A 72089-nucleotide genomic window follows, 5' to 3' on the forward strand; every position below is an offset into this window, starting at 1 on the left:
GGTATAAATAATGCCATGTTACAAAAATAATAAAGTAATAGTACTTTTATTTTTATTTGAAGTGCTTATTTATTTATGTTTTACTTATCTTTATTTAATATAAAGAATTAATGTGATCTTTTTAGATCAGTCTTATTCTTTTTATGTGTTTAGAATTAAAAAAGAAATAGATAATAAATACGTAAAAAGGATAAATAATTATACTAACAAATATTATTTCATAATTTCTAAACTAAATTAAAAATAATCTAATTAAAAAATCATACTAAATCCTTTAAAAAATATAAAAGTTAGATTAAATTAAAAATAAACAAAAAATATTACATTATTATAATTAATATCGAGTTAAAAATTTTATTAAATCTTACAAAAAAGAAAAGCGGCGAGAATTACATTGGAGGAGTTCTAATACTTGAACTGATAGAAGAAGAGTTAAATATATTTTTTATCTCTTAAATTTTAGTAAAAATTAGAATTAGTTCATTTTCAAAAATTTTGTCCAATGTTCCATTTTAGAAAATGTGTGTATTTAATATTTTTAACCAAATTTTATTAAGTTTATTTGATGTTTCAGATATGTTTCTTAGCTGAAAATATGTCAAACGGTAAAAATAACTCAAATACTATCATGAGATATATTTGGAACGTAAATAAATTTAACAAAATTAAGTTAAAATAACTAAATCTAAATATTTTTAAAATTTGAGATTAAATTAGATTAAAATTTTAAAGAAAGATTAATTTAAATTTTCGTTAAATATTAAATAACAAAAAAATATATTTAACCTAAAATAGAATCTACTAAGGTCGTCCTTAAACTTCGCTATGCTTAATTTGTTCAAATCTTACATATAGAAAACAAAATACTTTTGCACAGAGTAACTCAATATTTGTTTCAGATTATTTTAAATAGAAAACACTTACTATAAATATGATGTTTCTTTATATTCAAAATTACAAAAGATTTCTTTTAGTGGTTTATAATTCTCCAATCTCATTTCTCCTGAACTGGCACATGCACGCTTATAACACATGCACACTTATTAATATTAATAAATTTAAGGTTTACATATACATTTATTCTTATTTTCGTTATTTTTATTTAATTTGATCATCATTTTTATTTTACATTCAATTAAGTTCTCATTTTCGTCAAATTTTGGTTAATTTGGTTCTTCTCACAAACGATGTTTAAATAGTTAATGTTTTTTAACAATACATGTCACATGTCAACTCCTGATTTTTTAATTTTTTTAAAATAAATTTAATTTTTTAAAATAATTAAATTTTTATAAAATTTTTAATTTTAAAAAAATTATCCATATGTCAAGTCACAATTGTGTCACGTGTCAATACTAGTGCCACTTGTCACTTTGTGTTTGTGTTAATTTGTTTTGATCCATTTAGTCCCTATATTTGTTATTTTTGTTCAATTTAGTTTCAATTTTTTTTAAAATAAATCAATTTCGTCCATTTCAAATTAACACCAAATTTAATATCTTTTATATAAATTATATATTAATTTTTCTAAATTTGACATTTTTATTAATTATTTTTTAAATTCAATTATAAATTAAACTTCATTATAAATTGAATAAAAATTTTATATTTAATTACTAAATAGAATATAATTATTTAAAATATTATAAAAATATAATTATTAAATTTTTTTCTAATATTTATATTCTAAAATACTTTTAAAATTGATATTTTAAAAAAATTTAAATATTCAAAATATTTTAGAAAAGTAAACTAATATTTGTAAAATTAAAATTTAAATATAAAATATTTTAGATTTTATATCTAAAATGCAATAAAAATATTAAATATTTTAGTTTAAATATCAATTTTACAAATGTTAATATATTTTTTAAAATTTTAATAATTATATTTTAATAAAATTTTAAATAACTATATTCTATTTAACAATTGAATTTAAGAATTATATTCAATTTATTATAATGAAATATAATAATTTATAATTGAATTTCAAAAATAACTAATAATAATGACAATTTTAAAAATTAAATTGTTCTATTTTAACAAAAATTAGGACTAAATTAAATAAAAATAACGAATATATGTATTAAATTGAACAAAAATAATGAATATCGAGACTAAATTGAACAAAAAGAAATAATACAAACACAAACTGACAAGTGACACTAGCATTAACACGTGGCACAATTATGACTTGACACATGGACAATTTTTTTGAAATTAAGAAAAAATTTAAATTTTTAAAAAAATGGGAAAAACAAGGAACTGACACGTGACATGTACTATTAAAAAGTTAACTATTTAAACACCGTTAGTCAAAGTGACCAAATTGACCAAAAATTGACGAAAATCAAGACTTTATTGAACATAAAACGAAAATGAAGACCAAATTGAATAAAAATAACAAAAATAGAGATCAAATGTATATTTAACCTAAATTTAATGATTTACAACAAATTTAAACATATCAATCTTAATATAAATTTATATTTATAGAATTTTGTTAAAAAACTTACTTAGATTATAATAAATTTGTTGATTAAAAGAGTTTGTTTGAATTTTTTAATCCATTAAATATATATATATATATATATATATATATATATATATATATATATATATATATATATATATATTACTTAATACTGTAATATTTATGTTGATATAATGATATTATTTACAATATAAATATATGTTAAGAACTGTCATGAAAATTTCTCTAAAACTAATAAAATATACCATGAAACCATAATACAAATAAAATAACATGTATTTTATTGATAATTGAATCGAAACTATAATTCATTTAAGAGAGTTAGTTTAGTTTGTTGGAAGTCTCATATCAAATAGGCCAATTCAAATATATAAGTAAGGTGCAAATCTCATCTTACAAGTCGATTTTGTAGGGTTGAGTTAGGTTTAAAGTTCGCTTCTAACACGGTATCAGAATTAGGTTAGAGCCTATCCTCACTTTACAAGCTGGTTTCCTAGTATAGTTTACCAAATATATAATAATAATCTTTATTTCCCACTTCTTTACAATCTCCTTTTATAAAAAATAAAAATATTCATAAAAATAAACTATAAGATTTTTATATTAAAAATAAAAAATTAATCCTCTAACAATCTATTAATAAATATAATTATGAATTTATAACTAAATTTATATTCATATATACTTAAATTATTAACATTATATTAATATTAAAAAAACCAAGTACCATGTAACTTAATAATTATTATTATATTTCTAAATCATTATATAATAATTTAAATAAACATTTTAAATTTTATATTGTAAATAAACCTACAACGTTTTAAATATCTTTCTTAACTTTATCAACATAATTTTAAAATAATTAACTATTTTAAATATAAATTTATATTAATCTAGTTCATTTTATAAAACTCATCATATCTCTACAACTTTTACTCTACAATTTTCCTCTGCACTCTTTCTAGATTGTTGATTTCATTATTCGTCTCTTTGAAGATCAAAACTCACCTCGAGATTCTTGGTGTAGAGAGTAACGCAATCATTATATCAAAAGTGTGATTAGAATAAGTTCACCGTCTACTCTTTTTTCTAAGTCAATCTTGATTCCGTTGCATGTGACCTTTTAGTACTTATTTGTGACTTTAGGTAACTCAAAGTGAATCTTTGTTTGTTTTGGTTATGGGAGTGTGTTCAAATAATTGATCTATTTTTTTTTGTACTATCAGAGTACCATGTGAAGGTTGAACTCTGTGGAGCACTTGTCTGCTAGATTGTTGATAACAAGGTAAGGGAAGCTAGTAAATTAAATAATACTTAAAATGTGTAATTGAGAGTAGAGTAGCTATGATGATTACATTGTTATATTATGACTACTAGAAATATTAAATTTCAAGTGTTATTTTTGAATTGAGTTGTATGTGGATTTTGCAATATGATTTTTCGAATTTGATCTACGAGTTTGATAAGTGGTTACAACCAAGGTGGTTTTTGAGTTAAAAGGTAAGTATTTTAACATGATAAATAAGTATAATTATCCATTTCCCTTGGTAAGTTGATATATCAAATCCGTCTATAATGATTATGTAGACTCGCTATACAAGCATTGATCCTTGGACGAAAGTGTTTTTCAAGAAATATAAAGAGCAAGAGTGGTCTTACTCAATGGGTGACAAGGGTTTGTTGGGTGAGTTTGTTAAATAAGCTCCTTGTGACCTTATTCACTAAGTGAGTGAGACCCTAGTTGGATGATTTTTTTTTTTGTGAAAATTCAATGAGCTCAAGGTGAAAATTCAATTTAGTTTAAAATTAGAATGAAAAGGATTAATATCATTGATTTAAAATTTTTGACTAACTGTAATCCTACACCAAAAATATTTAATAAAAATTTAAATTTTAATAAAAACATCATTATAACATTTATATAAAAATTAAATTTGGTCTAAGTTTGGAGGGGAACAAAGAACAAAAATAACGAATATAAAGACCAAATTAAACATAAAATATGAACTCTAACATGTGACACATTATTGGACTGACACGTGGACAATAAAAAGAAATAAAAAAAACACACAAATTGATACATGAGAATCATTGTTCATCACTGTTAATTCTTTAAACGGAATCAGCAAAAAAGACCAAATTTGAACAAAACTGATAAAAATTAGGACCTGATTAAACAAAAAAACAATATTTGGACTAAATTGATAAAACTTAACAAAAATATGGACTAATTGTGTCATTTAACCTAACATTTATATAAAAATTAAATTTGGTCCCAAGTTGGATGTTGGAGAGGACACAAAATTACTCCATTTTAAAATAAAAAATTGGGATTAATTGAATAAAAATAATTAATATAGGGACCAAATATATATTATATCTATTATATATTGAGAAACGAGAAAAGAAGATACTATCAAAATTACTACACTATCTGTTTGTTTTTATTGACACATATACACAATTATAATTATTTGGTCATTTTTATATTATTTACTTTTTAAAAATAAAAAACTAAATTTTTTATTTTCATTTTTCATTTTTCTTTCTCCAATAACTACTTTCTTTATGTGACACAAACACTCTCTTATTTTCTTGTGATTCTTTTTTCTATTTACTTCACTTTTCTTTATGGTAACAATCTTTTAATTTCTTTATCTAAAAAATTAAATTATTTTTAAATATATATCGTCGATAATACCTTATAAACTAATTTATTAGTGATTAGTATTTTAATTATATGTATTTTTTAATTTCTGTTTTATATTTCAATATATTTTTTATTATATAAGTATTGATAACTATTTTATTATGTGAAAATTATATATCCAAAAAACCTATAAAAATAATTAGTAATATACTATTTTATTATGTGAAAAATTATATTTCCAAATAACTATTTTAATTAGAAGTGTTTTTTATTATTATTTTATATTTTAATTATTTGTAGTTTTATTTTAATTCTTCTAATTATTTTATTATTAAAACAACATATAATTACTATAATACTTTTAATATTTATTGAATTATGATTAACTTTTATATAGTTTAATTTAGAAAAAGTTTCATTTCAATAATTAAAAAATGTTTCACAATATATGATTAGTTTTAGTTTTATTTTATTTATTGAAAACACATATTATTACTACAATATTTTTAATATTTAATAGATTATGTTTGATTTTATATAGTTTAATTTAAGCAAAATTTAATTTCAATAATTAATAAATATTTCAAAACTTCATGTCCAAAAGTTACTATAAAAGTAGCTTAATTTAAAAAATTATTTAAAAAAACAAATTCCATTTTTATTTTTATTTATTATTATTTATTTCAATATCAAAAACACATTTAATTACTATAGTGCTTTTAATATTTATTGCATTGTGTTTATTTTTTATATAGTTTAATTTATTCAAAAAAATATTTCAAGAATTAATAAATATTTTATTATGTAAAATAGTTGTTTAATTTAAAATAAAATATTTAAAATAAATGAAAAGCATTGGTACTTATTGGATAAAAATCATTTAATGATAAAGATATTATATATCTTTTACTATTATTTACATTAATAGAATACCATATATTTCATTTTCTTTTATTATTATTAAATATTGTGTTGTTTCCATTTATATGATGAGAAATTGTAATTTATATATTGAACAAGTTTTAATAAATTAGTAAGCAAGATTTCATTTTGTCGTTTTTATTAGAGCTGTCAAAATGGGTAATCCGGCCCGACCTAACTTGACCCACCACGGGTTGATGATTTAATGAGCCAATCCAATCCGACTCACTTTTTAGCGAGTTAAAAAAATTCGAATCAGTTGACAAGTCAAACGGATTGGCTCACGGGTTCACTTAACTAAAAAAAATATTATTTTTTATTTTTCTTTCAATCAAAACTAAATTGTAATTCTAATTAAAATCTAAATAAACTTTAATACAATCCAAATACAAACTATTATACAAGAATATTTATTTTTAGTTTTTATTGACATCATTAAAAACTAAATATAAAAGTCTAACATCACACATTATACAAGAATATTCATACAGTGATTAGACGAGTCTAACAATAGATATAGATAAACCTATTCATACACAATTTAGATGAGTTTATTAATAAAAATATATGACTTTGTTTACTAAACCATTAAACCATTTTTGTGATACATATTAGACAAGTTTGTTCTTACACTAAATATATGAGTTTAGTAATACGCATTACCAGAGTTTGCTCATACACGATTAGAGATATTAAAAAGAATTAAATGAGCCAGTTCATACAGAGTCCATATTCTCTTCTAAATTTTTTGATGTTATCCTTTGTTGAACATTAAAATTATATTGTATTGGTACTTTAAAAAACCTTTTTAATATATTTTAAAATTTTATTAATAAAAATATATGACTTTGTTAACTAAACGATTAAACCACTTTTGTGATACATATTAGACAAGTTTGTCCTTACACTAAATATACAAGTTTAGTAATACGCATTACAAGAGTTTGCTCATACACGATTAGAGATATAAAAAAGAATTAAATGAGCCAGCTCATACAAAATCCATATTCTCTTCTAAGTTTTTTTATGTTATCCTTTGTTGAACATTAAAATTATATTGTATTGAAATTATATTGTATTGGTACTTTAAAAAACCTTTTTAATATATTTTAAAATTTTAAAATCAGTGGTCATTAGTGTATTTTGAAGACACACTAGAGAAACAACACAAAAAAAAATCCAACAGAGAATATACTAATACACAAAAGACTACTTTATTAATATACTAATTAGATGAGTCTAAAAACACTCATTAGACAAGTATATTTATACATTGATTAGACGAGAAGTCTTACAATATATAATAGACGAGTTTCTTCATACAATAATTAAATATATAAATCATTTTTTTACGATGATTTTATTCAACACTTAATTGTAAATTTAAAAATAATTATTTATTTATTTTCTCGACCTTTAAATTCTTCTTAATACAATATATATTTACTAACATAAAAAACACAAATAAATATCAACCTGTGCGTAGACACAGTTTAATGATTGACATGTGACGGTCACTATTGACTCTAACACGTGACACAGTGATGAATTGACAGGCAAAAATTCTCTACAAAATAAAGAAAAAATAGAAAAAATCACTAAGTGACGTGATGATCACTATTCATTAAGATTAATTATGTGAACAGCTAGAAAAAAAAGACTAAATTGAATAAAATTGATAAAAATTAATACCTGAAAAATATTAACTGAATTGACACAACTAAAATAAAAATAAAAATTTTAACCTAAAATATAAATATTATTGCATTGCAATCAATTAAACATTAAAATAAAGGTAACAAAATAAAATAATATATTTATTCAGTTATACTTCTTCCAAGTAAATGTTATTTTAAACTGGGATAATTATATTTTTATTTGTAGTTTTTAATGATGTCAATAAAAATTTATTTATTTTATTATTTTAATAATTATTTTATTAAATTTAAAAAATTATTTATAATAAAAATTATTTAATAATAAAAAATAATACAAATTATATACTTTTATAATTGCTTTTATAAAAATTATTTTATAGTTTAACAAATTTGATTGAATAAAAAAAATAGTGATCTATATAAAGTTACGTACAAATTCATAGAATGAATAATTATTTGTATACTAACTAAATAAATAATGAATAACTATTAAATTCATAAAAAAGAAAAAAAATATTAAATTGTTATTTGAGATTAATAAAATGAGTCCTAATAATAATAGTATTTTATTAAAATATTTAACGTTGTACTTAATTTAATATTTTTACTAGTTTCAACATGTATCAATGATTAGTTTGCTCACGGCATCATGATGGGACTCATAATTTTATATTCACATGCACAAACCATGTGATGCTATTTAAAATGAATTATTATAGGCTTGACGTATTTCATCTGTTGACTATTTTAATATTTTTTTATTGTGATACACATAAATAAAATATTTTAGTTTTTACAGTTCGCACTGCTTTATTGCTATGAGGAATTATTTAGTTAAAAGAGATTTTAATTAAATATAATATTATGTTGAATTTTAAGATGAGGATTTTAATACAAGGATGGAGAAGATCCTCTCTTTTACCTGTTTAGTTCAGAAGGATGGAATGTTTAAAAATAATAATTTGCTATTATATTTTTTAATTTTAAATATCAAAATATAAATAAAATTATTTTTTTATGATACATTTAGATAGTATTTGACCACGTTTTTATAAATGCTTTTAGACAAACAATATGGAATGGAATTTTTTATAAATAAAATTAACTTAATCATAAATTTAAAATAAAAAATAAGAAAAAATTGTAAAACAATTTATAAATAAACTAATTCTTTCTATGTAAATACTTAAATTATTTAAATAACTTTGTTAACTATTTCTTCATTTCAAATTCTACTAATACTAATGGAAAAAATAAAAAAAGGAAAATATTATATATATATATATATATATATATATATATATATATATATATATATACTCATATAATACTTGAATTGAAATCATAATTTTTCAGAAACTCTATTCATATTTGTTACCTCGTATTTAACCATTAGAAAATGAAACAAACATTTTAAACTCTTGTAACCATTGAATATATAAAACCCTGCACCTTTAATTGTTGAGAAACATGCAAAAACTTTCATTTTTTTTGTTAAAATACTTTTTTGGTTCCAGTTTTCGTCAACTTTTTTCAAATAGGTCCCAATTTTCGTGGGGTGCTCAAATAGGTCCTAATTTTGGTCAATTTGATTCAATTAGGTCCTAATTGGTTAACGCCGTTTAAATTGATAATGTTTCAATGTACAATTGGCTTTCCTTTGCTACGTGTCCATTTACTAATCTTACGTGTCAGTTTTTCTTTATAATGAGATGGTTAATTAGGGGGTTAAACACATTAAGTCTTTAATTAAGAGGATTTAACGAAAAAAAAAAGATGAAAGAAAGGTAAATAAAAAAGAAATTGCAGCGCGATTAAAAAGTAAAAGAGGTTAAACATGTTTAGGTTTGTGCTGAAGGAATTGGCGATTTAGGTTACCTGCGCTCAAATTTGGGGGAAAGATTGAAAAGGAAATTTACTTCATTTGTGGTGTGCAATTGCTACGGGATCATCGTCAATTCATCGCAGATATCGATACTAGGTTAGGTTTTCTATTGCGTTAGCGGTTTCGATTTCGTTTTTGGTTTTTGGTCGTTTGCGATTTTGTTTTTGGTCGTTTGCGATTGGCTTGGTGTTTTTTTCGAAAGCGGTTCTGTTTGTTTTATTGTGCTATTGTATTGTCATTGTCTGCTATTGTATGGCATTCTAATTTTCGTTGTAGTGTCCCACTCGTTTGTCCTGAACATCTTTGTTAGTGGATTGCGGTTGTGTGCGTGCTTTGTCAGTGTCGATGCGGTTTGTTTGAAAGTTGTGGTCCCTTTTTTGTTCGTGGACCTTGGGTGTGTTGTTTCAAATGTTTTATGCCATATTAAATGTGTTTGTGGACCCTGCTTACAAATGTTTTTTATATTTGCCAGATATCACTTGTTTGAAAAAGTGGTGTGTAATGTGTGATGACACTTTCGAAGTTGTGGTCCACCATGGTGGACTTTTTAAACAGTTTGGTCCTATTAATTACATAGGTGGGGAAACCACTGTTTGGGGTTGTGACCCAAACAGGTGGAGTTATTTTGAGGTGGTAGGGGAAATAAGGGAAATGGGGTATGTTAATATTAAGGAGTTATGGTATGCAATAGAGAATGCCATGTATAAGTTGGAGGATGACAAAAGTGCAATAAATATGATGCACATTGCCAAACACTATGGCCAGGTTCATATGTTTGTTGTGCATGGTATATCTGAAGCAGAAGTTGTGGAAAATGACTTAGAGGATCGACAGGGTTTGCTTTGTGGGGCTGAGTTAGAGAGTGGAGAGGACAGTCACATAAATGCGAAGGTACAGGAGGTTGAGAAGGAGGTACATGAGGTTGAGGAGGAGGTCCAAAAGGAGGTTGAGGCGGAGGTTGAAAATGAGGTTGAGGAGGAGGTTAATGAGGAGGTTCATGAGGAGGTTAATATGGAGGTTGAGGAGGAGGTTCATGAGGTTCAGGTTGAAGTGCAGATGGGGGGTGATGGTTTAAGTGAATGTGAGGTGCAATCTCACTTAAGGGGTGAGGAAGGAGTTCAACATGAGGATGAGGGACTTGTTGATGTCTAGATCAGTTTGGACAATGGTGATCATAATTTGTTTGAAGGGAGTGTGGAGGTGAATAATCAGCAAGAGTCTAACCAGGTGGAACATATTGAAAAAGAGAATGAAAGTGAGGAAGAGGAATACAGTGACAGTGAGGAAGATGGTAATTATGTAATTTCGGATAGAGAGACAACAGGAGATGAATGGCAATCAGATGACCTCCTTAGTCTTAATGAAAGTGATGATGAAGGTTGTGTTGATGAAAGTTCAGGTGATGAAGGGGGCAGCTGTGGTCCTTTTGGGACATTTGTCATGCCCAATTCCATGGCTGACTATAGGTGGGATGTGGGCACAAATTTCATAGATAAGGAACATTTCCAAGAAGCCATAATAACTTATGCAGTTCATTCTGGTAGAAACATAAGATGGGTTAAAAATGATAAACAAAGAGTGAGGGTGAAATGTATGGGGGCACAAGGAAAATGTGAATGGTCCGCATCTGCTGCATATATTCCATTACGCAAGACATGGCAACTAAGAAAAGTGGTTGATAGGCATAACTGTTCTAGGGAGTTTAAACTTAAGATTATGAGTGCAAAATGGCTGCGTAAGAAGGTAGAGAAATCTTTGATAGAAAATCCTAAATTCAAGATTAAGGATGTGCGAGAAAAAGGGTTGAGGAAGTGGAATACAAGTATTTCAGTGACTATGGCTCGTAGGGCAAAATCCTTAGCTTCAGACCAAGTGGAAGGGTCATTCAAAGAACAGTTTCGAAGAATACATGATTATGCTTATGAAATTTTGAGATGCAATCCAGGTAGCACAGTCAAAGTTAAAGTGGATGAAATGCAAGGTGAGTCTGTATTTGGTAGGTTTTACACATGTTTCAAAGCATGCAAAGATGCTTTTGTGCTTTGTCGCACCTTTATTGGGTTAGATGGTTGCTTCCTCAAAGGGAAATATGGGGCGAGTTGCTAACTACAGTGGCCAGGGATGCTAACGACCATATGCTTCCTCTAGCATACGCCATTGTGGAGGTAGAGAACAAAGAGACTTGGAAATGGTTTTTGGAAATCCTAGTGGATGATCTAGGAGGACCTGAAGTCTGTGGGGGCATGTACATTTATGTCAGATCAACAAAAGGTTTGTATATGTTCATGCAATTATTTTTATTCACATTTATCATTTTATAGCCATCTATTGTATTAATTTTAATGCATATTACTGCTGTGAAACAGGGTTTGTTGCCTGCAATTCAGGAGTTATTACCTGGTGCAGAGCAACGATTTTGTATGAGGCATTTGTACTCTAATTTCAGAAAACGGTTTGGTAGCCAGAAGTTGAAGAACTTAATGTGGAAGGCATCAACTGTGACACACCTTGTGGCTTGGGAAAAGGGTAATGAGAGATATAAAAAAGGAGAATAAGGATGCTTTCAAGTACCTCATTGCTATACCACCTAGGTATGTATTGAAATCTCATTTATTTTATACTATTTAATATCAAAACTGACTTATCATAATTAATGTTTGTTAATACACAGGTTTTGGTCCAGATCAAGATTCACTAGGAATGCTGTCACTGACATAGTAGTAAATAACATGACAGAGGCATTTAACAGTGTGCTTGTTGATGCTAGAAGCAAGCATGTTATCTCAATGTTGGAAGACATACGAATATACATGATGAAGAGATGGCAATCTAAAAGACAAAAGCTGGAAAAAATGGAAGGGCAAATCTGTCCTAAAATTAACAGCAAACTACAAGAAGAATCCAAAAAAACTAGATATTGGATCCCAAGGTATGATTTATTTAAGTGTTGTTGATGTATAACCTGATCTGTGTTGATGATTTCTACTGTAGAATATGATATGTGTATATGAATTGTAATGTAGTTGTGCTGGGGGGAAAGTATTTGAAGTTGCACACCTATCAGTGGTAGGTGACAAGTATGTTGTAAACCTAGACACCCAAGATTGCAGCTGCAGGAAGTGGATGATAACTGGCATCCCGTGCTGCCATGCACTTGCTGCCATCAGGTTCTTGAACTTGAATGCAGAAGATTATATCCCCCTATGTTTCAGGAAATCAAGTTTTGAAGAGATGTACAACTCCATTATCTACCCTATCAATGGACAAAACATGTGGCCCACCACTGATTTCCCAGATGTCATGCCTCCACATAAAAGGATTATGCCTGGGCGACCCAAGAAAAAGAGAAGGTTGGAACAATGGGAGTTGAGGAAAGATGACATGTAATTACGAAAAGGTGGCCATAGAAAAAGATGCAGAGTTTGTCGTGAACTGGGGCACAATAGAAGACATTGCCCACAACTGCCTACACAAGGACAGTCCTCACAGCCAACTGATGGTCCTCCATAACCAACCCAGCCATCTCAGGAACCAACTTCTGCTACTCCACAACCAACCCAGCCATCTCAGGAACCAACTTCTGCTCCTCCACAACCAATCCAGCCATGTCAAGAACTAACCAATTGTGCAGTCTGAAAAACTTGTTTAAGCGACCTTTTACTGTTTATGTAATCTGGTCTTTAAGTTTGAATTTTGATGGCTGTTATTTTGTAAAATTCATTAGCCATTTTTGGATCAATTGGATCACAGATTTTTTCATTTTGTAAGTTGGTTAATTCAAGATTATGGTGAAGGAGAACAACTTGTTTAATCACAATTATGAGGATTTTGGTTATTTATCAATTAAAATTTTATTAGTACTGACATTCTTATACGAGTTACAATGCAATTTATTCTATTGAAAACATTATTAAATAGGAAAATTTTATCCAGTATACAATCTAATTAAACAATTTTTTTAGAATTTTGGAACCTATTTGAACATTAATTACAAATTTTTGGGACCTATTTGAACATTAATTACAAAAGTAGGGACCTATTTGAACAAAACTAACACAATTGAGGACCTGATTGAACATAAATAACTTAATTCATTCATAATTTTGGAAACTTCGTACATCATTACCTTCACAATTACAACCCTTTTCTGTCAATCTTTCAGCATCAACGCCAACATCACAACGTTTATCAACCCAACAATACTAACCACTACTGCTAATACAATAAACCATTTTTTTCAGAGCCCTAACTACATTTTCGAGATCTTCTATCTTCATGTTTTGGTTCACAATAATAACTTCTTTTTCTTCATCAACGTCTTCATACCACCATTTAAAAAAATTGCAGCAAACACCACCACCTTCACTCTAGCGTTGTTGGTGAACAGAAAATACATAAAAGATTCATTAAATCAGACATACCCAGAATAATAGCAATTAAATCAATCTTACCTTGTAGTTAGCACAACCCCAAAACTTTCTACCCACATTTCTCGGAGTTCTTGTTGTCCTCAGAACTGCAGCTTCCCCACAATCACAAATAGGTCTTAAAGCTTGGGTGCGAGAAGAGGGAACACTACGCTGCACGCAGTTATTACAGTATGAAGAAGATGATTGGGTCCGAGACATAGCTGCAACAAAGCTTCAACGTTCCAACCATGAGCAAGGTCACATACGAGATGGCTTCTTCGACTTTTTATAAACCCCAAGACTTTATTTTTTAATTTTCATTATTTGCATTTAATTAAAAACTTAATGTGTTTAACCCACTAATTAACCACCTCATTGTAAAGAAACACGGACACGTAGCAAGGAAAAGGCAACTGTACAATGAAACGTTATCAATTTAAACGGCGTTACCCAATTAGGACCTAATTGAATCAAATTGACCAAAATTAGGACCTATTTGAGCACCCCGCGAAAATTGTGACCTATTTGAAAAAATTTGACGAAAATTGAGACCTATTTGAAAAAAGTTGATGAAAATTGAGACCTATTTAAAAAAAATTGACGAAAATTGGAACCAAAAAGATATTTTAACCATACAACTAAGGGCAACATCTCTAAACCTCAAAAAAGGTTTACTCAAAAGTATCACATCCAGAAGTGTTTTTTACCAACAAACTTTTTTCCACTATTTTTAGTAATCATTTCCACATATTATAATAAATTCCTTACACCAACTATTCCTATAAGGATATGACTTTAAAAGAATAGTGTCTTCCTCCTTACCTCTAAATTATTAATTGAGATGCTCTCTCTTTTTTTGTTTTTTCTGTTATCTTATATTTACCCTTTTGATGTATGTTAAGCGAATAAGTATGCTTTATCAAAATTTGTTGACGTTAAATATTGAGATTCAAATTTAACCATAAATATTCAGTGAAACATGATTTTGTATTTTATTTATAATTTTTAAACAAGTATTACAAATATTCCTAAATTAAGAGTGTGTTTGATGACTTGTCACAGGTAACTTCAAGAAAGAATCAGGACTATAATATGATCTACAAATGTATAATGTAAAATTTTAGAGCTTCAGAATTAACTTATCTGGTGTCTGATTGTAATAGTATGCCAAACACGTTTGCATTATAAATTCTACTCTGAAAACTACTTGTTTGAAAGTGATAAACTTGGAAAACTTTCAAGTATCAATTTTACAAATATAAAACTTAAATAAACGTGCTTGGTATATATATATATATATATATATATATATATATATATATATATATATATATATATATATATATATATATATATATATATATATATATATATATATATATATATATATATATATATATATATGAAAAAGTAAGTTACGTATAAGGTATCATATGAAAGGTCATGTGATTAAATTTGTTTTGGATATATTTGGTTCTCTTAAATTTATATTTTAATAATCGTGTTTGATCATCATTGCAGAGAAAGATAAGGAAGTAGCGACTTCTCAGGGTGAAATCAAAGCTTTAAGGGCAATTGAGGCTCTCAAGGACAAGGCCATATAAGAGGTACTTCTTTTTTAACGTTACAATACTATAAAGTATTAGATATATTAGTTGAAATTCTCGACAATCATTACTAATATTTGCTGTAATTCTCTCTTTTCACTTCCACTTGAGAAAATTCTACATATAACAAAAGAGTATTTTTTGTGTGTAAATGTTATTTTTTATACGGTAAAGGATGTTACTAATTATGATTATTTTTTATGTTAGGTATCTGATCAAGGGAGTATTCCTAATCAAGAAATAAAATATTCAACTCAAGATTGATAGTTGAAGAATTTTATTAAACTTTCATTATGTTTGAATTGATATTGTAATATTTTACTAGTTTGAATGTTTGAATTTTATTATTTACCTTAAACTTATAGAAATGTTCCTTGTTTTATGAGTGTTATATCTAGTTATAAACAAATGTAAAAATGTTAGAAATTTTGCTTATCATATGTTTTATGAATTATATGCATTAAAAAAGTGTAACAAATAAAATTAAGGGAATTTGAAAAATAAGTAAAAACATGAATGTATAATGAATTGCATTGCATGGGTGAAAAAGGAACTTTCAGTACTATTATACAGTATAAAGGATTTAAAATCGTCGATAATTACCAATAATTTCAAAATCGCATGTAAATACAAGGAATTTCAAAACTGCCGATAATTACCAGGGATTTCAAACTGCTGATAAATACCAGGGGTTTCAAAACCGCCGGTAATTACCAGGGGTTTCAAAACCGCCGGTAAATACCAGGGGTTTCAAAACCACCGGTAAGTGCTACTTTACCAGGGGTTAATCAAAACCGCTGATAATCTATTAACTACGCTAGTTTTTCTAGGAAAAAAAGAAACCTCTGGTAACTCCTTTAGTGGGGATTAAAACTCCTTAGAATGTCATAAATAACTTCCGATAAAAATTATTTTTGTTGTAGTGATAATTGGTGTATGTTTGTTTTTAAAATCAATTTAGAACTAAAAAATTTACGTGCAAGTAATATTAGTTTTTCCGATTAAGCTAAAATCGATTTTCTAACATATGACCAAATACATAGTAAGTGTCTAAATTGTCCCATTCCAATACATTATTAATATTTAATCATTTAATTGTTTAACTAATACACTTTGTTTAAGTGTGTCTATGTTGTCCTAATACATTATTAATACTTAATCATTTAATTGTTTACCTAATGCATATTACTTTAAGGTATCAAGATGTTAAAATCATTGTTCACCAATATAATCTCGGTCTACCAAAAACGCATAGACTCCCGAAAATACATAGAATCCAAAGTTTTGAGAAGTTTGGTTTATTAAAAATCTAAATTTTTTTTGTGTCTTCCGCCTACTCGGATTATCATCCGAACTCGAACTACTATTATAGCACCGTTGGGAGAAATTCTTCATTGAATTTCCAATTTATTTTGTAATTTTTGCATGTATAATCTTAGTTAGTTAGTTTGAAGACATAAATCCATAGATAAGATGCTGAAAAACAAATTAGATTATCATAAAATAAATGTAGAACAACAGCCGAAACTTACCACACACTCTTATGCTAGAGATGTTGTAATTTTTTATTGTGATAAATTGGGAAGATTTACCATTTTTCAAGTATAAATTATTCATTTAGGTTGATTTCAATTTTTTTATATAAAACAATTTAACTTTTGTTGAGGGAAAATTTTATTTTTAAAATATTTGGATAACCTGGCTCTACCCTTAAGTCTAAGTTGACTTAGTAACACGTTTGACTTAAGAAGACTCGTTTTTGTTTTTGACCACGGTCGATGTTGAGAATGCTAGTATGAGTCTAGATTCCACATTAGGTAAAAATGAAAAAGTTGAGTATTATATCAAGATGAAGACTCATAAATTCATTGTCTTAAGGTTTTTGGTTGGAAGTAGTGTTAATTTCATTTGTAGTTGGACTCAGATCTCATTTTTGTGTTGTATCCTCCCTAAAAAAGTCTCATCAATGGTATCAGAACTGGTGATTAGTCTTTTTGACCATATCGTACAAGTATAATCTGGTCCATGTATTGAAAGTCTTCCTAACAAGACTTCAAGAAAGTGTGCTTCGTTAACATCTTGTCTTAACCTTTGACACAAGTCAACTATATCGATCTTTGACCCAAGACGACTCATCTCAACATTCGGTCAAGTCGACTCGTCACGACACGACTTTTGGCTCAGATTGAATTAAGTTGACCTTCGGTCTGGACGGACTCAACTCGACCTTTAGTTCGGACTGACTTGTCGGCTTGACCTTCGATTCGAACTGACTGAGACTAACCTTATGTCTGGGTTGAACCGAATCGGCTCGGCCTACAATATTTTATTTTATTCTTGTATTTCATCCATTTAAAATTAAGTTTTTTAGAGTATGTAAAATTCTTCTATTTTATTCATTTAAAATATCTTCCAAAATTTCTTAAATTTTAATTTATTTCTAATTACTTTATTCAAACAAATTATTTTAATGTAAATTTTTTAAAATTTTAAATTCTTTAAAAAATAAATTACTCTTCTAAACTATGTTGTTTTTCTTATATATGAACTCATTCATTGATTCCTATATAGGAATAGCACCCAATGCACTTTATGATTCAATTCAGAAACTACAAGCACCACATAACACTGCTTATCTTTTGAGACTGCTACAGAAAAATCTATGAATTAGGGGGTCATGTCTGCATATAATTTTCAAAGCATATAACAAAGTCTAGTTCCAATTTGTAATTGTTAGGATGAATTTAAATTTGTTTTTAATCCAATTATTTAAATTCAGATTGTATTTTATAATGGGGTTTTAAAATACCATGTCCACTCTAGTCTTGAATTAAAAAAAAAAAAACATATGCAATAAATCAAGATCCCATGTCTGATGATATCCTTCGACAGAACAAGAAAAATAATAAGACAAGAAAGTACTTGGGAGTTAATAAGGAAGAGTAGCTACCCAACGACCATCACCATAAAAATCACATTCAACAGTGAACAACCAAATTCAACAGTCTCTGACCTAATTAAATGTGCCTCAATAATGCCTCTCACACACCACAACAAAATAGAATCTGATTTTGATAGATTAATTAGAGTGACTATAAAGTAAATATATCTTAAGTTTGAAGCTACCATCTTCCGTATATGTTTATTTTAAAAATAATAAAATACATAAAAAATTTTACAAAACTTTTTTAAAACATTAATAAATATATAATTATTATTGTACATATCTAAATTAAAATTATATATATTAAAAATTATCAAAATAAAAAATTATAAATTATTATTATCATACAAATATAATTTTAATTTTTTATCTGTTAAATATTTCGTTGGTAAAAATTAATAAAATATTTTGAAAAATTAAATATAAATACGTATTAAAAAAATATATAATCCAAATGGATCATACATTTTAGTGACTCAGAATATTATATTAAACATTGTTAATGATATTGATTTTTATCAAAAATTAAATATTGTGTTTAATTGACCAATCTTCTTTTTATTATCTTTTCTTATAAATATATTACTGAAATTATAGAAAAAAAAAGTATCAATATAATTTTATTTATAATTTGTGAAACCTAAACTTCAAACTTTTAATTTCATATAAATGTTTTATGATATTTTGACACTTAAATTTCTTTTTCACTCCTATTATATATATATATATATATATATATATATATATATATATATATATATCTTTTATTTTTAATTTCTTTTTATAAATACAAAAATAATTTTTTTTTAATAATCATGTTACTTTTAAAGTAAGTTGTCAGAATATCAAAACATAATTTATCTTTTATATACTCATATTTATTTATGTTGAATTCTATTTAAACTTAATTTAGTTTTAGAAATATACATCGTGTCACTTTTGATTTGTAAATGAAATTTTAAATAAGTTTATATTATAAAAAAGTTGTAAATATGTTACATTAAATGAATTTTAATTTTTGACAAAAAAAAATCCTTTTAAAAATATTAACATTAAAAAAAACTTATATTGATATAATTTGATCAATTTTTCTGTACACACATTAATTTGGAATAATTCTAAATTTTATTAAACTTTAGAAATATGATAATAAATTTGAAATATATAATTCTCTATTTTTTCTTATATATATATATATATATATATATATATTTATATTATGTAGTTTTCCAATAAGTTTATGTTAGTGTTCATTGCCATATCATAAATATTATATTAAAAAAAAATATATGGAACAATACTAAAATAATGGTAAAAATATGTTACACACATAAAAAAAAATAAAAAATTATTATGATAAAAAATTAAGTAAATATATAGATGGGAAAAAAGAAATCAAATATTAGTTGAAAACTAAAGTTCAATGATCATATTAAACCATTTCAGAATCCACAAAAGACTTCTAAAACTTATTATAATTTTTTAGTTAGAATTTTTTTTTTTTTTTGATCAGCACTCTTGTTTTAGAATATGTAGTATTAACTTTTCTTTACCTATTTTGATTAGACTTTCTTGTAGTTAGAACCAATTTCTCATCTCTTCAAAATTAAACTTTTTCCTCTCATCAAACATATTAACCCGTTTATAAAATTTATGTAAGTTCCAAACTTCTTATTTAAAATCTAGTGTTGTGTACGATAGAAAATTCTACATCCGTTTATTAACCATTGCTATAGAAGCCAACAGCTAAGTCGCACTTTTTATCAATGTTTATTGAAGTCACATATTTTAAAGTATTCTTAATGTTAAGAATCTAAATGACTTAGAATTTTGACATTCAACAAAAAAAAAAGAACATTAGATAGGAAAAAAATCTATAAATCCTAAGGGAAAATATGCTGAGAGAAATTCATGGGACAAATATGTCTGATAAAAATCTGTGATAAAATTTATGGTATGTAACGATTTATGGTAAAAATAACACTTATTTCATAAGTGATAAATGTCTTCAATTTATTTCTTTAAAAAGATTCCAACATTTTATTTTGACCAATTAAAAAAGTATGTGAATTCATAGTATATTTGTACACACCTTATAACATAAAGGCTTAATTATCATTTTGGTCCCCTAATTTGTTGGGTTAGTTCATTTTGGTCCCCTTATTATTTTTAGGTTCACTTTGGTCCTCTAATTCTTTAAAAGGTTCAATTTGGTCCCTACCGTTAAGTCAACTTTAACACCGTCTCCGTACATGCCACGTGTCATTTTGTGGAATTTTCAAATTTTTTTTATTTTTCTTTTTAATTTTTTTTAAATTTTTTTTTAAATTTTTTTAAAAAAAATTAAACTGTCACGTGTCACCTTATGGTTGTGACACGTGTAACCTTATGGTTGTGACACGTGGCAGGTCACGATTGTGCCACGTGTCAAACTAACATTGGTTGTTTTCAATTTAGTCCCTCTTTTTACAATTTTGATTCAATTTAGTCCCCCAATTTTTTAAAATGATTTAATTTTGTCCTCTCCAATTTGAGACCAAATTAATAATTAAGCTTAATTACAATTTATACATTCATGTTTAAATAATTTTTTACCATTTGTACATCAAATCACTCCCTAAATACTCATGTTATTTCATTTGTTATAATTTTCACTTGTAATTTTTTACACTTGAAAGTTTCTATACATGTAAAAAAAAATAATAATTTGAATAGTTAGATGGAGTAATTTAATCTATAAATATAATAAAAATTATTTTAATATGTATATATAAGTTGTAATTAAGCTTAATTACTAATTTGGTATCAAATTAGAGAGGACAAAATTGAATCATCTTAAAAAATTGGGGGACTAAATTGAATCAAAATTGTAAATAGAGGGACTAAATTGAAAACAACAAATGTTAGCTTGACACGTGGCACAATCGTGACCTGCCACGTGGCAGTACATTTTTTAAATAAAAAATCTCAAAGTAACACGTGTCACAATCATAAGATGACACGTGTCACAACCATAAGGTGACACGTGGCAGTTTAAATTTTTTTTAAAAAAAATTAAAAAATTAAAAATAAAAATAAAAATAAAAAATTGAAAATTCCACAAAATGACACGTGGCATGTACGGAGACGGTGTTAAAGTTGACTTAACAGCAGGGACCAAATTGAACCTTTTAAAGAATTAGAAGACCAAATTGAACCCAAAAATAATAAGGGGACCAAAGTGAACCAACCCAATAAATTAAGGGACCAAAATAATAATTAAGCCTAACATAAATCTTGATTCTATGTACACTTATTATATTAAACTTGTTTTTTCGTTTTATTTATTTCTTATCATATCATATATTGTATAAATGAATCATTTTTCAATAGTTATGTGCTATTATCAGTGATTTTACTTGGTAAAACAACAGAGGCTTTGATAGATGGAAGAAGATACACAACTTTATTTAAAGCCACTTATTAAAGAACAGAGCAAAACTTCAAGCAACACTTCATTACATTCATACACTAAGAAACCACAGAGAACTCCACCTCCATTCTACGATGGTACACAAGGAAACTACGATGGCACTTTATTTTCAAGGCTTCTGCAAACAATTCACTAAATTACGATACATGATTCTAATCCCAGTAGTCGTTGTCAGGGAGGACCCAGTTCGAAAGATTATTGTACGGTCTTCCATCATCAAAAAATGGATCATACGGCGAATCTTCGTCGAACTCATTTTTCATCGATCTCCAATACAAACTAGGCTTCCAATCTGCCTCTTTCAGCACCTTCAACACCTCTTTGAACACCACCTTGTTTCCCACCGGTGACAAATGAATTCCATCGCTGAAAAACAAAACAAAACATCATCGTCGTCATCAACACAATAAAAATCCATACTTCAATGTTTTCAATACGAGGCTACACTTACATAAAACAAGCATCTTGCCATTTTTCCACTTTCTGAAGAGCAGTCCATAGATCAACGGCCTTAATGTTCATGTCCTGACACAGTTCCAAACACGCCTCTGAATACACTCGACAGGTCTCATTGGTCCTCGATGGCTTCCCATTGCTGTTTCACTCCAACAATTAGTCAAATTCTAACCTAACTAATGTCACCATTACTACTTGTAACAATGAAGTAAAATTTGAATCACCACCTTCTTGCAAATTGTATGTTAAGCGCTTCATCATTGATGGGAGGAGCACTGAGTACAATAATGCGAGTGGTGTCCGAGAGGCTCTGCCGATCGTTCATAAACGGGTCAAGCTTCTGCAGTGACGACGAGAATAAGAAGAAAAGGGTAGAGAGAAAATAAAAACCTGGAGATGGTTAATGATCTTCTTCATGTTCTCGAGATACTCTTCGAGAGGCACAGAAGTACCGAATCCTGTTGGGTCAGGGAACGAAGAATCATTGCCACCAAAGTAGACAATAACCAGTGAGGGTTGTACACGAGCATCCTGAATTCAACAAGTTGACAGAGGAATCAATCGCATGATGTTTTTAAAGATCGCAATATCATCTTCCAATGAACAAAACGGAGATTTTGTAACGATGAATATACCTTGGGAAAAACTTTGTCCAGAACCTGCAGAGCTCGCCTTGTATTCCAACCAGCATATCCTCGGTTGATTATATCAGCCTGTGCCAAAAGGGGTTTTAAGGTTCACGTAAAACTGATTTTCATTAAATAGAAAGGTGACATACATAATATAACCATACAAGTAAGAAACTTTCTAAAAAGGGTTGAATTCAACTCAAAATCCCTTGAGCAAAATGCATCGTTGTTGTTGTGATCTGAACCTTGTAAAAAGAATGAGAAGAAGAAAAAAGGTACCTTGCGAGCGTACAAGTGAGCGAGATTAGCAGCCCAACCATCACCGAAGAAACCAAATTGAACAATGGAAGAACCAAACAGAACAAACTGAGGCCTCGAGGTTCCTGACATGGCTCTCTGTTTGGTTCTCTGTTTTTTTCCTTGAACGCTGAATATGCAGTGAGATACGTTGGACTAAAATATATGTATTGACTTCATCACCTACCTACTACCTACCTCTCAATCCTCCAGTCTTTTTTATTTAATCTTTCCCCCTTTTTTTAGGAGAAAATTCAGATCAATTATTGGTTCCTTCACTGTCTCCACTTATTTTTTTAATCTCAATTCATTTCCATACTATGTGTACATAAGTTTTCATTCATTCATGAATTAATTATATATCATGCAGTAAAATTTCACCCAATAAATCCTTTCAGATTGACGTATACAAATTGAATTTGAAATGTTAAATGTCTATTTTCTCTCTGTCTTTGTTTTATTTTGTCCACGCTGGTACCAATATCACGTCAAAAATTGAAAAAATAAGAATGCATAAACAACTACTTCTTCATCAAAGGCCCTTTTTAGTGTTACTCTCACTTTAGATGTTCTTTCTGTATAGCCTTAAAGTAAATAGTTATGTAAAGAGACCTTTTGTGTGCATGTGGAGTGGGGTTTCCATAAGAGACAAAAAAAGGTTGACAAGGTAACTTGTTTAAGTTAGATAAATAAATCCTTGTATTGTTTCTAAGATTCAGGGTTTTTTTTTTTTTTTTTTTGTTTTCTTTTTTATGGCCATGAATTGGATTTGGTTAGGACGTGCTTTTCAATTATTGAATCAAGAGACTTTTTGGTAGAATCAATATTACATGTCATACAAAGGAATGCATTATTGTAAATCGCACATCTTTTCAGAAAAATTCACAATCTCAGTATTACAAAATCAAATATAGTTTTGTCTCTTTAGTCTATTCAATTCACACTCTAAAGCAGAACTCTTTAGTCTTTTGTTTTGAAAAATTGTGTGCTTTTAATATTTTGATTGTGTGCACATTTTATCTATTGTATTTTAGTTTAAAACTAAATTATAAATTTGTCGTTTTTTTGTTTTTTTTTATGTCACTGTTTTATTCATTATTAATCCAGTACAAGTTTTCAAAGCAATGCTTTAAAAATGTGACGTCTTTTCCTTTCAAGTCCATACACGTTTTTTACGAGGGTAGCAGGTACCTAACCTTCATACAATAATAGTAGTACACATGTTAGGTTTGATAATAACTACTAGTATATTCTCGACCCATTTACAACTATTTGATAACTACTCATATTATATACAAATAAATATTTTGTGTACTCAAATATTTTATATTTATATAACAAAACTATAGAGTTGTATATTTTCTAAGAATTATCGAACTAACATATTTTTTTAAATCATTCTTATACCTAATCCGATTCGATCTAAAAATTAGATCCAATCCCACTAATCCTGTTTAGTGTAAGAGAATCTTTCACTGGTTAGGGTTTAAGAAATTAAATTTGCTGAATTATACTTTGTAAGGTTTAATCGATTTTAGTAATGCCTTTTTAAAATATTTAATAAATAATATTTTATATAATATACTATTATATTTAAGATTGTTTGGCATTTTTGGACTCCATTCTTTTTTTTTTCTTAAAATATTTTTCAGTAGGTTAAGAGATGAGAATTTATTAAATTATGCATCTTTTGTCTTCAAATTTTTACATGATATAGGATTTTTGGATGTAGAGGAACAAGCCTAACTCTGGAGGCTAAAAAGTCTTCAGCCCTTATATGAGATGTTAATATTCTGATATGAATTCTCAGTAAAATTAAAGTTAATTACTAGTTCTAAACTATTGTTCACTTTAGACTTGTTGAGTTTTCATTAAGTAACAACTTTTAATGAGTTGTAGGTGATGATTGGGTGGAACAGGTAGGCATTTAATTATTTTAAGATTAAAGTAAATATTCATTTGTCTTCAAAATAAATGTTGCTTCTCATCTTCATATTTATATTTAATAGACATAATTATTATTTTTTCATTCACATCTTACTTATACCTATACTCTATCCATTCTATTTTTTTAAAATTAATTAAATAATATTTTTACAAAAAATAATTACAATATAAAAAATAAATATTTTTAATATTAAATATCAAGGTAAAATTATAATTGTGTAAATATCAAATAAGAATATCAAATAAAATTGAATAAAAGTTAAATAATCATAAAAAAATAAAAAGATAAAATATATGTCTTATAAATAAGTTATGAAACTAAGTATTAAAAAAGTTAATATAAGTTTTTTAATTATACTAAATTAAAGATATTTTATTAGTTTTAAAATATGATGGATATTGAGATGAGTTTGGAAATGAGAACATAAAATACATGTATGTTTCCATCTTTGTATCCAGTTTAAAAAATTAAATATTACTCATATTTATATTCGTGTTCACTCAATATCAATATCTTTTATTAAAATCAAAATGGATTGAATAATATTTATAAAAAAATTATATATATATATATATATATATATATATATTATTTTTTATACTATAATAAAATTGTTACTAGATGTCTAAGATAGAAGTAAATATTTTTTTACTTGGTTAAAATCAACACTACAAGAAAATTGGCTATTATCTAGAAAAATTTATCTACGAAATACTTTTCGTAGATAATTTTATTTTATCTACAAAGAGTAGTCGTAGATAATGTAATAGTTCATAGATTACGTACGAAAATTTCGTAAGTAACCATGACTCATTTTGATGGAAAATTTTTCTACAAAGTGTTACCTATGAAATTTGGCGTAGATAACAAATATCATAAAATATATATATATAAATTATTTTAAAAAATTTTATCTACGAAATTTTTTCATATGTAAAAGTTATATTAATAGATGATCTAATAACGATCTAATAGGAGGTGAAACTATATGACTAACAACAAACACAAAACTCAGATAGGATAGACTTTAACCAATAACTATAATATCATATTAAGAAATAAATTTAAAGCTTAATTCAATCACATACAACTGATTTGTGAGGTGAAATTTATACATATTTATATACTATAAAATTGTTTTATCTTTATTCGATAATAATGTACTAATGTACATAATAGACTCTTTTAACATATAAAAGAAATAAATATATTTTAAGGGCTTAAAATATAATTTCTCTCCAAGACATAAAAAGCATAACAACATTTATACTTACTTATATATAAAAATATATACTAATATATTTAAATATACTATTTATAGAAATAAATATAAGAGTAGGATATTGTTACGTGTCATATTTGTTTTACTTAAAGGATAATCAAATTAAATAACATTTATTAAGATGAAAAGTGGTGTTTCTTCCTCTCTTAAATTTATACTCCAAATATACCCATTTGAAAATAGGCAAACAAGTGGGCCTCCTGCAAATTGAAATGTGCAGTTCAAGAAATGTTGGACTTTATTGCGAGTAGTTGCGGCAGCAGTAACGCATGTTACCAGCCGGTGTAACAGATCTGATTTCAATTCACCCTTTTAAGATTATATAATCTATTTTATATGCTTCATCAACCAAATCAAGTCACATGAACCACACATGGTCTCATCGTGTCATCTAATAAAAAATTTTATTTTTATTCAACTCCAAATCTCTATGACTCCCACCGTTCAGCCATGTGGATATTAAAATATTAAGATATTAAATTAAATCTATTTTTTAAATTTCAGTATAAAATTAGAATTTATTTTTATTTCAAAATTTTGATATCAAATTTTAGAAATAATAAATATAACTTTCTTAATTTGATTTAATTAACTTTTCTTAAATTTTAAATCACATTTTAATATATTATTTTACATATTTTAACTTAAATGTTAATATAGAATATCATTTAAAATAAAAAAATTAACTTTATTAAGTTAAAATAATTATATTTATTTATTTTAAAAATTTTAAAAATTAAAATATTAAAAATTTAAAATATTAAAAATTTTAATTTTATGTTTAAATTTTAAAATTATAATCATATTTAACTCTGATATAATCATTTAAAATCGATGACCAAACTAAGTGCAAACTCCTAATTAACACTTAATTATACAATCAAAATTTCATTACCTCGTTCACTAAAACATTAAAGACCGACAACACTATTGTTACTCTCCTGAGTACATGATGTTTGTCTATATTTTGTAACTTATATTTTCCCATTCTAATTTTGTAGGTAGTCAATGTATGATATAATTTTATAAAATAACTGCTAACACCATGTGGATTTTAACGTTTATTACGGAAATTATTATTTGGGATTGTAACTTTATCAAGGGCCGTATATACAAACCATAATGTTTATCATCCAACATTTTGTTATAATAAGCAATATCGTTAAAACCGAATGAATCTTAGAAAAACATTTCATTAATCATCGACAAAATCTAACTAGTCAAAGAAGGTGTGTGTGAGTTGGCAAATAAGGTGTCTGAGTTGGCAAACAAGATCCATGAGTTGTAATAAATTTGATAACATGTGTTCTTTTTTAAATACAAACAATTTTCATAGATTTTGACCCAGCGTGATCAACATGCTCATATAATATTCGTCGTATTCTACACTCTTTTTTTTAATGAATTTACGTTGTTATGAAAAACATTATTTTATACAATGATATTTAAAAATTTGATTTCTAAAATTATATGTTATTGTGTATATTAGTAGTTTATTATGATTAGTATTTAAATTTAATTTAAAATAGCTAAATTATATTCAAAATATTTTTATTTATTTTTTAATGTAAATGAAGTGAGCAATAATAGCCTGACAAATTGATTTAATGCTGTGTGACGTGTCTTGAACCAATAGTGTGAGAAATTGATGAGACGGGGCTATCACGTGGACAACAGAGGCAGCTATAGTACAATAGTGGCAATAGGACTTTACGTTTGAGATTTCTTCTCTTTCCTCTAGATTAATGGCATATCATATGATTCAAAATGCCGATGGTGGAATTACATCATAGACAGATTTAAAAAAATTTATTAATAGCAAATCCTACTTTAAAAAGAAAGAAATCGTATTTCAAACTATAATTTTGATTTATAAATATATATCTTTTTTTCTTTTGCGTTAAAAACATATTTTCGTAATTAATGACGGATGTCAGAGCAAAGATAGGGGTCAATATTTTTCTTCTTCTATATATATATATATATTCTAATTTTAGTGTATATATTTATCTTGAATTTTAATATATTTTTGTCACAAAATTTAAAAAATAAATAGATATAGTCATTTTAATTTAATTACGTTAAATACTTTTAAAATATCGATTGTATTTCATGTTATCATTTGAAATGTTTACATTGTTTAACATATTTCAACTTGAGTATACGTTAGAAAATGTGTTTGACACATCAAAACTTTCATATATTTTTATCCCTAAATCTAAAAAAAATATGAATTGATATAATCATTTTAACCTAATTACGTTAAATTTTGTTAAAGTGTCTGTAGACCCTTTTTTTTGTCTTAAAAATGGTTTGGGTCGGACCAAGTGCTAAGGACCAAGTCAGCCCATTTGGTATCCCTTGAACCCCTTTTAACTGCCCTTTCAATTCCATTTTGTCACTCACGTAGCTAAACCATATGTTCTCTTTATCTCCTTTCAGAAGTTGGGCTAGGGCACTAATAAGTTCTCCTCTGTGCAAACAAAAATGTTCCTTCCCCAAGTAAGTTGAACACTCAACCTTAGGGTTTTTCTTCCTTTTTCAGCTTGAGTGCATTAGTTCTATGTAGGGTTTATCCTTATAACCCTATCTTCATTCTTGTATGCACCTTTCAGCTCATTAATATGTATTCCTGGAACTGTGGTGCTCATTGTTGAGTGTCTGTCTTCGTTTGCTAGCATCTATCCAGGTAAGGGGAGCTAGAAATCTTAGTTTAAAAATGATTTTCTTAGGTTTTTCTCAAGTTGGGTGTTAAATTGTACTGGATTGGCGTTTATGTGATGTGGAGTCGATTGCATGTTGGTTTGACACTTTTCTATGGCTTGATTTATGATTGCATGTATGTTTTTACATTGATTTCTAGGTTGCATGCGTTGAGCAGGAAGAACTCTATTGTTTTTGCCCAAGCGAGCTTGTCTCGCCCAGGCGAGAATAACAGAAGCTCGCCCTGGTTTTTGCTCGAGCTCTCGCTCAGGCGATGAGCTTTCGTTTTGAGCGATGAATCATCTCGCTCAAGCGAGAACTCATAGAAACTTGTTGTGATTTCATGGTGGTGTTGTAGTGTATATAATTAGATAAGGATTCAAGTAAGGTTGCATCTTGAAACTCTAAAGAATCAGTTAGTCTCACGTAGAGCAGACTGATTCAAGTGATAAGAGTAGCGGAAGACCCTAGTCTTTGGCCGAATAGATGATTGAAGGCTAACCTTGTGCATGGTAAGGTGAAACTCATTAGCAATGGCTCTATAGAGCAGTAGAGGCCACCACAAGTGCATACATCCAGTGAATCTGATCTTATTATATGTATCCAGATAATTGAGTCATAGAGTCCTGTTTGCTTGCTTCATATGATTGTATGCCTACTGTTTTGCATGTTTATGGTCTGTTTTTAATTATATGCTTACTATAACATGTTCAAAATTTTCTTTTACTCTAGTTTACCCTTTTTGCTTGTGTTTGTCTTCTTATGTGGTTTTTCCTTTTTTCAATAATCATTAAATTCTTGGTGTGAGCAAATATGGAAACCCCTAGTGATCGCAGTGATGATGGGAATGTTGCAGTCTAATTAAGCTTTGGTCGGATATTGCTCCTTGGAGCGCCTTTTGAGGGCATTGTTGCCTTATTGTGTTAATTGCTTTGTGAGCAAATTTTAAGTTTAAATTACTTTGTTTCGAACCTTGTTTATGGCATGTGTGTTGTGCGTGAACGTCCTTCTCGTATATTTCATGGATAACTGTAATGGTTGACACATATATACTCCTTGTCGTATGATCTTTTATATATTATAAATTGTGTGCGATGTTTTATTTATTAGATTTATCTATTAAATGGGATGTCACACTGTTAAATGTGTTTTATGTTATCATTTGAATTGTTTACATTATCTAACACGTTTCGACTTTAATATATACAAGGGAAGCGTTTGATACATAAAAAAATTCAACACAATTGAATTAAAAGAATTATATCCATTTATTTGTAAAGTTTGTGAAAAATATTTTAAATTTTCAGACCATGACAAATTTCAATTCAGGCGTCAAAATTCAGAAACAAAAAAATATACTTAATCTTTTGTTTTGACATTCTAAATTTTATCTCAAGATATGTCACTGTTCATAATTTTTTATTTTTATAGAAATTGTATGTTTCTTCTTTATTTTTTAAATCGTGTTTACTAGTCCATTTTTAAGGATTTTTTTTATATTATTTTTCAAGACTGGTGTTTAGAAACACAGTTTTATTATTATTTTTAAATATTGTAAATTCGTGCTTGGTGCACGCTTTTAGTGGCTCAATTTTTTCCAATTTTTTTTTTAATTTTGGGTTCTTAAAACATTTTATTATTTATTTGTGAATTTGTCCCGCGTTTGATGTGTTTTTTTATAAATATTTTTTAAAACATTACTTGAATATATTGTTGTAATTTTTATTTTTATAATTTTAGATAATTTAATGATAAATGAAATTAATTATGCTAATTGAAAGACAATTCTAAAAAATTAAAAACAATAGAAGTAAAATATATGTTTCTGCTGTAATAAAATAAATTTAATAAATTAATGAAATAAATATTATAAAAATGCATATCTTATTATTTTATAGCTAATTATTTATTATAATTTTTGTTTTGATAATAAGAATATTTTGAATTGATTTATTTGACTTTTCTAATTATTTATGATGTATTTTAAAGTTGAAAATAAAGTTTAGATCTATATAAATAGACTAATAATCTTTGTTTCAGACCACATAAAATTGAACTTAGTAAATAATATGTAAGTTGTACATTGGGTCAATAAATGTTAATAGTTGTAAGAAGTAATAGAAACAAATAATAATGACGTAATGACATGAGACAAGGTATAATTGAAGAGTTTGAAAATCCTCACAATTATACCACTAATAATTTAATTTAATTGTGTATAATATAAGTCATCAACCAAGTTGGAGCTATCTTGTGATAATTAAACTCAAAATTTTGTCGATTATACAATTGGACATGACATATGATTTATATTTGTTCATTTTTTCTAAGTAAGGTATTGATATCTTGCTCGCAACATGTATTCTATCTTGATCCTTCTTTTCACAAACCAAGATTTTGTTATTTCAAATGTTTCTTTAACAAGAACATAAGAAGGCAAAAAATGTGTTATCTTTTAAGCAAAGTTCATATATTTACCTGATTTGTTGTCATATGTTTGTATCTCATTCCTCCATGAAATGCTTGATTCCACTTCTCTAATGATACTTGATTTATTCCATAAAATAGTTTGTCATAATTTTTATCTCTAACTAATAACTAAAGTTGAAAAGCTAGTTGTTTCATTTCATAACCTGTAACAATATATTTAATGAAATTATGTAACTGTTTTGTCATGGACTGCTAATATGTGCCGTAAGTAAATAGATTTAAATACCAAATGTTATTCAATTGTCTCTTGAAATCTAAATTTTATTTTTATTTTTAATTTTTCATTAAATCTAAATGTCATATGATGTATGCAATAATTGAGTGTAAGTTTATGTTTCGAATCCAATTTCCTTGTATTGTAATGTTGACGAGATAATTGTTTCTTTATCCATTATCATGCACAAGTTTGGTTAAGGTGTGACATATTAACACAATAACTAGAGAACAAATCAAAGTTTCATTTGTTAAATATTGATATCATACACAATTAATTTAAATGACTAGTGGTGTTATTGTAAAGAGAAACTCTTCAACTACCTTATTCTCACATTAGTGTTGTATGTTTCTCTTAGCTACAACTACTAACACTTTATTGACCAATGTACAACTACAAACACTTGCTTGGCATGGGCCTTGGCCACCTTCTTTAAAAAGAATATAAATTATATATTTATATATTTTATATTATATATTAAAACGAAAGTATTATATGTGTATGATATAAAGGAATGACATATATAACCTAAATAAGAGATATCATATATTTATTTATCGTGACTGTTTTTATTAAATTTTATTTTCTTTTGAGTCCCCCACCCATTTCTTGAATTTCTGGATCCATCCTTAGTTTCACCAAATATACAAAATGAGTATTATTGGTTTACTTGTACATACCCAAACTTTAGTCTCAACCTTTAAATGTGTAGTAAACAATTAAATAAATTGAGTACTAGTCATACTATAGCAAAATGAATAAATCAATTTAAGAAGGAAAAAAATGTATTGTAAAATGGGAGAAATTATCCATATAACCAGTGAAAAATATATTTTATAATATATATTTTCGTAATTTATAAATTTACTTTCCTATATTATAAGAAAGACATATATTTATTGGTATTATTTTAAAATTCCCAAATTACATTCAACTAACATAATTAACGTCTTTAATTAACTGAATCATCTAAAACTATGAAAAAAATTACAACAATATATCCAAGTAATTTAAAAAATATATATAAAAAATCCAAGCTGAACATAATAAAATATCATAAAAACTAATAAATACATAATACCCTTAAAACATGCTATTAACAAAATTTTAAAAAATGAAAAAAATGAAAAAAATGTGTTACAAAACACAATATAAAAAATAAATTAAAACACATTACAAAAAACGTGAAAAAGAAGGATTTTAGTTCTAACGGAAAAATTATTTACAAATTTAAACTATGTTTTGAATACTGACTTTCTTTATATTGAAATTATGCTCTATTCACACCAATAAGTTTAAAAAGGAATTTTTGTAAATCTAAAGTAAAATTATACTATATTTTTCTCATATTATTCCAAAGAGGCACCTTTATGATTCTTCAACCTATCTTCAAACCTCTTCCACCATGTTACTCCATGTGGGGTAAAATATTATCCATTTTCATGTAAAGTAACTACAACGAAAATGAGATTGCAATTCTAGACAATGATGAATCTTCTTTTAAAATTGATAACTTTTACGTTGTAAGTATTGTAAAGTTTCTTTTAATCTCACGAAACAACTTAATCATTCATACCATCATATCAACATCCACTAGATTAAAAAACAGTCAAAAACTCATCATTCTTGTTTTTGTAGATCCATGTGAATTATTGTTAGGAATCCAAGCGAGTCTAAGTCTCACATTGACTAGAAATGAAGAAGTAGAGCATTATACAAAGATAAAAATCCATAAATTCATTGTCTTAAGACTTTGGGTTGAGAGTGGTGTCAATACTTTATATAGTTGAACTCATGTTTTATCGGTGTTTGTTCTCTCCAGTGATACCCCTCTATAAACCTAACAATTATATATCTTCATTTACCTTGTACCTTCCCTCATATTTCATAATTATATTCTATTATTATTAATTATTATTATAAGTTTCAATTATCATAGTAATTCAAATTAGATAGAATATGTCTAAGATGTATATTTAACAATATGGTTCCAACATGCATCACAAAACGGATTAAGATCTTAAGTAATGAATTAACATCTTATGTATACAAAGAAAGAAAAAAGTAGAATGAGAAGAAGAAAAGTACCTTGGTGGCAAACACAACCTTCGACCTTCTCAGTATTCTGATATCTCATTATGATACAGGCACCTCATGTGGTTTGTTCTTCATTTTGAGCCACCATGTGTTTAAAGTGTGGATGAGATTTATTTAGCTCAGCAATATCCTGTTTTGGATTTCAAACATTATATTAGCCACCTGTTCATATTCTTTGTAACAATGATTTGGAAGGAGGGATAGTGAAATATAGTTTTTGTTTTCTGCTTTAATTCCACAAAAGGGCACAATGAATGATATATTTATATTTAAATCATTTTATTATTTATAATAATTGAAACTTAATTTATAAATATTAATTTTTTAAATTATATTATTAAAAAATATTTAAATCCTTAAAAAAAATCTAAATTAATTTTTTATTTTAATATTTAATTAAAAAAGTATTCTAGTGATCTAATATGTTTCATCCTGCTAACTTAGCAAACTAAGAGGAATAAATAAAAGTGGATTAACAGATTGAAAATTATAACCTGATCAGAGTTGTAACCTTCTTTGTCACTTGTATATGACAGAAGACAAGATAAGATCAAATTTGATTATCTTATCCTTATATTTAAAATAAAAAATTGTCCACATCTCCAATATTAATTTTGTTGTCTTACTTTCATTTTCTTCCCCATTGAGAATCGGTATACCTGTATCATCCTTTTATTATTTTAAATATTAATTAAATAATTTTTTATAGAAAATAAAAATTATAATAAAACATAATATTTTATTTTCTTCATTATCAAATATTAAAAAAGAAATTATAACTATATAAAATATCAAATAAGACTATCGAATAAATGTTGAATAATTATAAAAATAGTAAATGATTAAATGTATGTCCAATAAATAAGTTACAAAATTAATGACAAAAAAAAACGTTTTAGATTAATTAATAAATTAAGTGTGTTTTAGTCTCTCCTTATTTTTGGGTGAGTTGATATGGATGGATGAGGGGGAGAAGTTGTTTGTATGTGTGATTTGTAAGGAAATGAGAGAAATGTTTATATGAACTTCTGAACTTCTTACTTGTGTGAAGATTTCCAAATAAAGTTGGCCGCCAATGAATGAAAGATAAAATTGTCCTCTTGTGAGACAAAAGAAAAAGAATATATAAAGGAGAAGTTAAGATTCCAATAGATGTGTACATGGAAAGAAGCATGACACAAGTGAATTGAAATGTAAATAATAATAATAATAATAATAATAATAATAAATAAATAAATAAAAAAAAACATATGTAATAGTAATAATAATAGTAATATAAATAATAATAAAGTTTTATAATTATTTTTTATTCATTGATTTAATTTGTATTAAAATAAATTATTTTATTACCTTATCTTTACATTTTACATTTTTATAAAAAAGTATTTAAATTTAAATTATTACTTCTTTTTATTTATACAGATGATCAATATTTCTTTAGACTTAATTAATACCAATATCATTTTAATTTAATATAATTTGATCAATTTTAGTTTTTTTTTTTACTTTAAATAATAATTCATAATTCATTCTAACATAATTTAAAATAATTAAATTTATTTTAATTTATTTTTATGATCAAGGTTAAAATAGTAATATTTTATCATTATTTTTTTTAATCTATCAAACCAATCATATCACTCACTAACATTCATCTCAAATCCCTTAATATTTTCACAATATTTTCCTAATTAAAAACAACCTCACTATTTCATTTCAAATCAAACAAACCAAGCCAGGAATGACTTTCCCATCAATACGAAACATCTTCCTAATGTAGTACAAGGTGCTTAACCATTATGTCAACCAAGTTATACCGTAAGAATATATAATCATTTAATTTGTGTAAAATAATATTTTCTTAATCAATCCATTATTAACATATAGTAAATTTGTAAAATTTTAACTAATTACCGACCCACATTTACACAAGAAAGTGTGGAAAAACAATCGGCCGTCGAGCTTCACAATTAATTACGCAAGCTTCTTAAGAAATTAATAACACTTTTTTGTTGTCCATATTTCTTTTCAGAAAAAAATCAAATGTATAATAAAAATTAAATTAAAATAAATATTATATTTTTATAATCGATTTTCATTAAAAGAAGTAGATGATAATGATTCAAACAATACCTGTGCCATAAGTTAACAAAAGAATACTCATGTTATATAAGTCAAGAGTGATTCCAAAAAATGATACTTATGCCATAAGTTAAGATTGACCACAAAAATATTCATGTTGCAACCTAAAAATATAATATGGAATACTTGTATTCAAATTTAGTGGAACTTGATCAAGAATTAAGCCTAGCCTCTTGTTCACACAAACCAGAATAAAACTCCTTATTTTTCTCTCTTTGTCAAATTATTTTATCTTTGCATCTAATCAAGAATTATGATATTATTTATTGATAAAATTTTCATAATTATTTACAAATTTTACTAATGAAAATAAATTCGTAAGTAAATTCAATTGATGATCTTTACTAAACTAATTTAGAGTTTAAATTGTTGAACGAAATTTTTGTTAGTAATAAATCTGTTTGTAAGATTGGTTGGTTAGATTCATCGATAAATTAGAATTTGTATTATTGACAGATATTTTTTGTTGGTAATGTATCCAACGGTTCGTTTTGTCGGTGAATTTTGTCGATAAATTATAATCCTAATTTCTGACAAATTTGTCCATCGATAAATTGAGTGACATATTGTATGGGTAGTTTGATGAGACTTTTTATATTAAGGAAATATGAGTGAGAAAAAGAAGATAAGGAGATAGAGGAAGTGAAGGAAGAGAAGGCAAGAGTTGGTGGTGACAATGACGACGATGACTCACTGGCGACGTGGAAGTATGACGTGATGCAGAGGTGCGATAACAATAACGGTCAGAGTTAGAGGAGGTGGAGATGAAGGAGGAAGAGGAAGAGAAATAATAAGAAAAAAAGGAGGAGAAGAAGGAGAAATATGAACGACAAGAGTTGACACTAACTATACCATGTTTATAATAAAACTTTAACTCCAATGGATACCAACCAATTAAAAAGAACATGGATATAATTTATTAGATTTAGTTAGTATCAAAATAATTTTATACTTTGTATAATTTGATAATCTAAAGTACCTTGAAATGGACTCTTTTAGCATTTTCCATATTTACATGTGCGTGCCTCCGTCTCCCAGAGTTTTGTTTTGTTTTTTTTCAAGCATCATAACTCCATCCATTCTTCCCAGCTACAAATTTTGTTGTCATTCGAATTGCCACACAAGTAGTTTCTATTCAAAAACAATATACAAGTTATTATAGCTTAATAATAATAATAATAAAACAATTTCAAATTTAATAGATCTTAACATTAAATTGAATTTAGTAAAATACCTCCATATTATCATTAATTTCAAAAATAGTTTTAAGTTTAGGCTTGTACATGAATCAGCCTACCTTAGATATTCAGAGATGAATGCATGCAATTAGGGATGTCAACGAGGCGGGTAGGGTACGAGTAGTAGCTCCCTCGTACCCTATCCACTGGATAAATATTTGTCCCATACTCGTACCTATGTCCGTCGGGTATCCGTTATGTGGGTACCCGCCTACTTTTTGCATATCCGCGGATATCCACGGGTACCGCGGGTATTTACAAAAATATTTAAAAAAAATAAATATTTAACCATAATTAGTGTTTGGATCAACAAGTCCCCTTTCTCCGATTGATTATTGAAAAATACAAATAAAAAATTACTAACAAGTTATATTGTAGTTTATTTTTGAATGAAATATTAAATAAATTACTAACTTCATCAATGTCCATCTTTTGCAACATTGTATAAAGTTTCATGTTGTCAAATTTTAATCTAGAAGAGTCTGAAAACATAAGAAGTTCATTAAAAATTTCTAATAATCACTTAATTAAAATATCTAAGTACAACTGTTAATTTCATTTCCTTCCATGTTGGTCCATAACCAGTCTTGGAGACACATCAATTCCTCCACAGTATCTGGAAGTAATCTACTCCGTTGTGGGGTAAGAATTCAACCACCATTATTGAATGAAGACTCATAATGTTTTTTTACTAATATATATATATATATATATATATATATATATATATATATACATACATACATACATACATACATAATACATACATACATACATACATACATACATACATACATACATACATACATACATACATAAGGGTATTTTTCTGAATTAAAGTTTAGCGGGTACGGGTATCCACGGGTACGGATACTATGATACCCGTACCCGCCCCATTAATATGTGGGTATCAAAAATACCCGTACCCGCGGGTAGTGGGTATCTATTTTTAATATCCGTTTTCTACCCGTTGCGAGTTTAATCCGCAGACACCCGCGGGTACAGATTTTTTTTGACATCCCTACATGCAATTGAGTTAGAGCTTGTGTTGACCTTTGATGCTAAGTCATTCATTGAATTAATTAATGATAACAAATTTAACTTAATAATTAAATAAATACTAGTGCTTGTTGTGTATGTTATCATTTTCATGTGTCAATTTTAAGTACATATTGAATTTTTCTTGTTATGATTTATCTCTGATATCTATTTTGTAAAAAATTAAAACTTAATAGAAGTGGTAAATAAATTAGAAAACCAATAAACATAAACAATTTGAAATAATTAAGTACAAAAGATAATAAGAATAATTAAAACATACTTAATGTTATTATTAGGAGTTATTTCAGTATTCTTAATAATTTTTTAAACTTGGATTATTTATATTTGTTAAGAGAATGATTTATATATTAATGAGTGAAAAATATTAGTTAGGAATTGAATAAAGAATATAAAAATTTGTTAAAGGTGATTGACGAACTCACTATAGAAATATGGCAGAAATTATAGCACTTTTCAACATTTATAAACTACAGATTATTTGTTATATTATCTCTTTGGTGCCTTAAATTTTGGAATAGGGAGATTAACCATTCCAAAATGTCGTATATTTCCAAAGGAAAAGAATATCTTTTAACCACTATTAATTTTTTTACACCCACATGATAATGGTCTTTTAATAATAAAATGTTAAACCTAGATACTAATGGTCATTTAATGAAATATTAAATTATAAGATAATTTAGTAATTATTTTGTCCCTTCCTAATAAAAACATTGTTGCACATATGGGAACAAGGTCATCAATCCAAGACTAAGAAAAAAAAAAGGAAAATTTATTAAATAATCTAGTAAGGTCTAATTGGTCGGATGATACCACTTTTGTTCGAATATATCACTTTGGTATCTGTTTTTTAAAATATGTCAATCAAGTCTTAATTTTTAAAAAATGAGTATCATCCTACTAATTAAACTATCTAGTAATTACAAACAAAATTCCTTTATAAAGAAATTTCAAAAATAATTGGACAGCATTGATACGAGATAATGAATTGTCAATACACTCATTTTCAAATAATTTACCATTAACAAAGAAGTAAAATTTCATAATATTTAAGAGTTCAGGTTTACTCAAATAAACTTATGTATATATAAATGCTTCTATAAGTTCATTAACGCATGCATAAATTAAAAGGGCATAAGACATTAGTAAAGTATTTAAAAATACCAATATAAACAAATTGAATCATGGTTCTAATGTGCATCATAAATCCCCTCATAAGTATAATAACTCAACATCTTACAAAGAAAGAAAAATAAGTAGAATGAGAAGAAGAAAAAGAAGACGAAGAAAGTACCTTGTAAAGCATAGAAGTGAGAAATAGTAGCTACCCAACCTCCATAGAAACCACGCTGAAGAACGGAACAACCAATAACAGTAAACCATGGTCTCACTAATGGTTCTCACATCTCAATTTTTCTCTTTTCACTTCAATGCTAGATATACATACACTTCCATAATCTATTCACCTTATCTTTGTCTTTGTCTTTAGCCCACCATGTGTTTGAAGTATGGTCACATAACACGTTGGGAACAGTTTTCTATGTAGCATACACCATACAATGGTGCCTCAATAATGGTTCTGACATTTCAATTTCTCTCCTTTCACTAAGGCCAAATATGCATATACTTCCATACTGGGCTTAAAAGCTATTCACCTTATCTCATGTCTTCTTCATTTTGACCCACCACGTGTTTGATGTGTGGTCGACGTTTATTTAGTTCTGCCATATTTTGTATTGTATTTCAAAGCCTATGTTGGCTACTTCTTTTGTCATTCTCTACAGTTATATGCTTTGCAATAATGATTTTGTAAGGAAGAATAGCAGAGGGAGGAAAATGTGTTTTTCCTTTGTTTATTTTCACAAGTATGATTAAGGATATAATAGTTAGTGAAAGCGGAAATTGTTATAAGGACGTGGTTCTATAAATATATATATAAGTACGTCGAAGATAAGATACAAATGAATGTTTTAAATATTTTAAGTTATAAGATTTAACATATATAATATATAAAATAACTTTTTAATTTCATTACAATTTCTTCTTTCTAAACTTAGGGACTCTCTAACTTTTCCCTACATTTTTTAGACAATTTTTCTTTTGTTCTTCATTTAGAGCATGTGATCTAAAAGAGTAGCACAAATAGAGTTAATTTAGTTTTTCAATGATATGTTTTCTTAATCAATTTTTTGGAAGCAAATTTAAGGTATCTCTAGGTCTTCTCTTTCCTTTGGGTGTTTTTCATGAAGAGAAAAAGATGTTAAGGCAAGTGAATATATTCTAATTTAATTAACTTGAATTTATTTAATTAACCCTTAGATTAAATAATTAATAATGATTGATGTTGTTGTTTTTGTTTTGAGCTGATGAAGCGCGTTGTATAATAGAGATTTTCACGTAAAATCATTCTCGAAAGTGAGAAGTAAGGAGGGTATATATTTGATATCAACTTTAGAGAATGTAAATGTTGTAATCAAATAACATTATAGTGTTGTATATATATAGTCTAAAAAGACTGTGTACTTAACTTTGAGAGACTTGTATATTTAGTGTAGAGAAATATTGTACTTATTATTAAACTTAGACTTAGAAGAGTTTAGTAAATAACATGTGTTCCTTCTTAAGTTAATGGTGCTGACACAAACACAAAAGAATAATTCTCTCTCACACTGTTATTCTCTATGTAGTTAAATCAGTATCTCTATATATCTCTCTTTCATCCTTTGTTTATAAACATCAACTTCCCTTTATATTACTTCACTTGGGTAGTTACGCAGCCCACTATCACTCTATTACAACAACTGCCTCCAGATATCCCGACATCAACATAGGATGTGGTGCAAGACGTGGGAAGTGCGTAAACAAAATAGTAGTCCAAGATTCTCCAATTGGTCAAGGATACATCACCACTAACCGAAGCATTAATACCCAACAAAGGTCGGGTGTTGTAATCAAGACCATTACACTAGGCCGATATACGGACCAATATGTAAAAGCTTAATGTAGTTACCTTGAAGGGGGGCATCATGCACTCAGATAGTCAAATATAACTTATAACTTTATGTATTAATTGGAAATTCTTCTGAATGGGCCGGTCACATTAACAAGAGTCGATCAAAGAGACTATTTCGAAGAAGGTTTTTAAAATACACTTTTAAGTGATTCTAATAAATCATACACTTGTTAACACTTTACTCAATTTTTTAGTCACGTCAAGAACAACACGACTGAAAGTCAGTTAGGTATTTAATTAACATAAACAAGTTAATAATTAAGATTAAGAAGGACTTCCTAAAATTGTAATGACAATATGGAATTGTAATTATCATAAATTGGTTAGTCATAAGTAATACTTATTATCACAAGGAAGTCATGTAGTCCCAATTGTAATTCTCAATCAAGTTGACCATGATTGAGAAACTGAGTAAAATATTGACAAACACACGATTTTTCATAATTGATTAAAGTTGTGCTCGAACTAACAAGTCGATAACATTTTTGAAAATCTTCTTCAAAGTAGTCTATTTGATCAACTTTTGTTGATATAATCGACCAATCATTATTGACTTGATCGACCAGTCCATACATGATCGACCAGTCCATACAGTTAAAATGAAAATGAACGAATATAAATGATGTATTATAACCAAACATTCCATATTTATATATTATCTAGGCTTAAATACCTCTTTGGTCCTCATTTTCGTAGTGTATGTTGCGGATGATCCTCATTTTAACAGAATGTTTAAAATGATCCTCATTTTCGCAATTCGTGTTTTATTTGGTTCTTTTATGTGACGACGTTTAAATCATTAACGAAGCATTATACAGGTGGCACGGTTTGTATTAGGGTGGGTTACATGTACTGTACATATGGCTAATTAGATATTTGGGGATAAATAAATGAGCTAGGGTTTTGGTAAGGAATGTTTGGGCAGTTGGTGAGTTTTCACAATCTTGTTCCTCCATTCCCAATTGGTGTTGTTGCAATCTTCTTCTTCCTGCAATCCCATTATATAGGTATGTTACGGTCCCAATCTTCTTCCTTTACCTCTAGTTGTAATAGTTGGAGGCAACCGTGTTGTATCACTTCGTGCACTGTTGGTGGTTCAACGAGAAATGGATTAACCCCGATTTGTAGCTGCGGAGAGATGACAACTTTGAGGATGACAAGAACTCCAAAGAATATTAGTAGAAAATTTTGGGTACAATCTGTTTTTATTGTTGTGTTAATAATAAATTGGTTTTAATTTTTGGTTTTCAAATGGTGGTGAATGAAGAGGATGTCATCATCATGACATAAATGAGGCAGATTAATGATTTGGAGAAGTCATTGAAGTGACAAGTATTAACTGCTTCATCTGCAAATTCGAGCTTAAGAAAGACAAAGATGAAGAAATTTCCCTAATTGCAAAATCTTCCATAAATTGAAAAATTAATGTTAATTAGCCATATATACAGTATACGTAACACACCTTAATACAAGTTGTGCCACTTGTCCAATGCTCCGTTAATAATTTAAACGGCGTCACAGAAAAGAACCAAATAAAACACGAATTGCAAAAATGATGACCATTTTAAACATTCGGACAAAATGAAGACCATTTTAAACATTCTGTCAAACTGAGAACCATCCACAACAAACACTACGAAAATGAAAACCAAACAAGTATTTAAACTTATTATCTATTATCACCTTAAAAATGGTTTATAGGAATATTCATAAAATTATTAGTTGACCTTCGTCGATGCGTTACGGAAAGATTCTCAAGTATTTTTAATAGTTTTATTAGAAGTATCTTAGCCCTCAAGATAACGATTTGTGAGACGATGGGGAACAATATCCATTACCGTTAAAGGAATTCGAGTGATTTACAACATTGTAAACAAAACAGTGGAACATTTCCTTATTTACTTTCTTCAAATTACTTTAATTAGTTTCACAATTAATAGAATTGAGCTGCGTTTCTTATAGTACTGTACACTCTTTATTAAATGTAATTAATATTATTTTTGTTGAACAAACGTAGTTAAAATATATAGCTTATAGCTATACTAGAGAGAAGAGAAAGTATACAGCTACTTTCTAGCTGGTCAAATAATCAACAACCAATTCAAAACGGAAATACACATTCTGAAAGCCGAACTAAGAAAATCTATTATACAAAGAATGAAGTACAAGAACATGTATGAACATAAAACAGAAGAAAAAAAAGAAAAAAACCCTGCTCGTACAATTTCTCTTGGCAAGGGTTTTAATACGCTTTGTAGGAATCCGGTACTCTTCACAGACGTAATAATACGCTTAATTACATAATGAGAATGGGATGTGAGAATGAAACAAAGGAATAATACATACAACGGCGACAGAAGCAGCAATGGCCAAAGATGAAGCTGTAGCAGCCAACTAACGATTCCACCGCATCAAATTGTTCTACTCAGATGATCATCAGTTTGCTCTATACATTTCAACATGAAACAAAACTAGGCCAAAACACATCCAAATATAAAAACCACTCTAAAGGGTATGACGCAAGGAATCTCCGATGGCTCACTCCAGAAAGTGCTTCTCCAGGCTGTGCCACGCCCTCCCTTATGTAGATAATTGGAACCTGCCACTAGGTGTTTTTCTTCTCCATCCCTGATATTTCCGTGTAAAGAAAACTTTTAGTATCAGTAAAATATTAACAACCGTTTAAATAATGGAAACTAACTTTGCAAAGGTAAACTTACAAACGCAGCGTAATACACAAAGGTCAATCCAGCTAAAATAACAAACGCAATTTGGAACACATTATACCTGTAATGGAATAAACAGTCAGTCAAACTCAATTAAACTGCATTACTACCATATTATAGCCATATTCAATGTTTACAAACTCTTGTCTTAATTCAAACTATACAGTAGGTCAAAATTGGAACAATAAGCCCATAGTGTACTCTAGATTCAAAGGTTAGCAAAAAGAAGTAACAGTTTTTGCCAGACAAGTCAGGGAAGTAGAGGCAGAAGAAATTCAAATTGACTCACTTGTATAAATATTTAATTCCTCGAAGAGACTCCAAAGTGTGGCCAAATATTTCCTGGGCTGCAGTTGCTTGAGCATAGTAGGCAAAAGCTGTGGAGCAGAACTGGATCACACTACAAGGTAAAATAATACAACTTTCAGCGACGGTATAAGCATGCCTTGATCATGACAGCATATAACAAGTGCCTTAAACTTTACATGCAACACTCCAATACACTTGCAAAGCAACACAATGACTTCATTTTCCTTTCCCCTTCAAAATTGATCAATTTCAAATGGGAAAATTCAGAACCTAACATAACAGTATCCTCATTTTAAATTTCCACAATTGTCAAACTCTTCTCACATTATGTAAGCGAAAAACAAAAAACAATATAAACTTTATGACACTCAGCTAGAAGCTAGAAGCTTTAACTTCAATATACATAGCACCCCATTAGGAATGTACAGGAGAGACTATACTCACCTAATAGAAGAAAGAAGAATAAGGCCCACATTAAACAGAAAAGAGTTCATAAGAGTTGCTCCCCACCTGCCAGATATAAGATCATGTTGTCAGATACAAATAGGGATGCCAAACTACCAAAATGGAGAATGAAATATAAATCGATAGCACTTAAATTACTTCATGGGATGTATAGTAATAAAAACTAGTCTCAGTCCAAGCACCATGGCACCATTAATCACAGCAAGGAGAAGGTAGAAGCAGAAAAATGCAAATGCAGCAGTGCCGAGAAGACCTGATGAAATAACAAATTACATATATCATCTGGATTAACTGAATGAATATTATAATGTATTTATTCAATTATACATAATAACTAAAAGAAGAAAATAGCCAGACATTTCCAACGTACCCCAGACATCATCTAGCTTGATGAAAACTTGATTCAGGAAAGAAGAAAGTGGTGGATCAATTAATAGGTAGATAATAATATGAATGATCCACACCACGGAAACAATCAACCTGTTAACAGTTTTCAAATAGATAAGAAACATAACACTTGCTAAAAGTGTTCAACAGTTCAAAAGGATCATACTGAAACCACACTTTTATAGCTTACCCTAAAATTCCGAGAACAAGTTTTGCCAGATAACCAAGAACTGTTAGTGCCCATGTTGTCTCAGCCTATATTCATGCAAGCTTAGTCAGAGGAAAAAGCATTACACATTGATTATACCTGAAAATTAAAAAAAAAAAAAAATAGAAATTTGATCATGGACCTTTTCCCCTTGAGGATACATCTCTTCAAGGAGCTTTACGTCTTCTTCTAATTGAAACACCTCCTGCAGAATTATGCGAGGTTTATAAGTAAATCACTTTAATTTCACAAAATGCTTCAACAACTGTAAAGTATATGGTGCCAGCAACAAATTTCATATGGAAAGCCCAAGCTAACAATTGTCTCCACAAAAATACTTAAAGAATAAAGTAAAGAAAACTGATAAATGATCCATATTTGTTTACCTTCTCGACTGCCTTCACATTTTTACGAAACTTTCTACCCTTTGAACCACCCTTTTCTTCCTGACGGAGATCCTCAGCTGCTTTCTTTAATTCTCTTGCTTTTTTACCTAGTTCAGTGGCTTCCTGCAGTAACCAAACCAACCACACCATGAATATAGTATAGCATAATCAGGTAAACAAATACAAAGCTAACGAATTAACATTTTTTTTCCGTAACAATATATAGCACCTTGATATACTGTGATCGAGTGATAACAGCTTTTGGACGCCGAATAAATGAAAATAGAAGTCCTAATGGAAGACATGCAATACCAACACCGCCAAATATCTGAATTGAATAGAGAACAGTGGTCAAATATCAGGAATATGAAAGCCACTACTTACATTAGGCGTGTTTAAATAAATCCACGAATCCATTAAGAGAAAGTTTCTTTCTTCTGTTCAGTACTTTTATTATACTTTTAGGGTGTTACGAAAATCTCAATTTCGAAAGAGAATATAATAATACCATATTATAATTCATTCAGTCTCACTGAAAAATCTATAACCACAGGAGTAGTCCTTTATCCAATACAATAATTTTGGCCAAACAAGCCTAAAAGTCTAGTCCAAACATTTAGCTCTTAAAAGAAAAGTTAAATTTTATGAAGATTGAGCTTACAGCAAAAAGCACAGATCCAACAATAGTAGCGAGTGCAACAACATATTCTGGGAAGGTAGTACGCATGGTCCATGTTTGCTCTGACGAAGGACTGGCAGAGTAAGCTGAGCACTGGTTTAAGGACAATGTGAGGGGAAATGCAGTATGAGCAACAGAAAAAATATTACCCCTGAAAACAACAAAATCAGCTAAAAAAAGAAACTAGTACAGAAAAAGACCTGATGGACACCATTTTTAATACATGGTTCATTACTATTGAATGTCCATGTGCTAGGAAATGCAGTTGTGGATGAAGAGAGATGCCTGACAGTAAAGTCCACCTTACCAACCAGCCCTAATAGATCAATTATGGAAGAGAAGCATAAGCAAACAGTTTAAATCTCAGATTAAACCACATCAAATTTAAAACATTAACTCAACATTTAAGATGGGTTTTTGTAGTATATCTTTATTGAATTGAATTTGAAATGACAAACAAAGATGACTATCCTTCTTGAAACAACCATGAGCAAATTCTTAATCATGACTTTAACTCAGATTATGAATTATGCAATGCAATACTTTTTACACCTATAAATATAATTTTAAACATTTCAATTGTTTATTGTGTATAGAATGATTTCCATTCCTTAGTCCTACATCAAGAGAAGAACATTGTGAAGGAAATGAAACCAGTTTAATGGGTTAAAATTCTCAGTGGCTCTTTTTTGGGACCAAGTTTGTGACTCGTTCCTGCCTGTCTCATCTAATAATGTGAACCATAATGCCTTGACACAATTTCACTCGTATAAACTTTGATTACACTCTTCTTGCTTGCAGTGCAGCATGAATTGTTCTTGCTGGAAAGACCCACCCCGATCTCAGTTCTCCCTTTTGTTATCGGTAATCCACAACAAACCCCACTCTTTTATTTTAACCCATATCTCATAAAAATTTATTTATTACTTATTAAGTATAGAACACAAGGCATTGTCAAGCAGCACATCCTTAGTCCCAATAAAAACCCTGCAAATGATGCACATTAAACTTCACCTCTCTCTACTTCTATTCACCCGCCAATATCTTTACCACACAAAAATCTCTCTAAGGTAAGCTGTTATACAAGAAAACAGCCTTCAAAAAAATCCCACCCACTATCCAACCTCGCAAACGCACTAAGATCCTTACTTCCCAAAACATGGTTAATCCAATTGTCCTCCCCGCCCGTCATTCAACGCCAAGATCGACAGCACCCAAAACTGTTTGATTCACAAAAGCCTCTGAAAGACCTCTAGACTGTCATCACTAAAAGGAGCAACCTGAAACCCCCTCAAATGTGATACGTCCCACTCTTTCTCCGCACATGCACAATTACACGAAATCATCCTTTCATTTTCATTTGAAGAAACCGCACAACCACACATCCATCAAAAAACCCAACCCATAACCCCTATACACACAATTCCCCAATCCCATTTTCAATATTCTAAGTCCTTGACAAAAACACCCCAACTAAAACGCAAAGCACTTCTAAGTCCTACCTTACACGACTAAGTAAAAAGAGACACAAGTCACATAACATAACGCGACTCAAAGTAAACAAGAGCATCATCACATTAATCATTCATACCGTATAAAATACCCAGAAGGAGGGCGCACACTATTGCCGTGGTGACCATCCACATTAACGCACTCTTAATCCTCGTCCCCATACTCCTGCACACAACGCAAAAAACACCCAACACAACTTTTCATTCAAATCCACGAAACACTTAACAACAATTCAAATTTCAAACCGAACAAAGAAAAAACAAAAAAGAAGTACTTGTCAAGGTCGCCCTCGTAGTAGAACATGGCGAATGGGATGACGAAGAAGACGAGGATGGCGTCGACGATGTAAACGGCGAGCCAGAGGTCCTTCATGGGAAGCGTGAGGTTGCATGCCCCGTTGTAGATCGCGTGGCGGCAAGCATGGCGGTTAGCCACGTCGGCGGGGAGCATGAGGATGGAGATGGCGGCGATAGAGAGGCCCAAAACGACGACGAATTTGGGGAAGTAGGCCTGGTTGGCATCGTCGGGATGCTGATAGTTGACCAAGAGGTACACGTTGACGAGGAACACGATCACGCAGACCACCACCGCCACGATCACCAGGGCGAGGTTGAAATCGCCCATCGTCGCTACGGCGAAATCAGAGGAATCAGTAATTGGGAATCAGGGTTAGGGTTGGTCGGATCTCGTTCAGAGACAGACAGAGAGAAAGAAGAGAGGAATTTGGTTTCGTTCCGGTGGTGGTTTGCTACGGTTAGCGGTGGTAATTTTGATGTGAGGGGTGGAGTTACTGTTATGCCCTCGTGACCGTTGTTGATAATGGGTTATTGGTGAACTGTTCGGGGTATATTTGTAACTTCAACTGGGGTAGTTCGGTGTTGTAAGCTAAATTCAAACCAGGCTGTACTCCAAGTCATAACAGGAGGGGAAGGGTTGGAAATTGGGATAGTGAGGTGGAGTTTCGAAATGGGCTAATTGGGCCCAATTTGTTTATCTGGGCTCAAGAAATTTAAGGCTCAACATTTTTCTTTTCAGTTCTTCATTATACATTAAGACGCCTTGTTAATTTTTTAATATACTCAAATAAGTTGAATCAATTTTTAGTGTGCAGAATTTTATCTTATAAATAATTATTTCTTAAATTTTAAAATAATTAAAATAGTCGTGAAAGTATATATATATATATATATATATATATATATATATATATATATATATATATATTATTTCCACAATTTCGTGAGAAACCTTCTTACCCTTTAGCATTAGAAAATAACTTATTAAAGTATGATGTTAGTACTTTTCAATAATAATCAAACGACAGAATATAAGAATAATTTTACAATAACCTTTGAAAGATATTTATTTCAAACTTCATGATATTTTGAAAGAGTGTATGATAGTGTACCTTTTTTTTATTGTGTACCTTATAATCTAGTGTGGTCAAATAATACATAATTGCAGTGCTCTATTTGAAACATGAGATTTCCTTTGGATATTAGTGTTAAATGACATTGTTTTCCACAATTTTGTTGTTTTGACAATTTTTAAATATATGATATTCACTATGATAATAAAAACATTTTTTTACTTGTTTTAAAGTTTTAAATTAGTTGATTCATTTTGTTGTAGATACAATTAGTGATTAGTCTTCCTAATTTTTTATACCACATGGAGGGCAAGTATGAATTTTGGATACGGTATAAGTAGAAGAATAATTTTCATTTTGAATCGAATGAAATTCACCTTTATAAGTCTTACAAATGTCGTGTATTTTTTTTATATTGGATCAATAAATGTCATTAGTTGTAACTAACAAGAGGAACAAACAATGGTAACATTAGTGATGAATCTTCAACCAATATTTTGGTATTTTATGAGTGTCAAAATTTTGGTTGAATTACGTTTTTTGTCCATATTTTTATCTAAATGTCAAGTTGGTCCTCCAGATTTTTTTAGTGTAAAGCCTACTTATTGTGTTTTAAGTTTTGGGTCCAGTTCTAGTAAAAGGTCTTAGGCCAACCGATTGGTTTCCACTTCACGAAACCCCTTCAGCTTTTCCACTTAACACTTTACTATTCTTCTCGTACATCCAAACAGTTCTCACTCTTACTCTCCTTGGAACAGAAGCTCAGCTAGGACAATTGCGAGATCCCCCTTTGAGCTAGCCGAACGCCCCTTCCACGTAAATTGAACGCCAAAACTTCATGTTTCCCTTCTTTTTCAGTTTAGTTGTGTTTGTTTAGCTTTGGGGACCTTCCTTGGAGCCTCATTTCGTGTACCTTTCTTTCTATTTTCAGCTCCTTAAGTTGTTTCGGGTCCTAGTGTTCCTTTCATTTAGGGTTTTTTCCCTCGTAGTAGCATTTGTCATGGTAAGGGAAGCTAGAGTTTAAATTTTTAAAAATATTGCATGTTGCTGGTTGCTTAATCATATTTTTAAATGCTTGTTTGATGTTTGTGTTGATTGGAAATATGTTGGGTGAATTTGTGCTTGAATTTCTGGATCTGCATATGTGAACAGGTGAGAACCTGCTAATCTCGCCTAAGCGAGCAGCTATCGCCTAAGCGAGAGTAGCAGAAACTCACTTCTTCTTCTGTCGAGTTGTCATTCAAGCGAGGAGCTTCGATTTTGAACGAAGAGAAATCTCGCTCAGGCGAGAAGGTCCCGCTTAAGTGAGAATTCACAAAACATCAATGTTCTCATTGTTCGAGCTCTCACCCAGGCGAGAAGGCCTAACTTAAGCAAAAGAACTTCTGTTGCTTAAGCGAATGTTTCTAGGTTGAGCGAGACTGGTGCAAGGACGTGCTTTATTGCTGCACTCTTCTCTGATTTGGTTATTTGTCTCCATGATTGAGTGATTTACCTTAGAGCCTAACGTATGATGTCATGTATGTGATATAATGATGCTGAGATTTTGATGTGCTTGGTATGAAATGATAATGAATGTGTGAGAATATGTATATGGTATAAGCTTGACGTAATTCTATGAATCTTTTGGGAAGACTTTATGGTGGTGTTTTTGTAGTGTATGTAATGAAATAAGGATTCAAAAAGACTGCATCCTGACATTCTAATGAATCAGTCAGATTCACATAGAGTAGACTAGTTCAAGTGGTTAGAGTAGCAGGAGGTCCTAGTCTCTAGCAGGATAATGGACTTATATGATCATGGACTAACCTTGTGCATGGTAGGGTGAAATCCATTAGTAATGGCTCTACAGAGCAGTAGAGGTCACCACAAGTACAAGCAACCAATGAATCTCATTACATGTATTTGGATAACCAAGTTATAGGGTCTTTGATTATTTGCTATCACATTTTTGGTATGCTTGTTGATTTGCTTGCTTATAACCTGTTTGCATATATGTATGTCAAAATTAATTTTTTTCTCTAGCTTACCCTTTCTCTCTATCTGTGTTCTATTTGTTTTTCCTTTTTGCGATAATCACCAATGTTGGTGTGAGCATATGTGGAGGCTCTTGGTGATTGTGAAGATAGTGGAAATGTAGTTGTTTAGACTAGGCTTTATTATTATAACTCTTTAAGCACCCTTTTGGAACTGTTATATTTTAAATTTCTTGCTCTATGAGCAATCCTTGGCTAGATTGTTTTGCTTTATGAAACATGTTTATGGCATTGCTTTGTGCCCTTGATATTTCCTTATGTTTCAATATATTTTGGACAATTGTAAAATGTTAGTTTTGATATGTTTCTATCATTGCTCTATTTTATTATAATTTTGTGATACTTTAATTATTAGAATTATCTATTAAATGGAATGTCACATTTAGTCTTAATTTGGTCTCAAATTTTTTAAAATTGATGCAGTTTGGTCATTTTCGTTAAATTTTTTGAAACGGATCAATAATTTTTCATCAAGATTAATACTAGGATTATGTTAATTACACTAACAAAACAAATCATTCTTACTCACAATTTAAATTTTAATGAAAAAACCTTAATTTGTTTCAAGAAACTTAACAAAAAAAATCAAATTATATCAATTTTTCAAGAATCGAGACCAAATTGAAATAAAACAAAACTGGAAGACCAACGTGATATTTTTGAAAAAAATAGAAATCAAAATAGTAATTATGTCCAAAATAATTTTATATAAACAAATAAAATTATTGTATTTAATTTTTTATGATAATAAAAATTAATAATATTATTTTTGTAAAATTAAATATAAATAATTTTTATAATGTTACTGTAATTAATTTCCATTTATTATGATTATGTCTAAAAAACTATTCAAATTGAAAAAAAATGTTAAATTAAACAAATGGTCACTTAAACTATTAACAAAATAATTATTTAAATTAAAAAAAATGATTTAAAAGGTAAAATTGGAAAACAAATGTGGAAAAAAAAAGAAATTTTCCTTTATATATAAATATAGATATATAAAAATTTTAAAAAATATCAAATATAGTACAATTTAAAAAAATAATTTGAAATCATATATAAAATTATATAAATATAAAATTTTTTGAAGGGTCATGGCCCATTTCTCAATATAAAAATCAATTTCTAGATAACGTTGTGATAATATAGTTAAAAAGTCTGAAATTTCTTACATTCACACCAATGGTTGTAGTAACAAGAACATAAATGAGTAAAGAACGTGCTCTTTCGAAATTTCATGCATTTGACTTGATTTGGTGTTGTATACTCATACATTTGACAAAATTTTTGTAGTTTTTGTGGATTACTTATCACAAATGACATCATACATTTGACTAGTGTTGATGATTCTCCTAAATTAAATTGTTATTTCTCTTATATGTTTCATTTAACATACTATATACCATATTACCATATTTGCAACCAATATTGAACTAGAAGTAAGTTCACTTTTCAAAAAAAATAGTAATATATTTTTATTCATTTAATTAACGATTATATCTCAACAATAATACAACATGTTACAAGAAACCGGACAAACCCACTCACAACTTTCTTCATCTACATGTTAAGTCTTTACAAATATTCAACAATTTCAACAACTCAAATGTTAAGATTTATGAACCATAAAAAACATGTCTTTCTAATTTTCATATTAACAAGTTTCTTACAAATCCAACACTTTTTCATCTTAGTCAAATTTTTTTCTACCCATCAAATATTTTGTCACTTCCACAATGACATTACCTTTTGTATATAAAGAATAATGATATTTTGATATATTTTTGTTTAATTATTTTTAATTCACCACTTTAATATTTTTCAATTATTTATATTGATTTTGTTAGTAATATGATATGATTATCTAAAGATAATTAAAGTGATAAATTAAAATTGGGTTAAAATATCATTATTCGTATATAAATCAATATTATAAATGCATTGTTATGGGTACATAACACCTACACGAGAGTCCAAAAATATAAGTGAGGACAACGTGAAAACAATAATGATTATAGTCCAATTATACTTCATTCTCATATATCTACTAAACATGACCCACGAAAAAAAATCCAAAGACAAATAAAGAAACTATCATGTATAAAAAAACGATCATGTACCGCAAATAGATAATTATTATATCAATACTTTAACAATGTTATCATACAAATTTAATTTCATTTGCATTTTGTTACTCAATTAATCTAAGAGTCCTTTTTCTTTTATTTACTCCTATTTTTTTTACACTACAAAAGTTATATATTAGTTTGAACACACGTACAAAAAAACTAAATTAAAACAAAAATTATAAATACACACACAACCTTAAACTAAACTTCAAAACAAATTAAATATTTAAATAAATTATTAAATCAATCAAACAAATTAGCGAAATTTAAAAATAATTATTAAATTATCAAATACTATTAACAAAAAGTAACAAGACAGCAATAATTTATTAAATGGATTAAACAAGTTATTAAATAATTTTATTCAATATTTGTAGATAAATCAATTTTTTATTAAATTTTTGTGCTCTTTGTATTTACTTATTAATATTTATTAAATAAACTAAGCAAAAGAAAGAAATAAAAAAAAAAAAAAACAGAACTTCAATTTAAACATAAGTAGAGGGAAGATTTGGTTGCAGTATTTGATTTCCTATGTCACATGCAAATTGTAAGGCTTGGTGGAGCCCTGTTGTGATATGGTACAACCATTTAGATTCTCGCAAAAGATACGTGATTTATATGTACACGTTGCTCTTGTTGCCACGTTCCCCTTTTCACTTTTATTATTCACCATGCATTTAATATTCAATCATGTTTACAATTTAAGATACTTAAACATTCAAAAACCAATTACTTTTATATATCTAGCGATTATATATACTAGCGAACACACAGTCACGACGACGCATGTGTATTCATATTTTTTAATTTTCAAATTGTTAAATATAAAATAAATAAAAAAATATGTAAAAAGAAAATTTAAATAATGATTTAAGATAAAAGAGATTTGTAGAAAATGATTAAAAGTAAATTATTTATAAAATAATTAATTTTTAAAATAATTAAGGATAAAACGGATATTATAAAATGTGGAAACGAAAAGAAGAATCTCTTTTATTATTATAGATTATTATAGATTATTATATATATATATATGGGTTAAATATATTTTTATTCGATAAATTTATGAAATTGAAATTTATTCGTTTTTCAAATTTTGATATATTTTTGTTTTTAATTTTAAAAGTGAACATATAATTTTTGTTTTATTTCAACGATTTTAATATTTTTTGCGTGTTAAATAGTTATTCGGGTTGACATTTGAGTTAAAATGTGTTAAATGGTGTAAACAACTAAAATACTGCACTATATTAGGTAGATAGGATCGACAAGACTGAGTACCCAGCCTTAACCGCCAACTAATAGTCCTGTTTGGTACAGATCACTAATCAACTATATAGAAAGACAATACATACATGGTGGCTAAGGTTATATACCAATAAGGGTCACCTACTCTACATTTAGGAAATAACAACTATCAATTCATAGGCTTGGTACTTGGGCCTTGATCAGGTCCACACAAGCCCAAAGAAGAATCGGTAAGCCCAATAAAGGCCCATCCCATAGCCAGGTAATTTGTGATTAATATTCTATAAATATAGGTGGACAATAATTAAAGGTACGCAATTCATTAATACTGAAAACTAATATTTGACTTTGAGAGTTCTCGCTAACTTGATCGTTTGACTCCTTTTTGTAAGAACAATTGGCGTCCACCGTGGGGCTAAAATTAATATCTTACCAAAACAATTCGAGAATTGCTGAAGATGGTTTCAACCCGTAGAAAAGTTGGTGTTGCAAAATATGTTGAGCTGGTAGCCAAAGATGCCGACACATACTAGATTGACCTTGATCCCATCCTTGAAGGACAAGCCAAGATGCAGCATGAATTTGCTGAGGCTAAGAAGAGCAACGCCAAGGAGATGGACGCACTGAAGTAGGAGAACGCTCGCTTGAGAAGGAAGATAGAGATGGATGCTGCTCAAAAAGGAAAGGAAAGGAGAATGAGATTCATGTGGAGTCCAAAACTCCCCTCTATCAAGCCACTGAAGAGGAAAGTGAATACAACCTCATCCCTCACACCTTCACCCCTCCCACCCCCCACCCCTCCATCACATTACCACCCCTCCGACTATGGCCGCAATAGCAAGTAGACAGGAGTGTCGCCATCCCTTCATTGACAACATCACTGAAACCCCCCTCATGCGACAATGGGAGGCCTTCACCCTGGAACAATATGACGGAGACACAGACCCTGACGAGCACGTGAAGATTTATGTAACCCATGTCAGCTTGTACACGACTAAGGACGTAGTCTTGTGCAAGGCCTTTTCCATCATACTCCATAAACTGCTTTGAAACCTTGTTCACCCTCTTCTCCATCCAGTTTGCGGGAAGTCGTCCTCACCGGACTACCCCTATCCCTCCTCAGTGTTAGACAAGAACAAGACGATATTTAATCATCTTTATTAATATATGATATTAAATAAATTTGTTATAAAAACCAAATTATAAAGTGCATCAATTGTTTTCGGGTGTGTAAGTTATGTGGATCAAGTAACATTAATAGAGTTTAATTTTTAATAAAGATTGTTGTATTAGTTGTTTATTTTCCACAGTAATGCTAAACTTCTATCTTCAAATTACACTGCAAGTGGTCCGGTGGGGGTACCAAATAAATAAGTGCTCATTTTTGTTTGTGAGTGACGTGTGTACAACCACACGTTAGCAAAATTTGACTTGTCGCAATTGTTTACTTGCCGCTATAGTACGGAATTCTTACGAAATTGAATTTGAGTAGTACGGTTCCATTACCTACGTAAAAGACAACCTTTGTGTGGAAATAATGTAGAAAATATGTGATACTAAACGGAGAACTCTGTTTTTTTTTGAAACACAGATTTTCTTCATTTGTACTTGGATTCATTTTGAAAATGAAAGAAGAGAAAATGAAAAAAATATGGTTTATTATGTTTGGTTGATGGAGAATCTGTAATTAAAATGAAGAAAGTGATAAACAAAAATAAGACATAGTTTTAATATTAATTTGATATATCTAATTGTTTTATGTTTTTTAGAAGTGACAATTAAAAATAATTTAAATATTTTTTTTTCTAAAAGAATAATTTTAGAATTTTGAATTTAAAACTAACTTTGATAATTTTTTTATCCTAAGTTTTACAATCTTATTGTTAAAGTCAACCACCACACATTTATGATATTTATTTCTTAAAATTTAAAGTTTTTTCACGATTTTATTTTTAAAAGGTATATTAAAAAATAAATAAAAAATATTGTCATTAACTTCGACTTGTTAAATAAGATTATTAATGTATTAAAACTTAAAATTGAAACAAACATTAAAAAAATATTATGAAAGTTTCGTTATCATGGACATAATTTGCATTTGGTATTAACCATTTAAAACCTCATCTCTCAAACCTTGATAGTGACCACTATTTCTTTTCTCCACGTCTTCTGCACCAAGTAAATGACAAGTTCCGAATTTTATAATATCTTTGAATAAGTACAAAGGATTTGAATAGGTTCAGGGTGGACTTAAAAAGACAACAAAAAATGGCATTACCTCCATTAACATGTGGCCATTTTCATCCTCCCTCCACTCCTCATTCCATGCACTTAGAGAAAAAGTCACTGTGTGAACAAAATAATGTTACATTTCGATCATGGTTGTTTTGGATTTGACTAGTGTTTTTGTACGAGGAGTTACAAATTAAATTACATTTTTCATATGTTATTAATAGAAAAAAAGTATCTATCACAATGTATATAGGTATGATATATACCTGAGATATATAGTAAAAAAAAAACTATAAATTTGGATAAGTTTCTAATTCCTTTGAACAATTTTTATTTTCTTAATATTTGATTTTGTTAATCAAAAACTAGTGGAAACACGCACTGTTTTTTAGAAAGATTTATTAAACTATAAAATAATTTTTATTGAAAATAATTATACAAATAAATAATTTGTATTTTTTTATTAAATAATTTTTTATTATAAATAATGATTTAAATTTAAAAATGTAGTTATTAAAAGGATAAAATGTTAAAATGATAATTTTAATTTATAAAATAACTAAATTTATATTAACGGTCATTTAAAAGGTATAAGTGAAAATGTAATTATTTTAGTTTAAAATAATAGTTACTTAAATTGTAAGAATAAAAAAAATGTGTGTACAAAAAATAATCTTCTTGATATATATAGATTATAAAATTAAAAATAAATAGTTTTTATCTATTTTATAGGTAATTTTTTAATTAAAAAATAGTTAAGTTTTAAAATAATGATCAAATAAAAAAAGTTGGTTAAATTTAAAGAAAGAGTAAAATTAACGAATCATTCTCAATAGAGGGTTTAAAGGACTAATGATGTTCACATGTAAAATCTCATTATCAATTGGACATCAATGTTTTGATTCCAAGATATTATTAGGGTTAATCAATATGCATCTGAGGTATTATTCGTTTTGAACTATGGGTTTCGTCAAGATTTTGTCCTTAAAATGAGTTTCGGTAGGAAAAGAGAAAAGAGTATTTAAATCGTCTTAAGTCTTAATCTGTGTTAAATTATTGGATGCGGTAGAAATATCACTCATTGAAAGTCGAAAGAAATAGAGATGTTTTTTAAGCTAAATATTTAAAAATAAAACTAATGTTATCATGATTAATTTATTTTCAACTTCGACATGATTGGAAATCAATCAGTGGACACTTAATTTTCGTGGCAAGCAATGATCTTAAATCAACGTCAAGGGATATATCATTATATTTGGACCAAGGTGAAGATTCAATTACAAAATTAATTAAGTTGATTTAAATTATTTCATATCATATGACGGATGTGATTTAGACCAAACCTAACACACCAAGTTCTATGGTTTAGGTTTTAGATTAAACACAAAGAACCCTAGCTCATTAAAATGTACTGAATATTATTTTCATTCGAGTTGTAGTGTATTGTTCAATCATATACTTAATAAATCATCCTTAATTTACTGTTATATTCTAAGAAAGATAGCTATATAGATTAAAGGTAAAAGTTTTATAAACTATAAACATATAAAATATTTTTTTGTGAAAAAACTTACTTGTGATACTGAAAATTGCTTTTGAAATTAAGTTCACATGACCCACGTGACACAATCATACATGCTTGTTACTCATCTAGACCATGCAAAAATTTGACACAAACATGTTAAAGTCGAATGTGTCCTTGACAACAACTAATGATTTGGGTTCACATGACCATGTTGACTTGTCCCAATGTTCCTAAATTCTAGAGGTTTAATTTAATTGCTCTGTTGTATTGTATGTCTTCACGTACTTCAATTCTTCAACAAATATGGAGAATGTGGCAAAAATAAAATAGCGCAAATATATCAAGAAGAATTATCAATAAATTTGAGTTTGACAAATTAAAATCACAAAACTAAACCATAAAATATTAAATTATCTTTCTGTCATTTATTCATTATACGTCATAAAGTTTTTTTCTTATTCTTAATTAATAATTTGGTTTCTATATTCATATTTATGATTCACTTTAGTTTTTATTTAATTAAGTTTTAATATTTATTAAATAAAGTTAATTTGATTTTTCCATTAGTTAGACGTATTAAAATTTAAATTATTTTATACATTAAATTTTTTCTGTTTTTTTATTCCTACCAACAACCACTTCCTTCACTTTCTTCATCTCACTCAATCTCACTACATATTCATTGTGCACTATTTTCAACTAATAAAACATCACTACATTACTTTGTCTAATTCAAAGTCCTAAATATTCCTCACCCAAAATCTCCCACTTCATGTAAGAATCGATTACAGAAAAATACAAATTAAACTTTTTAACATAAAATGTAGTGGGAGTGTAAGGAGGTGGTGCAAATTTTTTAACATAAATAGTGCACTACAATAAATAAAATGCTTCAAATACTTTATTAATAACTAATTTTAATGACTAAAAGTTGTTAGTCACTCTAGTGACAAATTTTGATACCAATCTACAAAGTAAAAAATTATTGGTTACTAAAATAGTCACTATTATGAATAAAAAAATATAATTGGTCACTAAATTAGTCTTTAAAATTAGCTACCTTGGTTTTGGCTACAAAAATGACTTAGTTTATAAATTGGTCTCTAATTAATTAATGACAAATTTAGTAGTTAGAGAAAAGTGTGATTTTAATTATTAGAATCAGCATCAAAGATATTATCCATAACAATATATAAAGAAGATTTCTTCGTTTGTGTCCACATTTCAAAATTATAATTTTATCCTTTAAAATATAATTATTTATTATATTTTTTAAAATTGATTGTTACTTTTACAAGCTTTTTATCAAATCGTCTATCTCTGTTTCTTCTCTTTTTTCCTATTTATCAACTATTTTTCTCTCATTTTTTATGATATATTTCACTTTATTTTTAATAAATATAATTTCATTTTATATATTAACTTAATAACATTACAATGTCATCATCTACTAATATAATATTACACATATTTCAAAAAATGCGTATACACAAGCGTGATAGCACCTGTGTTTGCGCTAGTGTCAATAATATTATTCCAATATCCCTAATATTTTGTCCATGTATTATTTTTCATCTGTGCAACCATCATTATCAATTATTTCCTATATTATTTATTGTATTCAATGATGACTTTATTATAGAGATTATGATTGTATTGTATAAAGACAACATATGCAATATATGAATGTACAAAAATGCACGACAATATTTCTTGGTATAATAGCTCTTAAGCTTGAAGGCTCTCGATCCAATCATGTCTTTCGCAGCCAATACAAATCACATAAATGACCTACTCACAACTGTTTCTGTCAGGTTGGACAAAGATAACTATCTCCTATGGAAGTCACTAGTTCTTCCATTGATAAGAGGTTGCAAACTTGATGGCTACATACTAGGAATAAAAGAATGTCCAGAATCGTTTGTCACTACAAGTGACAAAACTCTGAAAACCAATCATAATTATGAAGAGTGGATTGCACAAGATCAAGCTTTCCTAGGGTGGCTGAGAAACTCAATGGCCATTGATATTGCAACATAGTTGCTACACTGTGAAACCTCCAAGGAACATTGGGATGAAGCCCAAAGCCTAGCAGGTGCACACACAAAATCAAGGACAATCTACCTCAAGTCAGAATTTCACAACACTCGTAAAGAAGAAATGAAGATGGATCAATATCTTCCTAAAATGAAGAAATTTGCTAATAAATTAAAGCTGACAAGATCACTAATCTCCAACTCAGATTTGATGATTCAAACGATGAATGGAATGGATGCTGATTACAATCCGATGGTGGTCAAATTATCTGATCAAATCAACCTTAGTTGGGTTGATCTACAAGCCCAACTATTGGCTTTTGAAAGTATAATAGAACAACTGAACAATTTCAATAATCTTTCAACGAATACTTCAACAAACCTTGCAATCAAAACTACACTGCTAAAAGAGAACTTATTGCTAACCCTACATTATAAAACATGCTATAGGTGCATTACAATATCTAACCAACACTCGATCATACATAACATTTTCTGTCAACAAAATCAGCCAATATATGAGTTCTCTAACCATGGATCACTGGCAAGGAATAAAAAGAATATTGAGATATTTCCATGTCACAACAACTTTTTGTCTTCATATCAAACCATCAACCGATCTTAATATAGCGAGATTCTCTAATGCAAATTGGGCCACTAGCATAGATGATGGGAAATTCATAGCAATGCAGTGTGTTTTCCTTGGAGAGACATTAATCTCATGTGCCTTCAAAAAAGTGGTGTCACAGTCAAATATTGAGTCAGAATACAGAGCTTTAGCTAACCTAGCAGCAGAAGTAACTTGGATCAGATCACTTCTAGATGAGCTGAAATTTCCTATGACTAGAAAGCTGATTTTGTGGTCTGATAAGTTGAGTGCTAAGGCATTGACATCCAATCTAGTGATGCATGCTCGGTCTAAACGTATTAAGATAGATGTTCACTACATTCGTGATCAAGTGCTTAAGAATCAACTCACAATAGCCTATGTGTCCACAACAGATCAAATTGTAGATTATTTAGCCAAACCTCTCACACACACATAAGGTTCAACATTTTGAGAGACAAACTTGGATGATTGAGTCACCTCAATTTGAGAGAGGGAGTTAGAGAAAGTTGTGATTCTAATTATTAGAATCAATACTAGAAATATTATGTCAATAATATTATTCCAATAACCTTGAATTTTGTCCGTGTATTATTTCTCATGTGTGCAACCATCATTATCAATTATTTCCTATATTATTTATTGTATTCAATGATTACAGAGATTATGATTATACAATATTGTGTTTATATAAACACAACATCCGCAATACGAATGTGCAGAGCATCTACAATACAAATGTGCAGAAATGCACGATAATATTCCTCAATTTTATCTTTCCTTAGTGACCAATTATAATTTTTTACTTATAATAGTGACTATTTTAGTAATCAATAATTTTTTATTTTATTTTTTAAATTGGTATATAAATTTGTCACTATAGTACCTAACAACTTTTGATCATTAAAATTGGTTAGTAATAAAGCATTTTCTTGTAGTGGTGCAAATGTAAAGAGGTGGTGGAAAGTAGTCCAAGGTGGAGTAAGAAAAAAAATCAAATTATTAATTAAACCTTTTTAAATAGATAATAAACATGCACCATTATAACGTTTAAAATGTATCTTAACTAGGTACATTTGAAGGTATGTATGAATTGAAAATTTCAATACATCGTTTTAGATATAGTTCATGATTTTTTATGCCAAAAAAAATTATAAAAATTATAATTTTTATCAATTACAAATTCTTTCACTAATTAACAGTTTTTAACTATATTATCCTATCTTATTTAAGATAAGGTAAATTTCCAATTGATTTGTTTATATCACTCATAAAAGTAAATATAATAATAAAAATAGTTAATTAGTAATTTAATTCATTTATATAGATTCATTTTGTCTATATTTAGGTGTTAAATGCAACACAACTTTCATGTTAAAATGAAACTATGGAATCCCACGACAGTTATTTTTTGTTAAAGAAAAATGTACGTTGATATCTTAAATATTATTCAATTATATTCTAAACAAGTTACTATCAAACAAAATTTGCAATTATATACACACACATATATATAAAATCTAGTTATGTAATTTTCAATCATAATCATTAGAAATATAATAATTATATTTTATGTCCATGTCTTTTAAGAATGATTTGTACCTCCATCACATTCACATACAATACTACTTTCACATACAATAATACTTGAATCCATACTAGTTTTTATGATCTTTATTAATTTATTTCTTTTAGCTTTAGTATCAAAACATTCTACAGATATAAACCTTTATTTGTTTTTTTTTTTATATTTCATTAGCATGAAATTCTTCCTTAAATGGAATTCATAGCTCAACTAACAATGAAATATTTCATGATAAAGCAAGTTAGTCGTGATTATTAGCGATCTAAAAGTGAAGAGAACAAAGTACTTTAATTTAAAATATAAGGAGATGTGGGAAGAAGATGGACAAAAGGAATGATAATGCTTCTCATGGAGGAGAAATTGGTATAACCAATACAGGAACTCTTAATGAATATGATAAAGTTTTATCAGTACATTTTAAACCAAATCTTATTACTGTAATTATCGACGGTAGTAATCTATTTGTAACGACACAAATCCGTCGATAAATCAGTATTATTGACGACCAAAAATCCGTTAGATAACGCATTGTCGGTAATCATTTACCGTGGATGCTTGAGATCCGTCGGTATTTACCGACGAACACATCCTTCACAAAAATCATTGTTTATTATCAATAGATCAATTTTTCGGTAATTACTGACGGCTTAATCCGTCAGAAATTACAACTACCAATGTTATACTAGACGACTTTTTTTCTCTATTAAAATATTTATATGTTTATTAATTTGAAAACTAATTTCATAAATTTTACTGGTTGAAAACATTTAAGTGTTAAGTAACGGAAGTGAAAAAAAATGTGGTCAATTCCTAGGTAACATTCTTCTGTGATTACTATTGTACTATCTTCAACTTCTTGAATTATTATGAGGTTCAGCTCAGGTGGTCCAAACTCCATCATGGGCACAGTACAATATTAAAATATCTACATGTACCACCTTCAATAATTAAAGATTGTGGCCAAATTTATTTTAATATTATCTTATTGGAATAAGAACCACATAAATCTTCACACTCACATAATGTTCTACTGTTTATAATATGGTTCCAGAGACTCCTCACGTATTCTATAAGAAAACAAGCATTCTATTGTAACAAACAGCGACAGAGGAAGGTTCAAGGAAACCACTATTTTACGTATAAAGAGAGCATTGCTCATGAGAAAAATAATGTTAATTAATAATTAAATCGTATTGCTGAATGATTAAAATTATTCTCATTTTAATTATATATGATACGAATCTGTATTTGTTTTTCTCACGCATCTATATCTTTCATCCGAAATAATCTCTTTGATCAAAGTTGATAGATTAATTTCGTCTAATTACAAATTTAGAAACCCAATTATGGATTATGAAATACACTTGCATCACCTTAAAAGCTGAAAACTATAAACTTATTTCACCAAACAAAACTAACTTATAGTAAAATAAACATAAATTTTAGCGAATATATATTGAAATTTCAATCAAGACAAATAATAAATCTACCTTTTTTCTTATAACAAAAAAATTTTCAGAACTTGCATAGTCATTTAAATGAGAAGACTATCTTCATTTTATGAATTTTACAACGTCTTCTATATATAAACTTACATTTCCTACGTATAAATCACCCTCTATTATAAAGTTGTTAAACTAGAGTTTACTATAATTTTTTTAGTATTACAATTGACTATCAATACTTTTTTCTTAAACAACATTACCATTTGTTTCAATATAAAACTCGTTAGATAATGTTGCTAAACTTTAATCAATCTTTGCAAACAACTCTATATTTTGTAATTTAAGCGGTGTAAAATAATAAATATATAGACTAACCGACTACCAAATTAAGTTTGACCACTAAATTGAACTACATGTTTCTATTTGAAAGATTTGAATGCAAAATTCTGTTAAACACACATTATCTGCATTTTGATGAGAATTACGAGTTTAAATTTCACATAGTTTAAAAATAAAAAATTAACCACTCTATAAAAATGAAGACATGAAAATTTATAGTCTTAAGCATTTTTAGTTGAAAGTGATATACATGCCTTATATTTAGGTTTAACTCGTCTCTTATTAATGTTCTATTCTCTCTAGAAAGATACGTAACATTTAAAGATAAAATCTGAACTAATGAGAGTGATCCCGATTTGAGAATTTCCAAAATTTTGCAAGCGATAATAATTTTGTATGGCTGTAAAGAGAAGATTGGAGAGTTGTGTAGAATAGGGCTAAAAGAAAGATAATGGAAGAAAGCCAGTTGCTTGCATATATCGGCAAGTGTGCATAGGTTGATATCAAGCATAAACTTGAAGGGAAAATAGGAAGCTTCGTGGAAGGTGTGAAGGTAAGAAGAGACCAATGCATGTGGGGATGTTGCAAACATTTTAGTGGCTATTGGAACACTGAAGGGTGGCTATTGAAGAAGAGGGTTACCAATTAGATGGGACTACGTATCAATGGATGAGTTTTGGATGCAAGTGATGATAATAATGTGATAGCAAGACAGAACCAAGTTTTGAACATTGAAATTCTCAATCCTTAGTTTTTTATTCACTCATTTCCTCCAATTTTGGTCGAGAGAGGATAGACACAAAAAATAAAGCTGAACAAGTTTGCCTCCTCAGCATGTGATCCCCTCGTGGCTCACCCTATTCGACAGTTAGATCTATGTACATGCGACAAAACAAATTACGAATGCATGGCCATCATACGATATCCATCATTGATTGCACAATCTTTTTGCAAATTTAGAGTTTCACATATTTTTCTGCAATCTTCATCACCATGTTTTCATATCAACCATACCCATCTTTTTCTTGCTACCTAGCCCTAGCGACTATGTTGTTGTTTTTTTTTTTTCTTGCTTTAAATCTGTTTTAAAAACATTAGTAACTTGAATCACAGTACTCGAACAAAATATCAGAAATGGTTGAGTACAGTACTGAGTATTGTTCTAAAAATTTCAAGCCACATGGTACGGTTACAAATATCTTGAGATCATAATAAGGTTCATGTTTGATATGTCAGATTTAAATTTGAAAGTAAAAACACACTGATTATAAAGACAAATGGTTGCGGTCCCTCTGTGCTACCATAGTCACGAGAGATAGGGAAGGTGTGATAGTTCTGTAACCACCATACAGTCACGAGAAATAAAGAGGTTTGATAAGTTGATCAAAACCATGTTCTGCAGTGTTCACAGAGCCAATCAAACAATGATGAATCTGTAGAAGACATGCAACAATAATGGAGAATAATTAATCAAGGGAGATTTTTTTCTTATATTATATGATATAGACCAACATTAATCCTAAACAATATATTTCATGTCTGCAGACATTCTTTACCCTGACCCCGATTATATTGCATGATTTGGCTTTTGAAAACTAACAAGAAAATTTTAAAATAAAACACTATGATTGAATTGTAATTTATTATTTACGGGTTTGCAGAAAGAAAAAGGGAAGAAGAGATTTCATTTGATCATATGTAAAGTAATAACGGTAACTAACCTAAAAGTAAAAGTAAAAGTTTAAAATGTACAGAAGTTTCCTTATTTTATTTTCTACTTAAAAAGGTAATTTTAATTCTGAATGTTTTAGTGTATACCTGTTTAGAATATTTAAACCCTACTAAATATAATTTATCTTTCATTAATAATATTTCAGGAGAGAGAAATTTCATGAATGATAACGTGAATGTGTGATAAAAAAAACAGTGACGAGTTCAACGAATCCGTGAAAGTGTGAAGGAAAGTGAAGGACGCAGTACCTTGAGGAATGTGGCTCTTCCCAAACCTCTGAGAAAAACTAGGACCAAGTCTGGTTTCTTCTCTAAATCTCTTGAACAATTGTTTTGTGCAAGAAGATTATGAGCAATATATAGAGCAGATAAAATGCACTTTATGTCTTTTGCTATGGGAAATTTCTTACCACTTTCAATGTCAATAATGTCTGGCTACTTCCCAGCATTGAAGTTCTTTGTTAATTTCTTCTTGTCTTGCACAGTCAGGACACTATCTTTCATATGCAAAACAGTATGTTGAATAGTGCATGGTTAAGAGAAATATACAAATTAGTGTAATTTAATTTAAGTGTCTTGTCACTTAATTATAATAAGATTTTTCACATGTGTAAAATTATTAAGTTAGCTTTTTATTTACTATCCTTTTACTTCCATCAAATCTTTCATCTAAACTTGTATTGAAGTCAAATTTGTATTTTTTTTTCCTTTGTACTTTCAATGAACACAAAAAAAACTATAAATTTTGATTTTTAATTTCTTAATGTCAAGTAAAAATTAACTTTTTTTTTTTTCGATTCACTTTCTCTTCCTATAATTTTGCAAGTGTATAATTTTATTCTTTATAATATTTTAATTATAAATTTGATAATTTAATCTTACAAAATTAAACAACCTAATTGTTTACCGAAAGATGTTATCACTTTGTGTATTTGTAAAACTTTAGAGAACAAAAAGTGAATTTAAGTCAAACAAATAAATTATAATGTACCGATATTACAACTTGAATTATGTATCTTTGTTCACACATATCCGTATATCATTCTTTAGGATACTTATGAATGAAGCATTTAATTTATAAAATTGTAGTACACTACAAGATAATGATCAATTTTACTGACAAAAACTAATTAGTCACTATGTAGTGACCAATTTGAGTACCAATTTAAAAACTAAAAATTATTGACAGCTAATAAAATAGTTCCAAAAAATTATAATTGGTCTCTAACATACTTTTGTTGCAGGTGGCATCAATTGTCTCGCAATAGAGGTCAAGTGGGTCGGGCTCTTACACGCTTAAATAAAAAGAGTTTCAATCTGACTAATAGTTATAGCTTTTGGTCAAATGGTAAGCGCTTGATCCTAACAATTAGTATCGGAGTGGTACTTATGATAACAATAATTTATATTTTTTATGTTGACAACTTTAGTACATATAGTTTTAATTTGGACTCACACAATTACGATAATATATTTATTATGTTTTTAATAATTACTGTCATATAAATTACGTATCATATATTATTATTTTGAAAATAAACGTATCGACGTATCAGATACGACATATCTGATACACGTATCGTATATGTGCAACATAGCAAATAAGAAACAAATTTTAATTTTGATGTCTATTTTTTTATTTTTTTTAAATGAGTTAAATTTTTATCTTGGCCAGTATAATAATTTTTTTTTTCAATTTTCGTTTTCAACAAAATCACTTTTAGTCCATAAAATTTACTTTAACACAACGTTCATTTTATAAATCTATAAGTTTACTATTGACATTTGAAAATAAAACAAATGTTCTTCTAAAGTACTATAATACTAAATCTAGAGTAATTTATATTTTTATTTAAATCAAATTTTGAAACAGTAGTAATTTAATAAGAAAAAAAAAGTCTTCTAACATCTTGATTTAAGAATGAGAAGTTAATAATTATAATAGTATTGTTAATTATTAGTGTTATATTTGTAAGACAAATGATGTAATGTAAACTTTATTTCACCATTCAATTGACATTCTTTGAAGTCAAGTTCCAACGTAAAGTATAACCGTACAGTGATTTGTACTTTGCACTCTTCAATGTCATAAGTAACTTGTTTCTATCATCAACCCTTATTTTTTTGTTTGAAACAACAATGGATGCATATTTTGTTTTGCATGTTAAATACCGATTAAGACCCGAATGAAAATTATATTAACTAGGTTTAGTTTTTCACATCTGAATGACAATTAAGAGGAATTATTAGATAATCTTATATAACAAAAAGCAAGGGAAACTTCGAGGAAGGTTCCCACAAGATTTCAAAAGGTTCATTATAAATACACCCTTAGCTTCTTCTGTTTCACCAACAAAAATACATGCACACGTAGCTATCTATACGAACAGCAAGAAGATACCCTCTGTAGTTTTGGGGTCTGTGCAGCAAAAAGGAAAGGCTTGTTGCATCACATTTTGCACTCCCTGTGTCCTTGTGTTTGTTCTAGCTAAAACCTCACGCAGGTAACAAAAATGGGTTCTCACCAACATGAACCATGGCTACTGGAGAACGGGAACCCGAAGGTTTTGACCAGGGAAATGAGACATGGCCGCACTGCACACAGCAAGTCCTCTAACTCACTTCGCAAGAAGTCTGATCGAACTCTTGTTTCCAAGGTTCCCTGTGCCACTCTCCGAAACGTGCTTCTCAACTTGCAAGAAGTTATTCTTGGCACCAAGCTTTCCATTCTCATCCCTGCCATTCCTGCTGCCATTGTTGCTGAGTACTGTGGCTTTGGAAGAGTGAGTTATTCTCTCTCATTGCTCCATTCAACCTCTCAAACACATGTTTCTTTTATAAGTGTTCGATAGCTAGTTCAAATGGCTATAGAACACTTATATCAATCCTGTTATGATAATACGATCATTTCAAAGCAATTTCTGTGAATGATAAATAACTTGAGTTTTTTAAACACATGAACAAATGTTCTGAAACATCTGCAAGTAATTAATTCAGCATTCAGTAAAATTATGAATCGTTTTCTATAAACACCATGGTCAACCAAATTTAAAAATAGTTGGATTGTATTTGAATACGGCACGGAATTAAGTTATGATTGAGGGCGGTTCCTTTTTTAAACATTCAAAGTTTGTTCCAAAACTTTGTCGGTCACGTGAAACTACTATAAAATTCATGTCAATCAAAGGATTTATGTTGCAAACTGATTTTTCTATTGGTAATCATTTGCAGTTATATTACCTCATATATGACTGTTGAATGTTTTATATTTTATTATTATCATGAACAGCCTTGGGTGTTCGTGTTGAGCTTGCTTGGACTTACCCCACTTGCTGAACGAGTGAGCTTCATCACGGAGTAAGAAACCTCCATGAACTTGTTGCACCATTTCTTTTTATCTCTGGATTATTTGTTACACAACAAGCATTTTTGTTTCTGGGTTCATTGCTGATTCTCACTCTATTTTTTGTGTTGGTGATCGTGCCTTCAAAATACTGCAGACAAGTTGCCTTCTACACTGGTCCTACAGGTATGAATCATGAGTGCATCATCAATTGGAGAGTTTTCTGACAATGAAAATTTTCTTTACTGGTTAATTTTTAATTTGGAACATAAAAATATAAACGACAATGAATCAAGACTCTTCTGACACTGTTGCACCAATCATAGTTTCTAGACTATTGGTTTTCGAGAGAAAACCATGTGCTATTTTTATCTTGGAATGGGTTTAAACTACAATAGAAAAGAGTTCACCAAGAAATGGTTAAGTAAAATTGATTGTGGTATCATCACAGCTAAATGTTCATGTTCTCAATTACAGTTGGAGGACTTCTGAACGCGACATGTGGGAATGTTACGGAGCTCATAATAGCAATATTTGCCCTTAGCAGTAACAAAATTGCTGTGGTCAAGTATTCTCTATTGGGTTCTATTCTTTCAAACCTTCTTCTGGTTCTTGGAACCTCTCTATTATGTGGTGGCATTGCAAACGTTAGATTGGAACAAAAATATGACAGAGTAAGACCAAAATCCACTTACACTTTCTTCTTGTTTTTGTATATTTTTCATTAGTTCTTAGTGTCTTTTTAGTAATGGAACAACTGCTAACGTTAATTAAGAATTTACTTTACAGAGACAAGGAGATGTGAACTCACTTATGCTGTTGTTGGCACTGTTGTGCTACTTACTTCCAATGCTGTTCAAATATAGCGCTGCCTCAGCTGCTCTCACTGTTGACCCTTCACTCCACTTGTCTAGAGCTTCTAGCATTGTGATGCTGATTGCATATGTTGTTTACATCATCTTTCAACTGTGGACACACAGGCAGTTATTTGAAGCTGAAGATGTAAGGTTTCTTGAATCATGAAAATGGTGAAGTTGGTTTGCAATTAACTAATGCCAATATTTTATTTAACATTGTGTGAATTGATCAGGAGGATGAAGATGACAACAATGGCTCAGATGATGAACAAGCTGTGATTGGACTCTGGAGTGGCATTGCTTGGCTGATTGGGATGACTGTGTTCATTGCTTTGTTGTCTGAATATGTGGTGGATACAATTGAGGATGCATCAGATTCATGGGGTTTGTCTGTGAGCTTTCTCAGCATAATCTTGCTACCAATAGTTGGCAATGCAGCAGAACATGCAGGAGCAATCATTTTTGCTTTCAAGAACAAGCTGGTGAGAACTTGAGAGTGTTTATTAACTTCACACTTCCTTTTATTAAGCATAATATTCTTAGTGGCCAACCCATAAGTGTTATAAGGAAATATGAAATTCATGGAAACTAAAGTATATGCTTTGACCACAGGACATCTCATTGGGTGTTGCATTGGGTTCAGCAACTCAGATTGCCATGTTTGTGGTAAGTTTCTTCTTTTGATGCAGTTTCTTCTTCTTTTTTCTGGTTCTTTTGATGAGGGATTATGCAACTACAATATATAGGTCCCTTTGTGTGTGATCGTTGCTTGGACAATGGGTATCAAAATGGATTTGAACTTCAACATCCTAGAGACAGGTTCAGTTGCTTTGGCAATAATAGTCACAAGCTTCACTTTACAGGTATATTTAACAAACTTCAAGAGACAAAAACCTTATATTAATCTCCTAATGGAATATATATAAGCATTGACAAAACCACTCGTATTTATATAGGATGGTACTTCTCACTACATGAAAGGCCTTATTCTGCTGCTGTGCTACATAGTTATTGGAGCTTGCTTCTTCGTAGAAAGAACACCTTTGAGTGAGTAAAATATGTCAAATTTCAAAATGGTTACGATATTCTTATAAATTAGTTATTCATGCCTAAAATTTGATCACTTATCTTTCACAGACCAAGGTGATGTTACAAACGTCATTCCTAAACCAGCCATTAATGCTGTTTTAAGTGCTTAATGGGTAAGTAGCAACTTATTGGCACATAAAAATCCCTGAGTGGGCATAAAAATTCAGAAGTTAACTGGGAACTTGGATTGCAGGCTTTGGCCTATATTTGTCCTTTCATGAGATGA

The 72089-nt window shown here is 28.7% G+C and overlaps 4 protein-coding genes and 1 long non-coding RNA gene across 5 annotated transcripts in view; 2 read left to right on the top strand and 3 right to left on the bottom strand.

Annotated features, from left to right (window-relative positions):
• Nucleotides 1-10262: 10262 nt before the first annotated feature.
• LOC114184334 lies at nucleotides 10263-15624 on the top strand. Its single transcript, XM_028071646.1, has 9 exons — nucleotides 10263-10692; nucleotides 10801-11592; nucleotides 11724-11882; nucleotides 11978-12029; nucleotides 12137-12202; nucleotides 12283-12540; nucleotides 12635-12994; nucleotides 14126-14277; nucleotides 15542-15624. Exons 1-9 carry the CDS (start codon nucleotides 10263-10265, stop codon nucleotides 15622-15624), a joined length of 2352 nt encoding a protein of 783 aa, XP_027927447.1.
• A 6364-nt stretch (nucleotides 15625-21988) lies between these two features.
• LOC114185419 (GDSL esterase/lipase CPRD49-like) lies at nucleotides 21989-34289 on the bottom strand. The gene is made up of 7 exons (XM_028073133.1): nucleotides 34151-34289; nucleotides 23408-23555; nucleotides 23135-23212; nucleotides 22890-23030; nucleotides 22727-22809; nucleotides 22495-22638; nucleotides 21989-22409 (listed from the first exon to the last, which is right to left on the bottom strand). Exons 2-7 carry the CDS (start codon nucleotides 23516-23518, stop codon nucleotides 22196-22198), a joined length of 771 nt encoding a protein of 256 aa, XP_027928934.1. The 5' UTR covers nucleotides 23519-23555; nucleotides 34151-34289; the 3' UTR covers nucleotides 21989-22195.
• Nucleotides 34290-43733: 9444 nt separating this feature from the next.
• Nucleotides 43734-49181, bottom strand: LOC114185994 (LIMR family protein At5g01460-like). The gene is made up of 14 exons (XM_028073987.1): nucleotides 48561-49181; nucleotides 48366-48451; nucleotides 46975-47090; nucleotides 46757-46867; nucleotides 46325-46423; nucleotides 46096-46218; nucleotides 45852-45914; nucleotides 45692-45756; nucleotides 45485-45594; nucleotides 45253-45367; nucleotides 45094-45159; nucleotides 44630-44740; nucleotides 44335-44401; nucleotides 43734-44242 (listed from the first exon to the last, which is right to left on the bottom strand). Exons 1-14 carry the CDS (start codon nucleotides 48908-48910, stop codon nucleotides 44195-44197), a joined length of 1530 nt encoding a protein of 509 aa, XP_027929788.1. The 5' UTR covers nucleotides 48911-49181; the 3' UTR covers nucleotides 43734-44194.
• Nucleotides 49182-65981: 16800 nt separating this feature from the next.
• On the bottom strand, nucleotides 65982-66899 carry LOC114186365. Its single transcript, XR_003605026.1, has 2 exons — nucleotides 66824-66899; nucleotides 65982-66276 (listed from the first exon to the last, which is right to left on the bottom strand). It is a non-coding gene; the product is annotated as an uncharacterized LOC114186365 (long non-coding RNA).
• Nucleotides 66900-68908: 2009 nt separating this feature from the next.
• LOC114185777 (vacuolar cation/proton exchanger 3-like) overlaps nucleotides 68909-72089 on the top strand; it is a 3586-nt gene continuing 405 nt past the window's right edge. The window contains exons 1-11 of the mRNA XM_028073688.1: nucleotides 68909-69357; nucleotides 69864-69931; nucleotides 70075-70103; nucleotides 70395-70591; nucleotides 70707-70919; nucleotides 71008-71256; nucleotides 71387-71440; nucleotides 71521-71637; nucleotides 71731-71821; nucleotides 71912-71976; nucleotides 72057-72089. The exon at nucleotides 72057-72089 is cut by the window's right edge and continues 405 nt beyond it. Coding sequence (XP_027929489.1) covers nucleotides 69088-69357; nucleotides 69864-69931; nucleotides 70075-70103; nucleotides 70395-70591; nucleotides 70707-70919; nucleotides 71008-71256; nucleotides 71387-71440; nucleotides 71521-71637; nucleotides 71731-71821; nucleotides 71912-71973 — 1350 coding nt within the window. The 5' untranslated portion in view covers nucleotides 68909-69087 and the 3' untranslated portion in view covers nucleotides 71974-71976; nucleotides 72057-72089. The remainder of the gene's footprint in view (nucleotides 69358-69863; nucleotides 69932-70074; nucleotides 70104-70394; nucleotides 70592-70706; nucleotides 70920-71007; nucleotides 71257-71386; nucleotides 71441-71520; nucleotides 71638-71730; nucleotides 71822-71911; nucleotides 71977-72056) is intronic.

Source organism: Vigna unguiculata, chromosome 5 (assembly GCF_004118075.2).
Source record: "Vigna unguiculata cultivar IT97K-499-35 chromosome 5, ASM411807v1, whole genome shotgun sequence".
Taxonomy (NCBI): domain Eukaryota; kingdom Viridiplantae; phylum Streptophyta; class Magnoliopsida; order Fabales; family Fabaceae; genus Vigna; species Vigna unguiculata.

Bases quoted from the DNA above. Each gene is read 5' to 3' on its own strand.
- LOC114184334 (XM_028071646.1), top strand. From the start codon at position 10,263: ATGGGGTATGTTAATATTAAGGAGTTATGGTATGCAATAGAGAATGCC. The intron at 10,693-10,800 runs GTGAGGTGCAAT...ATTTGTTTGAAG, and splicing joins GGGTGATGGTTTAAGTGAAT to GGAGTGTGGAGGTGAATAAT. The intron at 11,883-11,977 runs GTTTGTATATGT...GCTGTGAAACAG, and splicing joins TTATGTCAGATCAACAAAAG to GGTTTGTTGCCTGCAATTCA.
- LOC114185994 (XM_028073987.1), bottom strand. From the start codon at position 48,910: ATGGGCGATTTCAACCTCGCCCTGGTGATCGTGGCGGTGGTGGTCTGC. The intron at 45,595-45,691 runs GTAAGCTATAAA...AACTGTTAACAG, and splicing joins CTTGTTCTCGGAATTTTAGG to GTTGATTGTTTCCGTGGTGT. The intron at 45,368-45,484 runs GTACGTTGGAAA...TTATTTCATCAG, and splicing joins CAAGCTAGATGATGTCTGGG to GTCTTCTCGGCACTGCTGCA.
- LOC114185419 (XM_028073133.1), bottom strand. From the start codon at position 23,518: ATGTCAGGAACCTCGAGGCCTCAGTTTGTTCTGTTTGGTTCTTCCATT. The intron at 23,031-23,134 runs GTATATTCATCG...TGTTGAATTCAG, and splicing joins TGGACAAAGTTTTTCCCAAG to GATGCTCGTGTACAACCCTC. The intron at 22,639-22,726 runs GTGGTGATTCAA...GGAGTGAAACAG, and splicing joins AACATACAATTTGCAAGAAG to CAATGGGAAGCCATCGAGGA.